This window comes from Henckelia pumila, chromosome 4 (assembly GCF_033568475.1).
Source record: "Henckelia pumila isolate YLH828 chromosome 4, ASM3356847v2, whole genome shotgun sequence".
NCBI classification, from domain to species: Eukaryota; Viridiplantae; Streptophyta; class Magnoliopsida; order Lamiales; family Gesneriaceae; genus Henckelia; species Henckelia pumila.
In genome coordinates this window covers 137,594,210-137,664,094 of record NC_133123.1, presented here as the reverse complement: position 1 = coordinate 137,664,094, position 69,885 = coordinate 137,594,210, and the positions used below count along the sequence as shown (strand labels likewise).

Here is a 69,885-nt window from a genome sequence, read left to right as displayed (position 1 = left end):
AAATAAAAAAATTCAAGGGGGGCAGCTGCCCCCTTGCCCAAGTGGAGCTGCCCCTGATAGATATCTAAGGGTAACCGCAACCCTAAACTAAAAAATCCAACTTTTTTGTGGGCTCTATTATGACACATCATTTATATCACAAAATAAAATTTTTATAACTTCTTTTCACAATCCTAAACCCAACAACTAACTTTTTTTAGGGTCCCACTAATAAATTCTATACATATTATTTAATTCTAATTTATTAACTAATTTAAATTTATTTTTATAATAAACTAAAATTAATTTTAATAAAATAATGCTAAATACGTAAAATGATGATTAATTATATTTTGATATTTTTTATTTAACATTTCAAAATCTTTAACATTTTAATTAAAAAAATTATATTAAAAAATTAATAATTAATTGCATGGGGCATGGGGTGCGTGGAAACGCATCACAACCACAACCAAAATTCAATTTTTAAATTTTTTTTTTTTTTAATAAAAAATCGGACGGCAGCTTCAGCTTGGGAATTAGAACCTGCAGGCTGCAACGCGAGCAGCCTGCAGGTTCAACTTTTATTTAAAAAATAAACCTGGCGTTGCGGGCACCCTAATATCTATCGAATGTCTCTGTGTCTTAAAAAAAAAAAAAAGAGTTGTGAAGTCTTGGTTGGAAAAAAAATCGAGTTCATCAACGACTTTTTTTTCTTTTGAAAATTAAAGAAAAAATAATGATGTGTTTCGTATAACCAAAAAAATTCCAAGATATCTCGGACATTCCAAATTTATTTATGTATGTTGATTCATGTCTCGTTCTTATTTTCGGAAGGTAAATTAATATGTATTTTTTTATGTGATCGATGTATATATTTATTGGTTTTATTATGGTAAATATATTATACATTATTATTTTTATATAATTGTATGTTCTGATAATGATTTTTAATATTGTCAGATAATCGATTTGTCGGGTTTATCTTAATTTCACACGCGATTGAAAGGTAACTATTATAATTATTTTTTTTATATAGATTTTATTATTGGTTGATAAGGTGAAAATGAAAATTAAATATGCCTAATACACATGCACAACATCAGAAAAAAAATTTCTAAAAAAATGTATTAACTCGCACGTCACATGCATAAATACATTATCATTAAAAACTAATCAATCGAAGATGTGGTATTTAACTCGCCACCTAGTGTAGATAAAGATTTGAAATTTTAGAGGCGAAAGATATGAAGATCACTTGAGAATCTCAGTAGTTATTATTCGGGTTATTAGAGGGAGATGCATGCATTATTTTAGCTCACTAGAAAAAGACACATGGGATACACGTGTGAATACACTTTTATCGTGGACAAATATTGTTAAATAAATTAGTTGAGATGAGATAAGATTAATGTATAGTTAATCAATTATTGTCATGAAATTTTACTCAATAGTAAAATTCAATGTAATATAATATGTACAACAAGTTTTATAAAATGAGTTTGAACAATATTTGTTCAAAAATTTATGTGTTACAAGTCTAATTGAATATATTTTTGTTCGAAACAATGGTTGTAATAAATATTATAATTTTATATAAATTAGAAATTTGAAAAAAAAATAGAATTTGATATCTGAAATATTTAATAAAATAAAAATTGAGAAAAAATATAATAATATATAGTGTTGAAAATTTATTTTACGTATCTATTGATTATTAGAAGAAAATATAGATAATCTATTCTAAATCTTAAATTTATAATGCATTCTAAACTTTTAAATTAAATTACTGTGTAAAATGTTTTTTCTCCTTCATATTTTGGATTTTCTTTATTTCACGGTTTTTTCGTTTCCCAACAGTTTTTTATTTTTTGTAAAAATATAATTTTCTCATATCTTCAATATTAATTCTTGTGTTGTTGATGTTACTGAACGTCTTCTTTTATTTTTAATTTAGTTTTGTTCGAAATCACGGTTGCATTAATGGATTATTTGCTAAAATTTTGTTTGAATTTTGAACTGTTTCAATTACAAATGCTAACATTCTGTCTTTTATTTTAACTTTTTTTTTGTCTGTTTTGATAAGAAATGCATACTCTTCTTTATTTGGCGTATCTAAATACTCGTGGTATATATATTCAAGTGTTGTCAACTTATATATAAAATAGATTTTATTAATAATTGCTAATCGCTATATTGTATTTGTAAAAAAAAAAAGTTATTTATATACTTTAGTGATTGATCGAATCGATATAATATTTAACACTCCAACCAATAAAAACATTTGCACATTTTCAAACAATGTATTTGTTGCATCATTTATGATCATCGTTTTTCTATATTTACATTATCATTTTAAGATAAAACATTTCAGTAGCTCATATAATCTTATAAATATAATGTTTAAATGTATTTTTACCTTGACACAATATTAATATCAAAATTTATCCAGTTATTACAGCAAGGATGATAGGATCGGGTTTGGGGAAAAATACACAAGTTTAAAAATATTTTGATCTACAATAGCTCGATTCTTGAAATATTGAACATCGATGAATTAAATTGAGTTTGATTTTCAAAACAAGCGGAAGATACTCAATAATAATCCTTCAAACCAAGCGGAAGATATTTTGCATGCAACATTTTGGACTATGAAGAACACATAAAATGCTTCAACAATGCATCTTAAAAACAATAGCAATATTAAAGTAAATGCGATAAATAAATAGATATGAATTTGTTTATGGATGTTTGTAGTTCAATCTTCTACATCACTCATTATTCTTCCTTGGAAGGATAACAATAAAAGATTTTGATTTATACAACACATTTGTACAAATCTACTTCAAGACTAGGACTTACCCACTGCCTATCTTAGAACTCCTAGTCACTCGATTGTAGGCCGCAACCTCACAATCCGCATAATGTTTAACGTTTCTTATGTCAAGACTACAAACACAATCTTTAACGTCTTTGTGTTAAAACTATCACTGAATTAATCTATGAAATACATCTCTCTTGTATATATGAGTGAGTTGGATGTGAAGGACTAGACTGTTAAAGCTTCAAGAATTCTGATGTGTTCTTCACACCAAGGGCAAACTCTCAACTCAGCTGATAAATCTGGTTTCGACGCCCTCTGCCTTTTAGTCTCCCTTAAAAAAAATTTTCTGATCTTCATGATCTTGTATTTATAGTCTCCAAGAATGATATAGCCGTTAGATACAGAAATAAAGCCGTTAAAAGATTTTTGTACCGTTTCTGGAGCTAAAATGATCTTTGGAGCTCAACTGAACTTTTGGTGCGAAACTAAATTTTCCATTGTTTTGTTTATTGATCTTGAGCAATTACCACATGTTCGTCTCACGGATTTGTTTTCATTGTTTCTATTGTCTTATAGTATGCATTTTTTTGGTCTTCATTATTGTAAATTTTCATAAACTCTCTTAAATGTAGCCAATAATAAATAGAATGTTTTTTAAGATAAACTCACATGTATTGTAAAAAGCGATCATCAGATGGATAATATCTATTATTGATAACGATATTGAGATACTCATGAAACTAAGTTGATATTTTAATATTTTTAAAATGGAAAATATTACATATGAATATTATTGCACGAGAGAAATTAATATTCATATATTAAGCATACATATATAAGATTTCAAGTTCCTCACACAAATTTTTTCCTACCCATTTTTTTAAAATCAAGGGCATTTATTTCCACCCCTAGAATTCTTCAAGTCTCTGTAACAAGGGCATTCATCCAAGTTCCCATAAGTCCCCGACGGTACACAATTACACTTCTCGCAACAAATCCCACAATATTTGAGACACCGATGATGTAGAAATGCTTTGGAGCACCTAACCGCACATTTTGAGTCGCAAAAAGGCGATCCACCTATCACAAATGTGGTTTCTAGCAAAGAAGAAACCAAAACAAACGCGAGTACGAGAGTTGTCACCTTCATGATTTTCTTCATTTTTTATGCTTTGCTCACTTGGAAAATAAACTACTAATTAAGGTGTTTTTGGTGCTATGCTTTGTCCCGTCGATCGGCTATTTATTGGCAAATGGGCATGCTCACACATGCAAAGCTAATTAATGCGTTGAATGCAAAATTAATTTGTACATATTATTTTCCTAATTTTCTTTATTTAGGGATATTTTAATCATATACTTTCTTAATTTGTTGATGCTGAAATGCAAAATAATATGCGACAAATTATCAATATATAGTTAATGAAATTAATGCACCACCGTGATAATTTTATGTTCAATACATGCACACGCACAATATTCAGATTGCTTTTGAACTCAAAAATATATCCAGCAATTTCTTTTTATTATGAAGTATACACTCGCATGTTACATAAATATATTATCATTAAAAAAAATTAATGTACTAATCAATGAAAAGATGTGGTATTTAATTACCTCGGTACGAATTATAGAGAAAGATTTGAAATTTTAGAGGCAAAAAATATGAACAGAACTTGAGAATTCAAGTAGTTATTATTCGGATGAGTAGATGGAGCTAGATGTATGTATGTTAGTTCATTGTTGGATCTTGTTTGTTTGTTTTTTTGGTGAAAAACGGAGTAATATTTTTTTATGTCTTAACTGTTAACTATGGTGCATATTTTTGAAAAAAACCAATCAAATTTGTTGTTGATCACGGTTGTCATACTAGATGATTACACAACTGATATTTTATTTGTAAAAAAGATTTACGAAAATGACTATTGTAGTGTTTGAAAGAGCTTCTAGGAAACACTACCTATGTTTCTGTTCGGAAAAAAAAATTCCATAGAATTTTTTAAAAAATATATATTATATTTTGCTTTTTTATATTATAATTTGACAAACACTAATTTCCGACTTAAAATTATCACCAACAACATTGAAGTATCATGACCACCGATCAGATTTTAGAAATCAAGAAAAGAATTGTGGTTTCTATTGGAAAAACACTTGCAGATATAGGTCAAGTAGAAAACAAGATAAACTAGTGTTTGAGAGATCTTTTATGAAATTATTTTCAACTTTTTCTTAATAAAATTTCAAAATTTTGTTAAGAAAAAACTGAAAAAGTGTTTTTCTAAAAGTTTTCCTTGATTTACTTAGAGGACTATTGAACTAGATTTTTAATTTTTTATAAATCACACTTGGCGGAGTAATATAAAATTTAATTTTTTTTTTGTGGAACGTGGATGGGTCTTTATTTTTTTCTTTTTTTTATTTTGAAAAGAAAATCAAATAGATTATTTCAACGGATCTTGGTTTACAAGACTAACTGTTGGGATCGATTGAGGGGTGTGGTCGACTACTTTAATAAAGCTCTTATTCGATATTGTTGTATTAGTTGACTCTATATGACTTAGTTTGGTTCAGTTGAGGTTGGTCAAATGAACTGTCTCTTTCTCGCGTGTCTATGTTAATCAAACAACTACGATAAGTACGGAATGAAGTCGACTAACAGATTAAAACTATAATCAAATGAGTTAGTGAGTGAGTGAGAATGATTGACTGAAAGTAATATGCACAACAGTTTGTTTCTGGATGTTCGGAGATTTCAAAACTCATATGTCACCCTCTTCTTCCATCTCGAAATGATTTACTCTAAAAGACTTTTACTATCACAACACTTTGCAACAGTCATTCCTAGACAAGAACTTACACACAATCGTATATCTCATAACTCCTAAACTCAAGAAATTGGTCTTCGACTGATTCTTGTTACAACGAGATTTGCAGTACCTCAACTGATAAACGTAAACACAACACTTGCATTACAACTCAATACTTAACACAAAATGTTTCTCATTTATCTTATACACTGATATGCATGCTTGTGTTCTTCGACTCTTTGATGTAATCTTTTTGTTCCTCGACTGACTGTATATGGGTAAACTGAAGAGTTCAGTTTATCTTCAGTTTACCTCTGATAATGATATGTGAAATTACTTTTCTAGGGACCCGGATGCTTCTTCAATAGGCCCTTAATCTGTATTTATACTTGGCGGGCAAAGACTCTTTCAAATTCAAATTAATGTCGTTAACTTGTTTTTTTCTCGTACATTCTCTGTCATGACAGTATACTGTGAGTGCTCTGCTTTTGCGGCATCAGGTCTGTACTGTTCTTATCCACAAGAATTAAATTGATTTAGTATTTGTTATTTGTGATTACGCAATCTCCTGGGCAGTTCCAGTCGAGCATTTGTTTAGCTTTGACATTTCAGTTTGGCTCGACTGTAGCAGTGTAGTTTAGCTTAGAGCAGTTTGGCTTTTGGGAAATTGTTTCAGTTTAGCTCCCTAAACTGAATACAGTTTACTCAAAGTTTTCGGTTGAGCTCTGGTCAACGATCAACTCAATTGGTGTCTTCACTCTTCAGTTTAGCTCATCCAGTTTATGTCTTTTTTCTCTTTACTTTTGATGGTGGACAAGATCAGTTAACCTATGAACTTAGCTTAATTTTGACAATATAAAAAAACGCGTATGTTCCAACACTAACAATCCACTATTGTTTCATAGCGTCAATTAATATTTATATATTAGACACACAAATATTAATTTGAACACCAGAAAGGAGAACCATGGTTAATTTGACTTTTCACAAATCACAATAATACACCCATTTGTTTTTGACAAACCTTATTTTTTATTCTCTCTAAATTGGTGTAACATAAATATTTTATTTTATCTTTTGTTGAATATGAGACGTAGACCTCTATTGACATCACTCTTCGATATGCATTGCGTAAGTTTTGAGCTAGTATATTAATTTACAAACCATGCTAACTAACTAGATAAACCACATGACTTAAAATCTTGTATGTCAAACTAGTCCGATAAAAGTTGGTAGTGCATATGCTACATGATGATCAGTCAAATGCTTATTTCCTACACCAACTCGAATACATCGAGTAATGTTTTTTTGGTTTGATGTATTATTCGCATATTATTAATGGAATTCATATCATAAATCAAACCCAATAACCTCCCCTTTATTCGGAAAGAATATCTTTTGCCATCACTTAATTATCCCGATTCACATAAACATAGTACATTTGCGCCTTTAATTCTCAATTTTGAATTCAAATCTACGGATAGAGAATATTTTACTGAAAAAAAGGTTTTTTTTTTTAAAAAAAGTTTAATAATATCATACATCTATAATAGGTAGTCACCACATTCCCGAGAATCATGTCATAAATATAGAATAATTAACCTAAATATAGTATATAATAATCAATTATGCCAATAACATAACATAAATTATTGTTATATTCGTTGTGTTTATACCCGACGAATTCAATTCATTTTATGTAAGCGAATGATGTATATGTTATGAAAGTCTTAGTCAAATTTAACCTTTTGGGCCCCATTCGATAAGCCCAATTAACCATTTCTCTGGCCCAAGCCCGTACATCACTATGTCCTAAATTTCTAAAACCCTCACAAGGAACTATCGCAACGAAGACTGCAGTCTGCGATTCGACGTTACTAGCTCCTCCAAGGAAACGGCACTGGTGGCGGCCTTCTTAGCGGCCTCGGCGGCTTGTTTCCGGCGAGTATCTTTCCTATTTGATTCGATTTTTTTTTCTTACGTTCCTGAATCGATTTATTCTACTTCAACTCGTAATCCATTGAAATTAGATACAATTAATTGGAGTAACATGATAATTTTACGTGCTTGTGACAGATAGCTGATGGCTACAAAATTGAACTAGGTAGCCATTGCGGTTCACAAAATTGCTTAAAGTTCCAAACTTGATAAGTCGAGAGAGAAAAATGGAGATTTTTTTTCTCAAAATCTTTATCGCGCGCTTCTGGTTTGAATTGATCAATTGCTTTGTAGTTTTGATTCGTTTTACAACCCAAGTTTCTGTTTGCTAGTAAGCTCAACTTGCTGAAGTTTGAGTTTTCCTTGATAAGTGTTTGTTGGGTTTCAGTTCTGTTATTGAAAATGATTCTTGTTGTCTTGTTAAGGTAAAATGTTTATTATATTAGTTTTTCTGTTCCTGGGCAAGCAACAGTTTGTGATTTTTGGTTTAACTTATTTTGTTATTATAGTAATGCAAAGTATGCGTGAGAGATTTTATACTGGTGACAAATAATAAGTTCCAAAGTGAATTTGTTCGAAGGTTTGAAATTAATTTGGATTTATTGTAATTTTCAGAACTACATTCCTATTCCACAGACGTCTAATCACGTCAAGTAAATCACCTCCATCACTGCCGTTACTGCCTATACAAGTAGCATCTCGGTTGATGGGATCTCAGGCGAGTGAATTGGAATGGCCTGCCAACAGAGTAAGGGACACCTTTGTCAAATTCTTTGAAGACAAAGCGCACGTTCATTGGAAATCAAGTCCTGTCGTTCCTCTCAATGATCCAACTCTTCTCTTTGCAAATGCCGGTGTTGTATTTTCCTCCCTTCCTTTCCTTCCTCACTTTTAGATGATGGTAGTGGCCTTGTGACCTTTCTTGTGTTGTATTGAATACTGATGCTTGTTATATTGGGGGCTCAGGGATGAATCAGTTCAAACCCATATTTCTAGGCACTGCCGACCCCAACACTGAGTTAAGCAAACTGACCCGTGCTTGCAACACCCAAAAGTGTATCCGTGCTGGTGGTAAACACAATGATCTTGATGACGTGGGCAAGGACACTTACCACCACACTTTCTTTGAGATGCTGGGAAATTGGTCCTTTGGGGACTACTTCAAGAAGGAAGCCATTGAATGGGCTTGGGAGCTTCTCACCAAGGTAAGCGAACTCATATATCATCCATCATTATGATTAATATGGGAAGACCGATGATATACTTAATTAGTGTTTGCCTTTTTCCTGTTTCATTATTTTATTTATTTCAGGTGTATAAATTACCTACCGATCGAATATATGCCACCTATTTTGGAGGTGACGAAAAACTTGGCCTTCGACCTGATACTGAAGCCAAGGAAAATTGGCTCAAATTTCTCCCTCCTGCTCGCGTATTGCCTTTTGGATGTAAAGTATGTCCATTATTCATGTTCAGCTTCTGTACATATGCATGAACAGAAACTACGACATACTAGTCCTATAACAAGAGATAATTCAGCTTAGACTGTTGCTGTTTTCTATTACCATAAAGCCTCGGAGGCTGTGGCCGGTATTTTGTGACCTCTCATTCACGCAGTCTTACAAGGAAATGCTTGAGTAGAAGAAATAAGTCTGATAAAAAACATGGTGAATGACCAATGTGCCCATAACTGGAGTATTGCATAAGCATGGGCATAGTACGATGAGAAGCAATATACATATTTGATAGAATTTTAGCATAGTAAAATCTTTTGAGTTGTCATTTACGTATAGGTTCAATTTATTTATGGATATATTTGATAGTCACGTTGTTTACCTCATTCTCAGCATGCAAACTCTCGGTAGCTGGCTGTTTAAATCATACTGCCTGTCACATAAATACTTGTTTCATTCCATTTTTTTAAAGTTTAATTATATGCTGGTTTGAATAGGACAATTTCTGGGAGATGGGAGATACTGGACCTTGTGGCCCATGCACTGAAATTCATTTCGATAGGATCGGCAATCGTGATGCTTCATCGCTTGTGAACAATGATGATCCCACTGCAATTGAGATATGGAATCTTGTGTTTATTCAGGTCAATTCATCATTGTTTATGGGCTCTTAAACTGCTTATTTCAAGTCTGAATGTGACTGGTTATCATATTCTCTCAGATCATTGATATACTTTTCCTTGTTGATATCTATTTACAGTTTAACAGGGAATCTGATGGCTCCTTGAAATCTCTACCTGCGAAACATGTTGACACTGGAATGGGTTTCGAGAGACTGACTTCTATTTTGCAAAAAAAGATGAGCAATTATGATACCGATGTGTTCTTGCCGATCTTTGATGCAATACAGAAGGTAAACTGCGATTTATTAAGTCCGCTCCTTCAAGAATTATTACAATTATACTCTTGTCGCTAATTTACTGGTCTAATAATCAAGAATAAATAAAAATGTGATTTTGAATATGTATTTTTTTATTGACAGAAATGAATCATGACCATGTACTTTGGAGTTAAATTGTTTTCTGTTATGGTGTTTGTGTTGGCAAAATAGTTTTTCATCACTACCTTATTTTAGAGTTTTATTATTTGTGTTGGCAAAATAGTTTTGCATCACTGCTATATTATTTTAGATTTTGATTATGTGATGTTACGGTGTTTGTTAGCAAAATAGTTTTACTTTCCAGCTTCTCTACTGCGGTCTCATGTAATGTTGCATCGTGGTATCAAGTTCTTGTAGTTTCTGAAATCTGACCTTTCAACAGGCTACTGGATGCCGGCCATATACTGGCAAAGTTGGAGCTGATGATGTGGATAAAGTTGACATGGCATACAGGGTAGTGGCTGATCATATTAGAACAATTTCATTTGCCATTGCTGATGGCTCGTGCCCTGGTAAAGTGCTGTATTTTCATATTTTGTCTTGGTGATCAATTTAATTCCTAGTTTGTGGTTATCTTCAGCTAGCAAAATGCATTAGTAGGTGTGAATGGACATCTCTCTCTCTCTCTCTCTCCAACATCAGTTCGGTAAACATTTTTTGAGAAAAGTTGATACATTTCTCTAACAGTGTTGTTTTTAGTTGATGTGATGTTAAGCAATTAAGCTGTTTGCATTTTGTTTACCTATAGTTCAATTATTATAATGTTGAGATTCCATGTTTTCTGATGGTACCTTAAGTAATATGCTCAATTTGGGTTGTTAAAAGTTAAATGATGTACTTGGAGCCCATGTTGATTTGGTAATTTGCAGGCAATGAGGGGCGTGAGTATGTACTAAGGCGCATTCTTCGTCGAGCTGTGCGATATGGTACTGAAGTCTTAAAAGCGCAGCAAGGCTTCTTCAATGGGTACAAAACGACATGCTTGTTTTTTAAATAGTAATATCAGTTTATTTACTTGATGTACACATCGGAAAAACGAGTAGTGCTTTGAACTAGATATCCACCTGAATGACATGTAGCTGGCGCAGGCTGGTCTATTGTATGTTTTTGTGTGCATGTGTGTATGCGTGCATGCATGCGTTTATGTGTCCATAACTGTACATAATTTAATAACACATTCAGCTTATTTTGGCGCTATCTAAATAATGTGGGTTATTTGGCTTGTTGCGATTTGAATAATTTTATCCATCAATTTAATTTCAAGGAGGTATTCTCTTGGATTAATGTCTAAATTGAGTTGGGCTTTTTTAAGAAATTTAATTTAATGTATTTTTACATGATTGTGTATGCTGGAAGTTGGTTGTCAGCTGATCAAAATTTGCATTTTGACATGGATGCATACTTGTAGTTTGTGTTATAATAAATGAGATTTGGTAATGGCCATCTATAGACATTTTCATAAAATTTGGTACCATGACCACATGGGCTGGAATTTCCCAGCAGTTTCCTACCTAGTTTTTTTTTATGGTTTTTGTTTGGTTCAATTCGGTGATTAACAAAATTTTTAAAGCTAAAATCGTGATTAATTTAGTTTGCTGACATAATGTCAATGGATCAATTTGGTGTAATCGTATTGTCTTTCCCATGATTATATCATTAAAAAAACAGGCTGGTAGATGTGGTGATGGATGTCATGGGAGATGTTTTCCCCGAGCTGAAGCAACACAAGATAAAAATTCGGGAGATCATTGCAGATGAAGAAGCCAGCTTTGGCAGGACTTTGGTTAAAGTATGTATACGATTTTGTCTTCCTTATCATTTGATTGGCTTTACTTTGGGTCCAACAGGGATTGGCTTTACTTTGGGTCCAACAGGGATGGTTCAAAAGTATAACTTGCATGTTTTGACCAGTACAGATTTCTCTAGAGCGTTTATTAACCTGAGACATTCAATTGCAAGATAGTGTACACTAAGAACTTCTTAAACTATTGGCAACACTGATTTTTAACCTGGTCCACATTATCAGAATTTAAAAGTTCTTGGAAGATGGAAGGTTTATAATTTATTTCTATCATTTTTAGGGTATTCAGTAATAGTTGGATTATTGATGAATATTCTATTTGTCAAACCACTTTGTAGCTAAGTGGATGCAGAAATTGCTCCTTGACTACATGTAATTTTGTTATTATCTTATCGACATTGCTGGCTTATCCTATCCGTGCTCAATGGCTATAATCCACTTATCACATTGTTTGTCCTTTCCTTCAGGGAATCGAGAAATTTAAAAAGGCTTCTCAAGAAGTTCAAGGGACAATCCTCAGCGGGCAGGCAAGGGGTTCTTGTTAGCTTTTGTTATTTCAACTTTATCTTGTTCTTGTATGTGTTATGCTCTGATATGTTTACTATGGTCAATATCAGTTCTAAACTAATGTGTTACAAGTTCACAATAATTTATTGTTCTCACCAGTACTCATTTGTAATTTATATGGATTAATAATTGTCAATTATATGATTGAATCAGTAATTTGAAGTTTATTGCTGCTTCAAATTAGATAAGAGTCAGGATCGAACCAACCATTTCTAATTCCACATCTGATGAATACCGGAAGTAATATTGCATTGTCTTCTCAATATGCTTTTTTCATTCAGTTTCCGATTAAAAATAAAAAATGCTTTTCTCATTCATTTTAAGTAAAATTAGTGGAGCAACATTTACTAGATAGATTTAGCTTTACAACCTCCAAGGCAACAATAGATAACAACACGTCACTTGTAATAAGCCATCTACTGACTTTATTTATAATTAATAATTATAGAACTTTCTGAGGCGAATTGGTTTTTACCAGAAATGGAACGGAATTTACTCATAAATACGAAGGTTATAGTCTCATTGATTTTAGCTTTAGCAAAACTTATCATACATGCTTCCTGCTTGTCAAGATCAAGTATTTCACAATTAGTTGTTAAAATAAGTTCTGCCACTCCAGCTGGCCATTGGTGCTCGTTTATTTGCTGGTGCTTTGTCTCACTGCCCATATTCAAATGAATGCAGGATGCTTTCGACTTATGGGACACATATGGATTTCCACTGGATCTAACACAGGTGACTATCCAACCAACTTTTGGGCATGAAAAAATAAATTTCATGTGAATAATACTAACATCTCATGTCTCACAGTTGATGGCAGAAGAAAGAGGCCTGTCTGTTGACGTTGCAGGTTTCGACGTGGCTATGGATAAGGCAAGAGAAAGGTCAAGGAATGCCCAGAATAAGGTGTACGATTTGTGGTTCTACTTGTTCATAGATACATGACATCAAACGTTGTTAATTTACTGCTTGTTAAAAGTGAAATTTTGATATTGACGGATGAAAAATTGTCGATAATAAGTTCCGTTCGAAATTGGCGGGGTATTATTTGCGAATACGATCTATAATAACTCTTGGAGGGTTCTTTTGTATAAATTAACAGCAAGCTGGTGGTATTATAGCCATGGATGCTGATGCAACATCTGCGTTGCACAAAAGAGGAGTTGCTGCTACAGATGACTCGTTTAAGTTCACGAGGTTTCAGGTTCGTGCCTTGATGGATTTGTATTTAACAGGTTTTTTCCCATGATTTTGTAATTATTCGAATCCATTCCACGGACTATTATTTTATTGACACTAGCATTTATTTTATGATTTGATGTAAATCACCTTCCTGATTTAGTTGCTTGTTATGGGTATGCCTATTTATGACATTTTATTTTCTTTTAAAGTTAATCTCTGTTTGTATGAACCTATCATAAACTATTGTATTTTGACGCAGTTGGTGGATTCCATGCTTTTGTTTTTTCAGTTTTTTTTACATACGTGCACTGAATTTTGCGACATTTCAGTTGGATCTGAAAATTTAAAAATCATTTTGACTCTACTGTGCTTTTATGTGGTAATTCTGGGTTGGCTCTTGGTCTATTCTTCATCATCGAGATCATATTTGAATTTGCCAAATTACCCATTCATCTTGTCAGTTTTTCTTTCGAACAAAAGAGAGTTTTAAAATATGTTGTTTACACGACAGGGGCTTCAATACTTGATGAGTCGATTTGCTGTTCTTGGCATTTGTTAGGTTGTAGTTCGGTATGATTTGGTTTGTCATTTGTATACCTGTCATGTGGTATATGATCACATTTTATTTTCTGAAAAATCATTCTATATAGTAGACAGCTCAATCGATTAGTTTTGTTGTTACACAGAGATTGATGACTGTTAATATCAATGTGAAAAAGTTCTATTCTTGGAATTTCTACGAAGTGCCAGTTGTGCCCATCCACAACTTAATTAATGATTGAATTTTACTTTGCCACTTACCTATTTGTGGAACCCTCTGAGGCTGGAATTAATGTCTGTCTTTATTGCCTTTTTTCTCAAGACCTGAGCATTCTAGTTACTCATTTTGAATGATGCCTGCGATGTATTGCTGTTTGAACCTCTTTGTTATATCATTAACACCATTGTTTCTGAACAGAGTTTTTTTGTTGAAAACCCAATAGTTATGAATCAGTGTTCCTTTTGTTGGAAATGGATTTCCAATTTGATTTTGTTTATTATAAATATGGTTGATTATTCTGGCGATTGTTATTTGCCTCTTCCGTTGAGTGTAATGACAATATGACATACATCATCATCATCATCATCATCATTGCTATAATTTTGAAATGAGAGTTATGCTGATCTAAATTGATGATGATGTAAGCTGAAAAAATTTGATAAATGTTCTTACAGTTTCTTAGGTACTTGAATTTGAATTATGTAGTTATTTTCTTCTAAGAAATTGGATCGATCTGAACTTAGTCATGCAAATCTATCATAACTTTATTTTTGATGTAGCAAATATAACTTGAAGTTCGATCTATTTACATGGCTCATGATTTTAGGATCATGAAAGTGTGATAAAGGCTATTTACACTGGAAGTGAGTTTTTGGAAAGTGTTGCTCCTGATGAAGAGGTTGGCATTATCCTGGAAAGTACCAGCTTCTACGCTGAGCAAGGTGGTCAGGTGAATGTTTTGTTTTGATAAGGATCCGTAATGGATTTGAGCACAAGTATCGCATATAAATATAATCTTACAGTTTAAAAGGTATTTTGATTGTGGAATGAAGTAAATGAATAAAATTCTTGGATTAGGAGCTAGATTTGTCAGGCATAGAAGAATAACTCACCTCTTACACGCTGAATTATACTTGATCTGTTTATGCATCTTAGTAAGCCTTTTCATTTTCTGCACTCCATAATATTGTTCCTACATTATTTCTGTTTGCTTTGATATCTAACAGTAAAGCATGTGCGTGTGATGACATACTTTCATTTGTGCTAAGTTGACTAAGTCCATTTCCTTGTAGATATATGATACCGGATCGCTAGTAGGTCATGATGGAGTTATTGAAGTGACCAATGTTCAAATCTACGGTGGATTTGTTGTTCATATTGGCTCATTTCGTGGGAAAATTGGCAGATTGTATATTGGAGATAAAGCTATTTGTAAGGTGTAAAACACTCCTTTGTGCTCTCATAGACGAGTTCTGCCATTCCACATGCCATATTAATTTCAGTTCTCTTTATTTTGGGTTGAGCAGGTTAACTATGATAGACGGACAATGATTGCTCCGAATCATACATGCACACACATGTTGAATTTTGCTCTAAGGGTATGGCTCGGGAATAAAGTTCATGAAAGCTTCTAAGACTAGTGGCTTTTTAATTATATCTCAACTGTGCTCTTTGACTAAATTGTATTAAGTGCAGGAAGTACTTGGGAATCATGTTGACCAGAAAGGTTCCATTGTTCTTCCTGAAAAATTGAGATTTGATTTTTCTCATGGTAAGATTATTGTTGTTTTTTGGCCATATTCATTACGAGATTTCCAATTGTCTTCACACTTGAAATAGGGACACCTGTAAAGCCTGAGGAGCTGCGAAAAATTGAGTCAATTGTAAATGAACAAATACAAGAAGGGCTGGATGTATTCGCAAAGGAGACCAGGCTGACTGATGCAAAGAGTATAAAAGGTCTACGTGCTGTTTTTGGGGAGGTAAACTTCTCCAAACAATCTCTCTTTAATTTATCTAGACAAAGGCTTAAATGTTTTATATTGCCTTTGAATGTTGATGCAAGTGCTCGCTTCTGTTGATGCAGGTGTATCCTGACCCTGTCAGGGTAGTTTCAATTGGTAAGAAAGTGGAGGATCTACTTGCCAATCCTGATAATGAAGACTGGTTGTCAATCTCCGTTGAGCTTTGTGGGGGTAAATATAATGAAAATTTAATTGCTATCTAAAGGTGGAAACTTTTAGGATTCGAAAGTCATTTCTTCATGTCTACAGGTACACATATGTCAAATACGAGGGAAGCCAAGGCATTCGCTCTTTTGTCCGAGGAAGGGATTGCTAAGGGAGTCCGTAGAGTTACGGCAGTGACGTTAGATTATGCTTTCAGAGCCATGGAACTGGCATCCTCCCTTGAAGAGGAGATAAATGAAGCATCCGGGACTGAAGGAACCATTCTGGAACAGGTTTTTACACTTCATTCTGGATTGCATGAGTCACGGATTGTTTATTTATAGTGTAAAGATTGAAACCTGCCCTATCTTGCTACCTACCGGGAGAAACATCATACATCCTTGACCACTGATTCATGTTCTAGTCCTCATTCAAGAAGGGATTTTTTGGACTCTTTCTGTTCCCATCAGTGACATATTTTCTGATGATTTAATGAATTAATTTTTCTTGCCCCTGATAACAGAAAGTAACCTCTTTAAAGGGCCGTGTGGAAGGAGCGTCTATCCCTTCTGCAAAGAAAGCCGATCTCAAGGCCAAAATCTCCGAGCTTCAGGTACTTTCAGTAAATTCTTTGTGGTGGTAGTTGTCAACAGAGGCTCATTTAGCTGTTCTTGGCTCCAAAAGTCATAATATGAAGATGCCAGACCAATTTCCTCTTTTTCTATTTATTTATTTATTTTTTTAATTGTTTAAGTGATGATGAGAAATGGGCATTTGACTTGGATTACAGTTGCTTGTTTAAATTTCTTCCTGAGTTCATAAGTAACCAGAATTTCCAAAAATGTTCCGCGTAAGTAGAATCGAGGTTACTCATAATATTTCTTCAATAAAAATTATGGCTAAAATGTTCTAAACGTTCTCCACAGAGTTGAATTGAACATCAAGGAAACATTGTATTCGTCAGTTATTAGTTATCGGGTCAAAGTAGATGGTAAATACCATACTTGGTTTCTCCATTAACTAAAGATGCAGGATGCCTTAATATAACCGCTGTTCTTGGTAGACAAACTGGATCGGACTAGTGTTAATTTGGATTGAGCCCAGGTTGTAGGAATATTTTGTTGTCATATCAAGTCATACATTTATTTTTAAAAGTTCACGCGTTCCCCATTGTTCCTCTTCTTTTTGACACATCCGAGACAATTCAAGACGAATATTACCTATTCAGAAATAACCTCAAGATTTTTGTCAGACTCAAGTGATTAAAGCGAAAAAGAAAATTGCTGAAGAGAATATGCATAAAGCCATTGATATTACTGTGAAAATGGCTGAAGCTGCTTCTTCAAAGGGAAAAGCTTACTGCATCTCGCATGTAAATGTTGGTTCAGATGCTACCGCCATTAGAGAAGCAGTTATCAAAGTCATGGAGAAGGTTTTAAGCTGTTTCCTACTCGTTATCTTGCTACCCACTGTTCTGATTCATAAGTTACTTGAAATTAGACCAGCCTTTTTAATTTTGTTGGTTGGTGAATAGGGTATGGCAATTATGGTCTTCAGTCAGGATGAAACGGTAAACAAGGCCTTTGTGTGTGCTGGTGTGCCGGAGAAAGATGGCAAGTTCAAGCAATTAAATGTCAAAGAATGGTTGGAAAAAGTTTTGGATCCCATTGGGGGAAAGGGTGGTGGCGGAAAAGGGGGAAGGGGTCTTGCACAAGGCCAGGTTTGGAATGCTACTTTTATTGCTGATCACAATCGTAGCTGCACTAAATTGTTCATCAACATTAACTTTGAAAGTTTGCGCGCATTTTTTCAGAAACGATCTCATTCTTCTGGTTTCTTCTCCCTTGTGTTTCAGTACTACCCCCAATCAGCCATATGTATATAAAAAGTGTTAATGTTTTTTTGTGGAATGGGTTTTTATTTTTATTCATAAAAAGACGGTCTTTGTTAATGTGACCCTTCCCTGAAAGCTAGTGGATGCATATCAATAGAGGAACTTAGAGTTCACTACCATTCTTTGGTTGTGGGAATCTTTTATGTGTGTGCTTTTCGAAGAAGTGTTTCCTGGCTTAAAGTGATTTACGAACTACTGAACCCAGCTCTAGTGTGCTTCAAATTCAAATGGTAAAAAGTATAGAAACGTCACTTTTCACTTGTTTGAGCAAATGAGTATGGGTGTGCGTGCATATTATATTTTTTATTCATTGTATGCTTACATCATGCTAGCTAGTCATCGTAGTTTTATTTAGATTCGTCCCCTCTTTCATTCAGGCAAGCGATGTATCCCATATGGCAGCTGCAATGGATGTGGCAGAATCCTTTGCCGCCTTGAAGTTGAATTGATGCAAAGGGCATTTGATCGTAAGAGACAGTGTTTCAATTGTTTACTCAACAATCTATTGTTTATCGGTATTCATAATACTTGAAGTTTACCTGGATTAGAAGTTTTAAGTGAATTCCAGTCAGAATCACCTTTGCTGGGAAATTAAAATATATACTGGATTTTTCTTCTCTTTTTCATTTCCTTGTTCAGTTTCATAGATGGAGTTCTTTCGTTTTTAAATGATCACGGTGTGGATTCACATGCGCATCCCCGTTCTTATTTGCCACACGAGTTAATTTTTTTCGTTAAACGAGGATAAATACAAAATATTTACTTGGATCGTCTGGAGTTTTACTTGGGGATTTTAGAGGACCATTATTTGTTTCATTTCAGGGTGAATAGTGATAGTTACTCTTTTGATACTCTTTTGAGACATGACATGTTATGTCTCTTGAGCGTAAGCGAATAAATTTAACATGCACTGATACGTATAATTCCTAATGTTGTATCGAGAGAAATGTTGTAATGAAAATTGTTGTAGCCAAGCGCATTTTTATGGATGAATATTATCTTTTCCGTGCACTTTCCTTGCACATGTAATATTCAAGGTAATCTCGCTTCAAAAAAAAAAACAAATTCAAAGTAATCTGCAAAGTTTCAAAATGTATGCAAATATATCAAGCATATCATATAACAATGTTAATGTAGTTGGTTTGGTTATCTGTTATATTATTATTTTATTATTTATTATAATTTTGTTTTATGTGGTTTATTTTACGAGTGCGCAGTACTGAAATCATTTCGACAAAAAGATACTTACCCAAAAGATGTTCCAGGATAAATTACATGGAAACGAGAAATTTTTTTCTAATTCTAATTGCGTATCATTATTATCAACTACTAGGGCCCAGTTTGATAAGTTTGATTAAGCCTGGATTGTTAAAAAAACTCATGTTTGAATTGATTTTTGTAGTTGAACTATGATATGGATTAATAAAAGTTGGACTAGCTTATTGACAATCCATCAACACAATCTAGGTTGGATTATATTTGTCCACATTGATTACAAAAGTAGTTTATCAAAATATATCCCTTCACTATAAATAATAAAAAACACAACTCTTTTGAATAACTTTGTTTTTAATAATAATAATTGAGAGTAGGACATTTTGGTCAACCTAAATTATTTATACTAACTTATCTCACTTTTAAAAATCATATCAAACATAAAAAAAACTATCAAATACATATTTATTTTTCCTTATCAATCAATTATCAATCAACATTCTAATCTATGAGTTATTCCATCTTTGTACCAAACGGGGCCTTATGAGTGATAAGATTGATAATATATAGATAATTAATGTAATGTAATTAAAAATAAATAAGAAATGATAGTTAATATAGTATTTGATTTGATTGATATATTATAGTTTATTGATTTTGATTGATTAAATTTTATATAAAAATGATAAATTATCATTTTGTCTTTTTAACAATAAATAATATTATTTATAAGGATTAATATAATAATTTGAATTCAATGATTTGATTGATGTAATATAAATAATTAATGATTTGATTAATAATTAATGATTTGATTGGTGTAAAATTATAATTAATAGATGCATAAATAATATGCATAAATGAGCCTAAATAAAAAAGTTATAATGCAAACCAGCATTGACAAATTATTGGAAATTTGGAACTGATCTTGAGAGATATTTTGTCATTGGTTTATCTTTTCGTTACATAGTAAAGGAGTGAAACTCACTTTAAATATTTAGATTCTACCACATCGTCGTTCATAGTGATGGAAAATCGAATTTATGCGTCTACCCCATTTTCGTAGTATATATATTAGTCGATTTGACTTAAATACTGTATTTTTCCAATTCTCTTTTGATTATTGATTATTGATTATATCATCTTAAACCTCACATCAAGTACTATTAAAGAGAACTCGATTAGTCGCGAATACATTTAATTTTGTTTTACATTAATCAATACACTCTTATGCATATAATTGAATATGCTTATTAACGTAGCATGAAATTACATTTTTTTGCGACATGATTTTCTTGATGCTTTTAAAAATCGTTGTCCATTTAGCACCTCACAGGCGCACACATTAAATTTTGTTTTATTTTTTTTTTGACAAAAAAATTGAATGTCGCTGATAAATTTTTTTTTTTGATCGATAATTATTGCTGACTTGGGCCTGGGACAAGTGAACAAATTTGTTCCTTATGATATGTATCAAGATTCTAAAAAGCGTTAAGCACGTCGAAACGTGGGTTAAGATTCAAGTTTTTCAAGTTTAAGCGATCTTAGAACGATCTTAAGCGTGAAAAACGTTTTCAATTTTCATTATAATTTTAATTATTTTAAGACAAACATTAAATAAAATGTTAGATTAACCATAAATTTAAGATTTAATAGATAATTCAAGTTCTAAACTAGAAATATACATATTTATATAAAAAAATTTTAAAAAAACAAATGAAATCTTCCATTCTAAAAAGCGGTCACTTAATCGAATTTAAACGTATTAAAGCTTAAATAAAATTAAGCATCGCTTAAGTGAACTTTTTAAAACACTTGTATATATACATCTTTTTTTTCAAAATTGTTTGACCTAATCGTTCAAGGCTTCTAGCCTCTAGGCTCTAACATCTTTAATTTGGCCCTATGGGAAATAATATTTTAATGCAGAATAAGCAAAACTTTTAAAAAGGAAAAACAAAAATTGGTTATTGCTTTAATCCAAATCCTAATCGTAATTAAATCCTTAGAGACTATAGAAAAATATATCAACTTAATTAATGGCCGATGTGATTAAATCAAGGCTGACATATCATATCGTATCGTACCGAAAATTACTGAATAAGAAAATGCTATATTGGTACCGTACTGAAAGAAAATACATATAAATAATAAATCGATCATACCGAAATTTGACGGTATACCGAAATATCGCTACGATATCGGTTTATATCGTTTTAAACCAGAAAAAATCTTATATGTTTAAAAATTTATTGTTTATAAATATTATATATAGTTAGTTTTTTAAATAATGTTTTGATATTTCGATACCGATATTTTCAAAATTTTATACCATTGACATACCATACATAAATTTTTGGTATGCGATAAATTTGATATTTTTGCGATACGATAACTTCGATATACCCAAAATTTGATAATTTTCCTGAAACTTGGATTTTGGAATACTATTTTTCCGGTTGAATATAACATGTTCACGTGAAATCCAAATAAAAATATCACCAAATGATTAAACTGAATATGCATAATGTATGCAGTAAAAATATAAAGAGAGTGTTATTTCATGTATAACATAAACTCAAGCGAAGTTAGGCAGTGTAATACTACAACAAATTAATATATGAAGTTATGAACGCTGAGATTTGAATAATTACGAATTGAAATTTAGTCAAATGTGAATGAAACTTCTAATCGAACACTTATTTTAAATACAACAGTTTGTGTTTTAAAAAAAAAAAAACATTAGTCGAAGAAATATATATTATATTATATAAATAAATATATTAGCAGAATACTAAATATTTTTATAAGATCAATACGTTAGAAAAAGAATTCAACACGTTTTTCAGTCAAGATTCTTTTGTACGTATATGATATATCAGTTTCCTAGATCTTTCCGCGAGGTTTGAACCACGAAGAAGTCATACACAGTAAATTAGTTTTATTTAATTAACAGAAAATACAAAATGGTCACGTAAAAATATTTTAGAATTTGCGATTGGTGGCCATGTGACTACTGACTAGGTTGTCAGATTTGACTGTTTTCACGGTGCGCTTTCGTTACTTGTTAAGGCTAAATTAATTAGTCCGAATTTCACTATTATATAATTTTCAACGTGTCTGCTGGAGCTGTCTGAATGACCGAAATACCCTTGTTGACTATCTCAATTCTTGCTGCTATAAATCTCACCTTCTTTCACAGCAAAGTCTCAAACTAGACCATCTTTCTTGAGCATTTTTCTAAGGCTTTCTATAACTTCGAATCCAAAAGAAAAAAAAAAAAAAACACCATCTGTTTTTTTTTTTTTTTTTTATCATTTTGCTAAGATCAAACATGTCGATTATTACAAGCTGTAACATCGTTGGGAACGAGTCGACTCGGTTCCATTTGAAGCCATATCAGAGACCTCAAGTTATGTTATTGAACCCCATCTCCAACTTGGGTATCTCAAATTTCAACATAAGATTTGTGGGAAACAAATCAAGTGTGCAATTTGGTGGGAAACTCAAAAGGTATGTATATGTATGCGTATAAGTTTAATTAGTTCTTGATCATATATACTGTCATAAAATTTGTACTAAAAAGTTCTTTATAAATCACATCTTGCAGGAATTCTTTTACTGTTTATGCTAATAGTGTACCGGGAGCTCCATTGCCTTCTACACCCCCTCCTTCCGGATCAATGTAAATTAATTTGCTGATTATCTATCTATATATATATTCTTGAAATAATAATATATATAATGATCGATGTTGATTTCATATTATTAAATGCAGCAAGAGTTGGATTCTTGGAATGGTGGTATCCCTTATACTCCCCTTCTTCTCTCACAAATGGGGGCCATTATGGGTTCTTGAAAGTAAGGAAAACTAATTAATTCATATATATATATATATATATATTATATTTTCAAGAATTTGTATAAGTGATTGGGATGAATATTGATTTGGAGTGCAGAGAGGATTGTAAATGCAGTGCAACAAGTGGAAGATATAGTGGAAGTGGTGGAAAAAGTGGCGGAGGAAGTAGAGAAGATTGCGGAAGACATATCGGATGATCTTCCCCAAGGAAGACTCAAAGAAATGGTGGACTACGTTGAAAATATGGCTGATAAAACTGCTAAAACTGCTGATTCTCTCGATAATCTTATTGACAAGGTAAACCAAAAAAAATTTAATCAAGAATTGAAATTTAATATATGTATATTTTTTTCTTATTAAATTAAGGCGGTGATCGAATGTGATTTGAATAATGAAATGTATATTCTAAGTTTATTTTAGACTAATTAGTTTGAATAAAATGTGAAAACGCAGGTTCAGGCAGTGGAAGAAAAGGTGGGAAAATGCATCGTCGAATCCAATAAAGACAAGGAAGCCCAAAGTTCTCCTAAAGAAGCAACACAAGACAATTGACTTTTTTTCACGAATTGTTAGGCGCAAATTAAAATTCTTTGATTTTAATTTATTACATGTTGAGTGTTGACTGCGTATGGATCATGCACACTTGCAACTTTGTATATAATTACATACCATACTTTTAATAATAAAAAATACATCTTCTTCTTCTTCTACTCTTTTTATGATTTTCGTAGAAGCGTTCTTCCGAGTTCATTTATTGTATTGTCTGAAAATTATAATTAGAACAATTTTTTAGCTCAGATATTATTGAACTAATCTATCATGTGTTGTATATGTATATATATTGAAAATACAAATTACCCTTAAAAATATTTAATTAATTTAGGTACAAATATAGAGATAGAGATAGAGATAGAGATAGAGATAGAAATCATCCACCTACCCAACGATATGCTGTTAGGTGTGAACAGTAAGCTAAAAAAAATATTATAGATAACAGCGATAACCCTACAATTAAAATTGTTTATTAATTAAAATTAATCCATAAAGTTTGTAAATAAAAATAAAAGAGATCTTAATGGATCCGTACTGGTCAATTGGTATTAATTAATATTATTTAGAGGTTGCCTTGAAATAATAATCAAGAAATATGGTTATATACGTACGCTACATTAATAATAAGTGGAGCATTACCCTATGCATATATGTATTTTAGTGGATGTTATTTTTTAGGACTTAAATTTATTTAAATAATAACAGAAATATTTAGTTTCAATTTTTAAAATAAAAAAACGAAGCCGCCCTTCGTTGCCTCTACCCTCTGGTTTCAAGATAGTGCGGTAAATTATAGTCACATATTTTATATGTCTATAATATAATTAATATATGTGGTGTATGTAAAACGTTTTTAGTTAATATTATGTTGTACCTAAATTCATTAATTTCAGAGCAATTTAAACAATTTTTATGATTTTGCACCTTTCATTAATTGGTGGATAGGTCTGTTTTGCTCAACATGTGCTGGGAATAATAAATTATAATAATCAGTTGGCAATAAAAAAAAATTTGCATGCTAACTATATGTGACCAGTTTTGTCGTTTGTGATTGGCCAGGTTGTCATGTTTCTTTATCCCAGGTTGTCATTATGCATGGCTAGTTCTTAATTAATATTTATACATATATTCCCATTTTTTTATTAAAAAAAATCATATTCCTTTTTTATATATATATTTAAAAAAATCATATTCCATCTTATTTATATATATATATAATAATATTTCTTGGAGTAAATTTGTTTTAAATCCCTAACTCCAAACTTAACTTTACAATTAGTTTTTGTCAGAGAAAAAATGTTTGTTTAAACTCCCTAATTTACATAAATATGTTTCTACACTCCCTGAGCTCACTTGTTTTTTCTTGGATTAATTTGGGTACAAAACATTGAAAATATGGTACTAATATATGATATTTGAGTACTAATTATTTAAGATCTGATACTAATATATGTTTTTGAGTACTAAAACATATACGCAAGTTGATGGAGTAGGTGAACTTTTGGTTAGAGGTCAGGTGTTCGATTTCTCCTGCCAACACTTTCTTGGACTAGCCTGTCACACAGTGTTTGCCCAGTGTGGTTTACCTGACTAGCGTAGTTTGCAGGCTATTGCGTTAGTCCGGGGGTTTATCCAGAGCGGAACGAAAGGTAGCGGCTGCGGGTTTCCACGTCACAAAAAAAAGTATTGATGTTAACGACATATTTGTATTTTTTGGATAAAAGTCAGCTCAAAACATTAGAAATATAGTACTAATATATGATATTTGAGTACTAATTATTTTAAATTTGATACAAATATATATTTTCGAGTATCCAAACATTTTTACAAGTGTTGATATGTTAAAATTTTATACTTCAAATTTAATATTTTATACCCGATCTAAATCAATAATGCCAAAAAAATAAATGGGAGTGGAGAAATATTTTTTTATCTAGATTAGGGAGTGCAAACATATATTATTATTGATAAAGTCAGAATGTAAATTTAAGTTTATGTTTGAGGATTTAAAGTAAACTTACCCTATTTCTTTTCGTTAACATTCATTTCTAATATAGAAACGAAGGACATAAAATAGAAAAAAAAAAAAAGAATGCACGCATTGTAGAGTCTATATTACTCAAGAAACTACATAAGAACATATAATTTACTATCACATTCCGACTATATATCATATGATCATTAATTATGTTAATTTTTAGTAACATTATTTTTATGGTCCTTGAAAATCATTGTGTTTTAAAATTTTCATTTGGAGGTGTGGTGGTGACATGAATTCCCCGTCCCCACTCTTTGATTATTGTTTTATCCACACGATGGATACAATTTGCAGTAAATAAGACAAAATGAAGATGGATAGAGTATCCGATGATTCTGGTCCATAGATCCGGCCAACATTCCTCTAATATTAACACATTGGGATCGGCGATCAAATTGAGGTTCCAAATCCAGTTGAATATATATTTTCTATGGCGGAAGCAGCTGGGAGATTGACGGGGACAGTGAAATGGTTCAGTGGGCAAAAGGGATTCGGCTTCATCACCACCGAAGACGGCGGCGAAGATATATTCGTGCACTTCTCGGAGATCCAATCGGATGGTTTCCGGACTCTTCGGGAGGGCCAGCGGGTACGGTTCAAGCTGGGAACTGACGAAGACGGGTCCAGCAGAGCTGTGGAGGTCAGAAATCACACCACCGGAGGAAGACGCGGCCGAGGCGGCTACAGAGGGGGGAGGTCCGGCGGTGGGTACCGAGCCACTTATAGTGTGGGTGATGGGATTGGGATGGAGTGTTATAACTGTGGGAGAACGGGTCATCTCGCAAGAGATTGTTATCGTGAGGGCGGCGGCGCTGCTGATGGGTACAGGGGATATATCCGCGGCCGCCGCGGTAGAGGTCGCCGAGGCGGCGGCGTGGGCCGCGGCAGGGAGTGTTATAATTGTGGAGAAGAGGGGCATTTAGCCAGGGATTGTCCAGTTCAGCAAAGTTGATTTATCTAAATATTTATTATTATTAATATTCTATTGCTTCCCAAAAAAAATAATATTACTATTGTTATTATTTAAAATTTACAAATTATATGTTTTTCGGTTTTTTTTTTTTTACCGATGTGTAATCGTTTTTGGATTTTTTTTTTTTTTTTTATTGTAAGTTTTTCTATGCAACACATTGTAGCTATTCTTTTTAAATATAAGGCTATTTTTTGTTATTGGACTCTAATTATATTATTTTTGTGTGTCAATTTATCGTTTCATTCAACTTAGATAACGTTTGAAAATACTTTCGAAAATATTTCTAAGTTTTTTTTTTTTGTAAAATTTTTTATAAAAAAACTCGTAATAATTTTTTTTTAACATTTTCAAATACCAGATCAGTCAACCTACTGAGGTTTTATTTTTCCACGATTTGATTAGTCAATGGGATAATTGTGAGATTTTTGTTACTGGTCTATGTAGTAGAATGTCATGTTACTATAATCGATTGTTGTTGGGCTTCATATTGGGCCAATGTTTGTTACTGCTCTAATGATCTATGTAGTTACTATAATCGATTGTTTTTGGGCTTCCCATTGGGTCAATTCTTGTTACTGTTCTAGACTTCTAGTGGTCTATGTAGTAGAATAACGTCATATTACTATAATCGATTGTTTTTGGGCTTCATATTGGGCCATTTCTTGCTACTGGTCTAGTGGTCATGTAGTAGAAAGTCATATTACTACAATCGATTGCTGTTGGGCTTAATATTGGGCCAATTCTTGTTACTGTTCTAGTAGTCTATGTAGTAGAACGTCATATTACCATAATCGATTGTGTTGGGGGCTTCAGATTGGGCCAATTCTTGTTACTGGTCTATGGTCTAATGTAGTAGAACGTCATATTACCATAGTCGATTGTTGTTAGGCTTCGAATCGGGCCAAGGGTATGGACATGTCTAACGGATGTATTTGTTTGAAGAAATGTTGAATTTCATGAACAAAGGCCCAAATTCAACAAGAAAAAGTTATTGTCCAGATGGAGAAGAACATATTTAAGAATTGATAAATTGTCGTGTGTAAATAATTAATTATTTATATTCAACTTGAATATGACATGACAAAAAATGTTTAGTCTCGAATCACATGACATTTTTTCAGACTTAAGTTTCCAAATCTCATGTGCCCTCCCTCCTTATACTGCATGTGTTAGAGATTGTATAGATCAAGATTTTTATTCTCTGTTTCATACACATACAATGTGTATACATCCAAGAAGAAATCCATTTTATGTTTTATTTATTTATTTATTAAATTCGAGTCTGAGGATTTTTTTTCTTTTAACATGGCATCTATTTTATTTGGACAAAATTTATGTTACTGCATTACCATTATTGCCTCCATTTTTTAAAACATCAAAAAATAACTCTCAATTATTTTTAAAAAACTTTGCTTAGCTTGAAAGCACTTTTTAAAAGTATTTTGGAAAAAAGCGTTTAACAAAAATGTTATCCAAACATGTATTTAAGTTTTTTAACTTATAAAATACTAAAAACATTTTAAAATACTTGTCCAAACAAAACCCGATCCATAATCTTAAACTACAATAATCTTTTCACTATATTATATATATATATATATATGTATATATTATACGTATGCAGAAATTCAAATTGCTGGAGTAGCCTATAGTTAATTAAATTGAGGTGGCCTTGGCTCCTGCATTATTAATGTGTGTCTCGAAGAGGGGTTTGTAGGAGTTGGGGCTAAATGTAATGGTGCCCAAACCAACGCTGTTTAATTTGTCTTACTCGTTTGAGTTTCAAATTTAATGCTAAAAAAGGATGGGTAAATTATATTATCTTTTTTGGAGTTCTTCCAAAAAATTTTAAATATGTAATACAAAAAACAACCCATTCCATTGTGCTTGACTTTAGGTAGTACAAATTAATGGAGCCAGGATTATATTTAGACTAGTAAAATTGCACAAAAGGGATTGTAACTCCACACAGGTAAAAAAAAATCATGCGCGACCATTGATTCAGGCTAAAAAACAAACCCAAAGGCCAAAAGGCACTCAAAAAGACTCCCAAAATCATTAACTTTCATCACATAATTCATTTCAAGTTTTAATATCAGAGAATGTCCATGTACTACATATATTACACACACACACACACACACACACACATATATATATATATATAGTTATTTGCACCAACCACCCATGTGAATTATTGAAAATGCACACTTCTCTCTTGTGAAATTTTAATAGGCATCTTCAACTCTGACCTTTTAAAAAATTAGCACACTCGCCCCTTCAGATGAGTGATTGTTGTTCACGCGCCCCTCATGCGACTGAGCAAAGATTTTGATTTTTTTTTTGCACCAAATATCCTTGTGAAATATTAAAAATGCATATGTGACCTCTGTGAAAATAATTTTTAAATATATTCAACCCATAATACACAATTTTTATTAAAATCTAATTTTAAAATATTTAGCAAATATTTTTCGTTTTATTAATTTTATTTTTAATTTTTAATTTATTATGATTATATAATTGTTTTCTAAAAATACAATTATTTTATTAAATTTTTTTCTTGTTTCTAACTTCTCCATTAAAAATGCATTCATAAACGAGATTTAAATACCTAAAAGTATTAAAATATTAAATCAAATAAAAAATTATTACTTTATCTCGTTATCATTATTTTATCAAATCAATTTGTGTTTTCAACTTCTTCATTAAACATGATTCATAAATAAATATTTAAATATCTAAAAATACCAAAATATTTAACCAAATGATAAGTTCATGAATGTTACTTTTGTGATTTAGAATTATATAAGCATGTTATTTTTTTTATTATTTATTACAAATTGTGCAATTCATATTCTCGAAAAATTTAAATTTTAGTTCAATAATATATAGTCCTAAATCGAAAAAACAATATGTTTGAACTTATCAGTTTAGTTCAATATTTTGGTACTTGAAATTATTTAAATACATGTTTATGAATGCATGTTTAATGGAAAAGTTGGAAATACGAAGTGAATTTAATAAAATAATGATAACATGATAAAGTAATAATATTTTTTAGAAAATAATTAATTAATGATAATACATTTAAAATAAAAATTAATAAAACAAAAAATATTTTCTAAATATTATAATTGAATTTTTATAAAAATTGTGTATTATGTGTTGAATAGATTTAAAAATTAATTTAAAAAAGGTCAAATATGCATTTTTAATATTTCACAGGGGTATTTGGTGCAAAAATAAATATCAAAATCTTTGTCCAGTCGCATGAGAGGCGCGTGCGCAATCAATCACTCATCTGAAGTGGCGAGTGTGCTAATTTTTTAAAAGGTCATGGTTGAAGATGCCTATTAAAATTTTACATGGGAGAAGTGTGTATTTTCAATATTTCACAGGGGTGGTTGGTGCAAATAACTCTCTATATATATATATATATATATATATAGCACGCGCATCTTTTACTCATCGATATATATATGTCTAATAATTATCAACATGAATACATGAGTAGCATCTGTATGAATCATGCATAAATCATCTGTAATATTTTAAATTTGTAATGTGTTATTTTATTAATTATGCGATTTTTAATTTGAACCTTTTGGGAATATATATATATAGATTAAAAGGTTGCATGTCAATTAGTCAGATACACATGCAGTTTACACAGTCGACAGTAATAATCACCTCCCATGCTTAAATCTTACCGTTCAATGAATGGCTTTATTCTTTTAATTTACATAAAATATTTGCTTTATTCATTTATGCTTGTTGGATCGGACTTCTTTTGTAGTAAAAAAAAACATCTTTAATCAGCTAATCACGTGCCTCGTGTGTCAGTGCACGTGCTTTTTTTTAAAAAAAAAAATTTATGAACGAAGTAAATTAGATATATGTAATAAGAAACATGAAGTACATTGAACTTATAATCAGAAATATTTATTCTTGTCCATTAATTAATACGGATGCAATCAAAATATTGCAAAGAACCACCGAAATTTCACATTAGAAACCCCCGTAGATCACAACAAAACAAGGCAATATAGCCCTGGGATTGAAAACATGCAACTCATCCAAACTCGAATAGACTCCGCCGTCCCCGGCCACCGAGTCGTACTCGTCGACGCTCCCGGCCAACTCGGCCTTCCTCTTCACCCGCCCCGCTATCACCCGACACACGAGCATTGCTCGCTTCCCTCTATCGACCAACATATCCGCACTGTCGTGTGCCTTACCACTGGTAGCTGTTGTTAATATACCTATACCGAACAAATTATGAAATAAATCAAGTGATGAATATATAATAATATATCATGCCACATACAACCACCAAAATCATTATAAGTTATACATGATCTACATGAAAACAGTATGAATATTTGGTGATACTATATTAATCTATCTATATATACCTTTTGTACTAGAAACGCCGGCGGTCGCGACTTTGAAGCCGTTTCGGATGATGCTGCACACGCTGCAGGTGGGGATGGAGTTGCATAAGTTGGAGGAGCCATTTAGGCCAAGTGAGCACATTAGAGTGGTGCAATGGAACCGAAGAAGCTCGTTGCCGTCGGCGAGGCAGCGCGGGTGTTTCTTGGACAACCTAGTGGCTTTGGTCTTGATGGTGTCCCTGTAATCCTCAAATTTGGATATGGTTCTAGTTGTGTTTTGGACTTTCAGTATGCGGTCTATTTTGCACACCGGGGCCTCTTTCTTGAGCCAGCTTGATTGGAATATTATCTCCACTATGTTCTTGCTTGTGTCGTCCGGACCCAATTCACATACTGTTGAATGAATATTGATCACATATATGTTATTGTTTTTAGTATGATAATTAACGTTTGATTCATATATCAGTAATTAACTCAATACCTTTACATCTAATTGCGCATTAACATGTATTCTTAAAGTTAAATCATTATGTAGATGATCATGATTTGGGCCATTTGAGATGCAAGACAGGCATTTATTAAATGATAATTTTGGAAATTGATGAACTTCTAGGCATTGGGGTACTCACTTCCAAAAAATTCAAGCAAAAAGTTTGACTAAATAAAAAATAAAATAATGTAACAAACATTTGCTTAATTAATTATATATCCATAGCGATGATCTAGCTAGGATTTGACTAAGCTCTAGTGTTTCAAAAAATAATAAATAATTTTTTTTTACTAAAGCAAATCAAGTTTTCAGTGTTCTTGATGAGATTTTACACAATTTTTTTCAATAATTTGAAATACTTTCATTTGGAGTAATTAAATGATTAATTAAGGGAGGTGAAAGAAAATAGATGATATACCAGCATGCCTGACAGACTGATGAAGCTCCAAATTCTCAGGTTTGACGAAAATTTCAGCGCATTCAGGGCATGAAAATATAGTAGCTCTCAAAGAAGGATCCCTAGTCATTCCAAGAACAGGATCCACAACCATTCTACACTCATAGCATCCAGATAATCTCCTGAAACCCATGTTTCTCAAGGAACCAGGAATGGAGTAATTAGGAGAAGCCGCAGTACGAACATGAGCTGTGAGTGAAGAAGAAGCTGAAGAAGAAGTGGAAGCAGAATTGATCGAACCGTACAAAGAACCAGTACTGATTTTCATGGATCTGTTCGAAGAAAATATTACAGAGTCGTTCTCAGTACAGAATGAAGCCATTGACAGAGCAGTCCTCTTCTTCTGCTCCTCTGAGTTCTCAGGCCTTTGCGTCACTTTGGTGTTGCTGCAGAGTGAACCGGAGCATCTCGTTTTCTTGTGAGTTTCTTCGAGGGTTCTCTCTTTCTTCGCCTGCTTTGGTAATGGTATGGGATTTTGCTTGCTTCCAATCACTCTCTCTTGATCTCCATGGGTGGCATGTTTGAGCTTCTTCTGGTTTGTTTGTTGCTGTTGTTGTTGTGCTTGAAGGTACTTGCAGGTGAAGAGGCTCCTCACAGCTGCCCAGGAATGTGGTTTCCGATCTTGATCATGATCATGGTGTTTGATCTGAGAATGGCGGCGGTGGTGTTTGTTTGGCTGTATCTCTTTGGGTTTATTTCTGGGATTTCTTCTTTTAGCCGCCATTAGAGAGAGAGAGAGAGAGAGAGGTTGAAGATAAACTGGTGTAGTATTTTCCTCTTTTGTGTATATAGGAAGCAGATAAATTAATATTGGCAGTGAAGAAAGTGAGACAAAGATGGACTTTTACAGAGAGAGGATAATGGCCATGAGAATGAGACATATATATGACTAGCATCGAGGACACGTAATGGAAAAACATAAATTAAATGTATTATATTGTAACGTGTGATCATCGTATAATAAATATAATAGTAAGTAAACTAAAAAATGCATGAACCAGTTATTTTTAATATTGATGTAAATTATCAACTGTAATATGAAAAAAAGTAGTTTTATGTAAGAGAGTATTACGTTGTTGTTGTTGTTATGCTAATGTAAGTGTGTAGTTTTAATGTTAGTGTTTTTTTTCTATGTTTTAAGTTTGAATTTTTTAATTATTATTTTTTATTATTAACCATACCAAGAAACCATGATATGGTCTTCTTTCATAGTTAACTAGCTACTTATTGCATGTAAATAATTTATTTTTATAATAAAATTATATTTCAATTAAAATTTTAATTAAAACGATTGTATTATATATTAAATAAAAAATTGAGATTAAAGAAAATAAATAGTTAAATTTAAAAAAATAAATCATAATGGTGAAAAAAAATTGAAATAGTAGAGGGAACAGTTTTTTTTTTAATTGTTAATTTATTGGCTCATATAAAGAGACCATAAGGTCTTCTTACTTAATATATAGGTATAGATAACTAGCCGCAGCGCACACGCATTGTGTGTGTAACGTTATATATAAATTTATTTTTTTCAATTATTTGATTTTAATATATAAATTTTTTTCAATTTGATAATTTTGTGGGATTTTTTTTTAAAAAAAAGATAATTAAAATGAACATATCAAAAGACCACTAAAGTGCTCTTGCTTTATATATAGTATAGATATAGATATAAAGCTACATTGTACTGATAAACAATATGTATATCAATGTTAAACAAAAAACGTACGGATCAAAAATTGAAAACGAATCATATGATATAATTTTTTTAATGAAACAGATGATATAATTATATTAAAATTTAAGAAATCACAACTGTTTGAAATTATTTTCTTATTAGAAAAGTTTTATGAAAATAAATACTTAATAATTAACATGTCCAAATAAAAGTATTTTTAAGAATACTTAATTACATAGTCACATACACATTCACAATCATCCTAGAAAATATAATACTTGTATAAAAATAAAGTGTGCATTGTTAATAATAAACTTAAAAAAAATTTAATTGAAGCATGTTAGAATCCAATTATTAGCGTTTTTTAGGAAGAAAATAGCTTTTGCCAAAACTGTTTTTAGGATGAAAATTTAATGAAATACGGTTTTTTAGATTTAAAACAAATATATCAAATAGTTATTTGATTATGAATTTTTTTTAAAAAAAAATACTTACGTTATTTGTTGTAAATATGTTTATCGTATATTGGCATAATTTCCATTATGTATTTTATATTCTAACGGGGGGACAAGATAATAACGTCGATAGAAAAGGGTGGGATCGTCATATTTATTATTATTTTTAAGGCAAGAACTTGTAATTTATTTATTATTATTAGTATAGGCAATTAATGCATACAAAAACTCCTCCAAAGAGAAACAAGGAAGGATGGAGAAGGGAGACATCATTTACTCACTGACAATCCACGTGTAATTTATTAAATACTCTATATATATAATGGTGCAAAAGGATTCTGATCTTTAATATGTAGTCCTAAAATAAATATTAGCTTCAAGGCCAAAAGCAAAATTATTAAATAATGAACCCATTAATTGCAGTGTTTTCAATGTTTAAGATAGGACATCCGGATAATTAGGAAATGCTACCCGTAATTTCTAGTACTAATTTAGATTCATGTATTTCCCCCATGCTCCCGGTAGATACAAATTTCATCATCTTTGTAATAATAATAAAAATAAATTAATTAAAACAGCAAACAATTGATTAAAAAATAAAAAAAGAAAGACAGCAAGAAGGAAACTTGCATGGTTTTGCTCAAAAGTAATTTAGTGGGCACGCAGATTATGGTACATAGAAATAAGAGCATTGGTAAGAACAAGGATAACAGTAATTACATCATAATGCTGCATCAAGCAGCTGGTTTGATTCCATTTGCCTCAAAATCATATCAGACACATGATGGGTCATAAAGTTTGGTACTTTCATTAACTTGAAAATTCTTATTCATTCCACTCAATTTCTAACAAATTTCTTTTAGTACCATTTGTTCAATCCTAAGTCGGAACTTTGACAATTAAAATTTCATATTTTTGGGAAAATGTCGAATCACGACATGCAGCCGTTGCAAGAAGACCTGTATTAGAACCACCATAATAAATTATGACCATATGAGAGCCTTCATCCTAAAAAGTCCAAGACCTGGGGTGTGTCATGTGTGTGTGTGTTTCCCCAGTCGGCAGCAAAGGTCATCAAAGAAACACACACACACACACACACACTGTTTCAGTTCCATTAAATCTTTTCCATAAAATGAGAACATATGTATCGGTATAATGTGTATACCATATAAAAGTGTGTCATGGATATGATTCCAAGAGACAAAAATCAGAATTCGAATGGAGTTCCAAACCTATCAGAGTCTTCACATTGCAACACAACTGCGGGTGCTTTAGCAAAACACATATTCAAGCGTTCATGCCAATTCAAGAAGCATGTTATAAAGCGAACCTTTCTTTCCACTAGCTAGAAGTAAAGCGCTGAATGCAAATATATTTTCCACAGCTGAAATTCATTCTCCTGATAGTTTTGCAGCAGAAATGGTTTGGAAGCCTACAATGAAAGCAGAAAGTATTAAAGAATTCAACTTGCTATATTTGTAGCTAATTTGGCTTTTCCCAAGACTTGTTTATGATAGAAATGAGTAAAGTTAGGCCAAACTCAGGCACCTAAGATGAGATTAAGGCTTGCTTATCTATTGAGGGGTAACAATCGTATGCTATTGGTCGGTATGAATTTTAAGCATTGACTAAAAATGAAGAAAATATACATAGTAGTAACACACAAGCAGAATATTTTAACATCAGATTGACACTATTGCATTTGTTTAACACGGCTTGAAAGTTCTTTCAGAATTTTTTTAGGAAAAGGGGTACAATGAAATGGGAATACCTCTAATCAAATGCATAGGGATCATCAGCATAAGGATTGAGAGATCCTTCTGAGAACAAATCGCCTAATTTGGAAGGATTTTGATGGCCTCCACCTTTAGTTCCCTGCAATAAATTAATGAATATCAATATGAACTACAGACATCGCAGTTCTTGCCGTTTCTGAATCTGTTACGTGTCTGTTGTGGGAATAATCGGCAGACAGAGCCACTAGTTTACAATCCATTTGACAGGTATATGAAACAAGAGAAATCAGCACATAACTTCTTACCCTGTTTTCTAAAACTACTAGTGTATAATAGATAAACTTGGATCTACTTTAACCAAGCACGGATGAAGTAGTTATTGTCAGATTACTGCTTGCAAGAACTTGGTTAACATACAGAATATTAGTCTGTTGGTCTACTACTTAAACTCAGACAATATGACGGGATCATAAATGGCAGGTGCAATTACCGCAAAGGATTTGTTAGTGCCTACTTACCTTGGTTGCTTGATTAGGAGTCTTAGCTTTTCGCGTATCTCTATTCCCATGCTTTCTTGGGTCCTGAAAGTTAAAGAATGTGAATCAAGAGTTCAATCATAAACTACTAAAACAATAAGAAGAAGCTATAATGATAACTGTTATGTGAATACAAACCCCAAACATCACTGTGCTCTTAGTTTTTCTTCGCTTTGTGATTGTTCTTCCATTTGATGTTTCAATTTCATATTCATGGTGAGTCACCTGCCATTGAAAATATTAATCATTGAAAGACAGGTGATAATAATATCAGGATCAAACGTGTAAGACAAACACTAGAACACACCACAGGAAACACACAGAGGTCTGTATACACGAGAATTCATGCACAACAGCAAGTGAAGTAATCTTACCTTCCTACTATGCTTAGGAAGACTCATTACACTTCCAGGGTTCACCTTTTCCACCCTTTTCAACAAATTTGACACTGGTGTTTGAGCATCTTTCTGGTAGGGGGAATCCTGCAAAAAAACAATTGAAAATTCAGGCCAATCATAATATCAGTTTGTGAATCTTAATAATTTTCTTTCAAGTTTCACCTTTTCATCGCCTTTTGTTTTGTCCAGATCATGCTTAATTCTCTTGCCACTGCCAGGTCTTCTCGTCTTGGTTGACAAAATTTGGATATTTAGCTAAATAACCTCAACTATGAAAAGTTGTGAAGAATAGAAAAGGTGAAGAACTCTGTTCAACTCATACAAACTAATCAATAATATGCTTCCAACTGACAAGATCTGGTACTTTATTTTTTTATGACAATCAAAGTCAAACTATTTATTCCCCGACCAGCTTGTTGATTGAGAAGAAGCTTTGTGCAATAGTAATGCATGGAGATAAAGAAAAATAATAATTGAGTCATGAGCAATATTAGATCAGTTTTCAGAAACCACATGAATGTCTGTCATTATCATGTATGGTGATATCATCAATTCTTGCCACTTGGTAGAGTTCATCAATTGAACTCCTCAGCAAATAAAGATCACATAATTTTTCTCTCTTCAATTGGACAAATGGACCAGGGTATGATACTTGCACCCATGATACATAAAAAGAGGTAAGGTATGGATCATAAATTTAGCATCAATTCACGACGGCAATTATAACACAGATATTTCTTGATTTTCGTCAGTGTGGGGATAAAGGAGGGGAGTATCAAGGTGTTACGGGCAGACCTTTTTAGAGTTCACTTCTTGGTCGTCTTGTGGGTTGTCACCCATTACTTTCCATTGCAGTTGCATTAATGCTCTCTGCCGCTCTTCCTAAGATACAACAACCCATGACCACAATAAGGTAGTGGTAACACAAATATGATGCAATTACATGAGTTTACCTTCGTTTTTAAAATATCCAACTCCTCCTCCAGTCTTCTGCACTCATCTTGGTGCTCACATCTCAAAGCTCGTAGCTGAGCCTCATGCTCAGACCTAAGTGATACTGTTTTCTACAGAAAATAAAATGTATGATCATTTGTTACAATTGTTTCAAATTAAGAGTTACAGTGACAAACCTCTCTGAGCTCAGTTTCAGCTTGAATTTGGGAGCGTCTTAGTTCTTCACCGTGCTTAGATATGAGGGCCATTTCTTTGCTACTGTATTCCTGCTGAATGCGGCCAATCTACATTGACAACACATTAATCTCACCATGTTATCGTTGTTCAGAAATATTTTTCCTAGACTTTCGCAAAAATATAGCCAGCAAAATTATTGAAAAGTTCCCTGGTAATACCCTTATGTTCATTTACATACAATCCACGACCAACAGCACATTCATATTATCCCATAAATTCCCAGATTTCCAAACGAGTCAAATCATATGACCACATATGGCAGCTTATCAGAGGCAACTGCCAACTGGAAAGTTCTCACATCGATTCCCGAGTTATCTTCGGTAGATTAATAGAGAGTATTAACATGGGAGAAATCTTTGTGACCTCTAATAAAAGGACAAAATTCAACCTCACTTGGAATGGGGACAAGAGCAAAAAATTAGGTGAAATTCTCGGTTCTTGTTTGTTATATGCTAAAGAACAATAATAAATTTCACTTGTACAGAGCAAGTGGAATTAGAAGGCAACTCCAATATTCTTCCTATGGCAGTATCACAATTGTTCTTTTATACTCGAATCAAATACAACCAGAAGAGTAAACCTCCATGAAATTAATTTGAACTGTAAAATAAGACGAAAATATTATTAGGTTAAGGTGGCCTCTATACAGCATCATACCAATGCAGCATGTTCTTCTTGAACACGAACTAAGTATTCTTCAGATTCTTTTTTATTTTCCGTCACCTTTTCTTCCAGTTGCTTTTCCACATCCCTGATAGCTTTCTCGGCCTAAAAATTGACACAGGTAATAAAACCTAATCAAATTGAAACAGAAACCGAAAATGAAAAGTGAGTATCAAAAGATTCAAAACCTTCTCTTTTTCATGATTAACACTCTCCTGCTTCTCCACCTCGTACTTCCTCCGTATATCATTAATTGCCTGATCAAACTCCAACCAGTCAATTGTGCACATCACAAAAAGGAAGAGACGTGCTGTTAGGAGCTGCTGTAATGTTGATAGTGAAAGAGAGGACCTGGTCATTTCTCTGAGATATTTCTTTCAAATGCTTTGACAACTCTATTTGTTTACTTTCTAACAACTGTTCGTATTGATTCTTCGCTTCTTCTAGCTTATTTACAGCATCGGTCAGTGATGCCTTGATCTAAAACAGACAGCCAAATCATATCTGACCCATTCAAGAGGCTATACTACAACTTTTAAACTAAAAGACTTGTGGAATAACCTCTTCTTTCTGATCTTCCAACTGTTTTTCTCTTGTCTTGAGTTCCAATATTAGCTGGTCCTTCTCCTCCGATGCAATGTCAAGCTCACCGACTCTTTTTTCAAGTGATTCTAAATTTTCTTTATTTTTCTCAATAACCTTCTTCGAACGATCGATTTCTTCTTGCTTTTCCAGGATATCTGCTTCTAACCCTTTTATAAGATTATTACTATCATTCTCTACCTTGGAAAATTTCAGTGATAAATCTTTCTGCGTGAAACAAGAGAAAACAAATAGGTAACCAAATTAAAAGCTTGAACATCATCACATATCGAGTTGCAAAGGCACATGGTTAATTAAAATTAGCTTTAACCATTTCTTTCTCAGATAATCTTGAGTTTTCTAATGAAATCTTCACAGTGTCCTCTAATTTGGCTATGAAGGCTTGCATTTCAGTCTGCTTAGATAAAAGCATTTCTTCTTCAGATTTCAATTTCCGGATTTTCTCTTCTGCCAACCGGCAATCTTCTGCATGCTGCACCATTGCGATTTCCTGATCTTTCTGAAGCTCAAGGATTTTACCATTCAGTTCCTGATTAACCAATTGTAAAGTATTTTTCTCTGATGTGACGCATATAGACTGGTAGAGGATCTGATCAAACTTTTGTTGAGCACTCTGAGCAGCAAGTTCTTTCTCTTTCTTAGCTAGCTCAAGACACGAATCATATAAAGCATTAAGCTGAATTACTTTCTCGGAAAAGGTTAGACTTTGATTCTCCAATTCTGTAACCTTCTCAACAAGCAAGTTGACAAAATCTTCAAGATTCTTGAGCTCCATGAGTGTCGTTTCTAACCTGTTAGCAAAGTCGTTTTTGCTAGATAATAGACCCATGTTATCTTTCACCAATTTTTCTTGGATGTTCCTCAATTGTAGCAGGTCTTCTTCTTTTACTCTCACATCAATTTGCAACTCTTCCAACTTAGAAGTTAAACTTTTCAAAGCCAACTGATTACAGCCATCAGCTTCTTCCAATTGTTTAATCTTGTTATCTGGTTCAAAACAGAAAATGATGGAACATTATTTGGAGATAAAGTATATTATAGAAGTGTAAATATCAAAATCCTGGGATTGCACCTTAGTTCTCAATTTCACAAGGTAGTGGCACAAGCGAAGGTGTTAAGTGCACGTCAAAAACCGTTGATATCTATTAACCACCAGTTAACTATGTATTTCAGCTGTTTGATTTATCTTCAAGTAAAATGGGAAAAAAATAAAACGATACAATCTGTATGTTCTTCAGATCTGAATGTATCCATCCAACTCCTAGCATTATAACTAAATGCAAATTGAGGTGGGTAAAAGTATCACATCATGCAAACAAAACTCAGGGTGCAAATTATTTGGTTCCTTTTCAATCAGCATAAATTGATATCTTGAGAGTTATTTAACTCCACTTATCTAACCAGTCCTAAAACTGAATGAGATTACAACTACCGGAAAATAGACTGATGAGTATCGTCCTAATAATGATAACTGTATTCATGTTTTTTGGACCAAGTAACTGTAGTAATTTTCAATGGCTTAAGGGGTGTGAATGAATTTGTGGAGTTATATTACAATACCGAATTAGTAGACTAATGGTGATAACAGCACACTTGATGGATAAAAGGTAAACAAATATTTTTGGATGTTCGTAGAATCATCAATATTTCGTTCATTAAACATCTTAGAGTCGGGCTAATAAATATGCAGTGCCCCAGAAGCTTAAGTTGTGAATTAATTTAATTATTCAAATTTTACAATCAGCATTACCTTTCTCCTCAAGCTGGACGGTTGTTTTATTCTTGTCATCCAGGAAAGATTTCTCCATTTGTTCCTTAGCAAGATCAAGTTGCATAAGTTCTTCCCCCCCTAGATTTATCGTAAAATCGCATGTGATTGTCATAAAAGTACCACAAAAAGAAAACACAAAGAATCAAGTCCAATAACTTGATATCACTTCTACGACGATACATTCAATAAATAAATCTGGCTGATGAACCACTGGAGTTAGTCACTCACGAATTTTGACCATTTCTTCCGAAGAGTCCAACCTCGAGGACATAGACATCATCTGTTCATGTAATTTATCAAGGGCAACTGATGTTTCAGACAGTTTATCTTCAAAATATGCCTTATCTTTCTCAGCTGCAAGAGTATTATAGATTCAATGCAACAGAATATATGTCAAACTGAAATGAGCAATCCCCTGCTGTACAGCACACATACCATCCTGAACCTGAATAGTTAATTGCTGCAAAGTTTCATCGAGTTGATCGCACAACGTCTTCGTCAAATAGAACTTAGAGTCAAGACCTTTCCAAAGCTTCTCATCTTCTTTCTGCTTCACTTTTAGCTTTGCATTTTCATTGAGTGCAGTTTGCAATTTCTCTTCCAGTATTTGAATTTGCTCCATCAGTTTCTTGAGCTTAGAATTCTGCATGTCATCAAAGGTCACAACACAGTTTAGTCGAAAACACAAAAATATGCCTTGACCTGACTGCAGTTTCGGGTTTTGCATCTAAAAAATAAATGGAAAACTATGATAGATGTCCCTGCTTATGAACAAATTTAGATCTACAGGTAGTTAGCCTCTTTCACAAAAAGCTTAGGTTTATGCAAGGGAAACCAAAAATAGTTTTATGATTCAACATTTGTACGCCTGTTAATATAAGCATAATGGAAGCATATCCACAACACATATTTACTTGCTTTCAGTCGAATAAACCAGAGTCTCAAACAGCTATACAATCTTGAGGACGAAATTAACATGCAAACTGCAATAAGCATATGCACAGCTGGCATATAGACATGTTCTTCTGCTCGTCAAAAACTTTATAACATGTAGAAAATTATGCGTAAAGAATGCGAGAGTTATATTTAGTCTCTTACTGCAAGTTCGAGGTCATTTTTCGCGGAAGCTTGTTCTTTGACCAATTTTTCTACACAAAAGAAAAATCAATGTGACTAGTCAGATACGCACAAGTGCTTTGGCAAAACATAACTCAAAAACGTACAACCTGCAGTACTCTTCAGATTCGAGAAGCTTCCAGAGGAAACCGAGTCGAAGGAGATCGGAAGTGTCTTCGCTTTCGCAGCTCCAGACTTAGAACCTGGCTGATACTTCAACTGTTCGAGGCTTTTCAAGCATGACAGTCCTAAAATCCGACTCATTCTGTAAATCGCGATGAAATCTGCAATCGAATCCCTAGATTTCAACCTGAAAACTAGCGATTTCAAATTTTTTTATCGGAGCTTCAATTTATCGAGACAAGCGAAATGCACTTCATTATTTTAATCGAGAACCTCCGGATTGAAGTTTGTGAAAATTATAACCGGTTAAATGCGAAGAAATTGGTTGATCATCTCTCCAGAAATCAGAATTTTTTGAATGAGCAGAAAACTGAAAATAAAAACCTGCATTAATCAAAATTTCTCCTGTAGAGCGCTGTCGATGTGGGTTGTCAGAAGCGAGGATCAGTAGTTACGGTGACCGCCAAATGATGGCTATTTATAGATTTGGGTCGGTGCATTGGTTCCTGGAGGCAATTATACCCTGCGGGAATGTACAGGGAATGTGGAAGACTTTCAAAGAAATTGGACCTAGACGTCACCTAGTACATTATTTGCTCTGCCTCTGAACCAAATTTCTAAATATCAAAAAGGAGTTTTCTTCAAAGCAGAAAATAAAAAATAAAGGAGTCATGAAAACCAATGTTCGACCCTCCAAAAAAAAAACCAATGTTCTAGGGCAGATACGGATCCAAAATTTTTTTCGAGTAAGGGCTGAGAGCCAAAGATAAAAATAAAATAAAATAAAATAATAGTTCATGTGTTTCAATTATATAGATTTGTTTTTTTAAACTCATAAATTAAGAAAAATCATTAAAAAAATTTACACAAAAAAATCGTATTTTATCCCTACTTGATTCATTCAAAAATGGTTACATTTTTTTCAAAATTTATTTAATAGGAGTATATTAGTAAAGGAGTAGAAACAAAATTACTAAATATATTATATAAGTCTATATATTTGAAAAAAATAAAAAAATGTGAATATAATCGAGACACATGCATACAAACTAAAAAATATATCATTTTTAGTACACATAATCGAATTATCATTTAGATATTTATCTCTCATTGAATTACGAAGCCGATTCTTAAATGACAAACGGAGTGATAAACTTTGACTTCTAGATCATTAATTTAATTTTGTGTGCATAATTTTAATTTTAAAATCTAAAAACATATTAGTACCTTATATCAAAACTCAAGCAGAGCATCTGCCCCAACTTGTTCCTTAATAGATCCGCCCATGTTCTAGGGTCGAAAATATACGTAGAAAAGCATTATTTTTCAGTCACATTTTGAACCCAAACTCAAGTTGTTGATAAGAGTACATTAGATCATTATAAACTATTTTAAACGTTCATTTTAATCATTTGAGAGAGGAAAGTAATTTACATCCGATAACCAAAGATTAAACTGGCCTTTTGGGTCTTTGAATGTTGTAATTTTTTTGCTATTCAATAATCTACGCTCTGTTATACATCTGATATGATGTTTTGCTTAATTAAAAAAAAATTAGCATTCTAGTTTCTGAACTTGGAACTTAAACATTTCGTGATTAAATATTTTAACATAATAATTTTATAATAAATCACAAAAAACCTAATTGCCATCAATTTTAGAGTTTTTTTAGAGACAATTTTAGAGTTAAAAGTTGATGATAAGGGGCATGTGTCAAGCACTCAAGCAAACGATACCATACATGGTGATACTGTTTGGTTCGTGTGATAGGATAAATAATATCTAGATAAATAATAAAATGTAATAAAAAAATGATAGTTAATAAAGTAATTGATTTGATTGATAGATTATAGTTGATTTGATTTGATTTTGATTGATTAAATTTTATATAAGAATGATAAATTACTATTTTGTTCTTTTAAAAATAAATAAAATATGAATAATATTATTTATAGGTTAATATAGTAATTTAAATTTAATGATTTGATTGATATAAGATAAATGATTTGATTGAGTAAAATAAATAATTAATATATAGATAAATAATATGATGAGAAAAACGAGTGATTGAATATGATAAGTTATACGCGGACTATTTATACTCGAACCAAACGGTGCCAATATTCCTGGTATTGTTCTCTGGGCAAGATTTAAAGAATGTACAGTATGAAAAATTATATATTATTATTATTGTTATTATTATTAAACATTGGTACTATTATATTTATAATAACTTGTAAGTATATTCAAACCACATCCCAGTCTCGGTGCTGCCCCATGAATCCAAAAAGTTCAAAATAAGAGGGGCAACGCAGGGCGATTTGCAATTTTATAAGTACAAATACACAAGATTTGATCTGAAAAAACACCCCCCAGTGACAAGAAATGAAGCATGTAGCCATAAATACGCAAGAAAGACGAAACAAGAAATTATTTTCCCATCACCAACAACAATAAAATCCTACAAACCATCAACATAGTTCTTGACACGCACAAAGATCCCACATTCAAGAGACTTTCAAACCTCGTCTTCATGGAGTAGCATATTGGGAATCCCCTTACTGACAGGAAACTTGCGACCCGTCTCAGGGCAAATCAATGCACCATCTTCAAGGTGAAGCTCGAGGAGGGCATGATGGAACTTTTGAAGGAACTCATCAGATTCAAGCATGGAGGATTCAACATTGTCCGGTAGCTCAAAGTAACCCATGGCTTTCGAGGCCTCCACCAGAGCATTCCATTCAACCTTGGCAAACATGTTCTTTAAGAAGTCGGCATTGAAATCCACAGTCTTTTCTACTACTCTCACTACTTCGATCCGTAGTGGGAAGCCATTAGTCACACCTTTGATATTCGACGATAGCATATTATGAGTTAAAAGCCTCATGATTTGATTTCCTGCTACTTCCAAAATTCAGCCACGCAGGTAAATATTGCAATGGAAAATTCTGTGAAAAAAGAAATCACCAAGCAACATTAACGACCGGAATAACTTGCCAACTTGGTACAAATTTTCCTCTATACTAACTCAATTAAAACAAGACATCATAAAGATCTTATTGTACAAGTTAATAAGGCGAGCACTCGAGTTTGATGCGGCTCAGCTCTCCCCTGAAGGCTGAAGCAAATGCCTTCAAGAGGGAATCCCCAACTTAGGTTCATTTAAAGGCCTTTTAAAAACACCTTTTAAATGTAAGAATGATAAATGTAATGTGAAACTAAAAGATGACAATCATTCATTCTGCCCGATGACAACCGAACATCTGTTCTATTGTTGTTCAAAAGTTCCTAAAATACATATCTAATTGATATCACGAAATATCATAAGATAATTAAGTTCTACTTATTCCTTGGGTCTGCTACTTTACATTTGTTAGCTTTGAGATTTTAAAAAAGGATTGGCATCGCTTAAAAACATAACGTTGGGCCTAATACCTCTACTAATACACGCTTCTTCTTCTGCATACACACACCACACGCAGCTCTGTATCGTCGAAAAAATTAGGGATTTAGTGTAAGGTAGTGTTTGCAACCTTAAAATGATTATGGAGATTCTCTTCCCAACCACTAAAAATAAGTAATTATGAAGATTCTCTTCACAAATTCACTTATTTTTAGAGCTGCAAAAACTACCTATAGGTCTTTCCTTTCCGATTACAGCTAAAAAAAAAAGGGTCGTTCCACCATTACGGCCGTTATTTATGGACAGATAAACTAACCTTAGTTTGTGGTAATATGAAAAAAGCTGAACGGAGATGTAGGGCGGTGGTCGGCGGACCGGCGGGTGGAGTTCTCTTCTCCTCCTCGTTTTCTTAATTCGCTTGATCGGCGCAGAGCTTCGGTTCCGAGGGTTTAATTTGTGGGCCAGGAATAATTGGATTTGGAAAAGGTTGATCTGATCGGAATTATGGATCTTTCTTGTAAAGCCCAAGACCAAAGCTCTGGGCCGATCTGTACCATAGAAATCGGAAACCATATTAACGCGACTTAAAAATCGCACTTTACCTTTAGCAGTTTTGTTGAAGTGAGAGGAAGTCCAGTGACTAACTAGGGTGGGCAATGAGTCGGGTTTAAATCTGGTTTCGCATCGAATTTGGCCCAACGGAACGGGTTTAGATCCGGCCAACGGGTCCATGTGTGGGTTCGGGCGGATCTCGGGTTTGGCCGGACCCGCCCGCCAAAATATATATTAATATATAAATATAAAATATATATGTATATATATATTAATAATATATAATTATATTTTTATATTAAATAATCAATATTTTATTCATAATTTGAGTTTATAATATTTTTAAGTTGAAATAATTTTAATATATCATGATATTTTTAATATAAAAATATATTATTATAAAAAAAATTTAGTTTTTAATTATTAATTAAATAAAAAATAATATATTTTAACTTGTGAAAATATTTTTTGTCCTAAATATTGTTAATATAAATTTGAAAAATAAATTTAATGATTTTTTTTAACTTATTTAAATTTTTTATTTAATGAAATTTAAATTATCTAAAATTTGGCGGGTTCAATAAACCCGTTGAACCCATCGGGTTCACAAGACAGGTCCAAGAGAAGGCGGGGTGGGTTTCGCGTTTGCCCAAACCCGCCCGAAGCCCGACCCACTGTAATAAACGCCCAAACCCGTCCCCAAGCCCGACCCACTGTAATTCCTAAGAGACTCTAGTCGCTTTTTCAGAAGTCGAAACCCTCGACTGGGATTACTGCAAGTCAAGTTCCCGGGGTTTCCTAAGCTATGCAGCTCACGCTCGAATTCGGGTAATTTTCTCTTCTTCTTCTTCTTCTTCTTCTTTTTTTAATTTCTTCTTTCAAAAAAAATCTATTTCTATGAATTCCTTTTTTCATGTTGTTGTATCATGTCAAGTTACTGGAAAATTAAGTGAGAATTGCGAATCTAGTTGCAGAAATTTGCAAGCGCGTGTATTTTAATAGCAGTGCACGGATTTGGTTCCTTTCATAGTCGCTTTTGATCTAGCATATGTCCTTTTGACTGGTGTTTTACTCAAGCTTAACCATTTTGTTCTAAAAATGGGATTTTGATAGCAAACCATGATTTGAGGTGCTGCATAAGAATTGGATCCTTATCGTTTTGAGCACAAAAGAGGGTGCTATAAACGGGAGTATTTTAATCTGGTAGTTCGTGTTACCTGTTCATTAATTATATCCTTATTTTAAGTTTGTTTCCCTCTTGCGACCCTTGGGGCATTCTTGATAAGGGAAGTTGGAAACTTGGAACATATAGATATACGTCTGGGAATGTCCTAAAGCACACTTTTTTCTATGTATGTCTGTTCATAGAAATTTTGTTAACCACACCATTGTTCCTTAATTTATGGTAATGCTCTTAGCTCTATATGACCACATGATTGCACCAATCACTTCGTATCTTTATTAGAAGTTATTGCGTAATTTATCTGATCCAGCTTCCTAATACATAAACGATCAAAAGAGCAGCTTCATCTTGGTCTTAAATGGAAAAATAGATGGTTCCATGGTTTTGAGTTTCTGTATACAGCTGTCAGCTATATACATGCAGTTGCAGGCCCTTAGTATATGAGTACCTTTTGGTTATTGTCAGAATTTGGTCATGGCATTGTGGCAAAAGCATGTATTATCCGATGCTATTGAGCAGCTTGAAGACTTGTGAAGTTCGGCTAACTATTCTTTTTCACTTCAAAACTATTCAGCTTATAATGATTCACTCTATATGAAATATATAATGGGCTTGTTCGTTAGGCTGCTTGTCAGTGTTTATAAACTTTATACCCTGTTGCAGTAGTTTTCTCTTGCTTTTCCTTGTTTGCTTCAATTTTGAAGTCCATGGTTCTGAAAAACAGTGGTGGCCTGGAACTTCTATGCAATTCTGTGAAGATCCATGAAGTAAATGTCGACCTACAGGCTGAAGAAAAGCAGGTGAATCTCTTCTGAATTACAGTTATTTTTTCTCACAGTAATCTATAAATTTTTCTTTTGCTTATTTACTGTATGAAGTTATGGTATGTTGTGTTTCATTTTCAGCAATTAACTATGAAACACTTGCTCTCTTGGGTCCGCACCAATTTGATCAAGGAAAGGCCCGAAATGTTTATGAAAGGGGATACAGTGTAAGTGACTCATTCATTATAACCACGTTTACACGTTTCCTTGATGATTAATTTTCAAGAAAGGTTTGGTTAGAAATTAATTTTTTCCAAAAGTTGGAGCTTATTTATGTGGGCCAACAACAATTTTATGTTTTAACACGCCCATCACTTGTGAGTTAGGGATGTAGGAAATATGTCAACAATTAATATGTAGGTGCTGCGTATATAGGTATTGCAGTAGAGGCTCAGATATAACTATTCGAGAGCAACTTTTGTCAAATTAAGATCTCAAACTTTTGACCTTTTGGTCCAATCCGTGTAAGAAATTACTTTTTCTCAAAAGTTTGAGTTCATGGGGGTGGGTCGAGAATAATTTTATGTTGTTCTTTTAACATTTTCATCCAAAGAAAAAAAAGATGATCATTGTAAGTTGTAACCTTATCCTGGAATGGAATGACTTTAAGCATAACGATTACATCTGGTGCACATGCAGAAGACCTGGAGTTTTGGTCCTCGTGAATGACTGTGATTGGGAACTCAGCGGGCAGCTTGACACGACGCTAGAGGAGAAGGACGTCGTCGTTTTCATCTCAACATTGCACGGAGGATAATTTTATATGTGCAACTAAAAGTATAGTGATTTATTACAGGAGAGCCGATGCTTCATTAGGGATTGTCTCATCACTGATCTTCACTATTGACTTTTGGCACAAGCACTGATGTATATGGTGTATCCTACATTAATATTTTCCCACCAAATGTATTAGTTTGATGTTAATTTTTTGTCTTCTTTGCTTTAGTTCTACAGTAATCGACCTTGCTAATATAATAATAGCAGTAAAAATAGTTTTAATGTTCTTTTATTTAGCTCTTGAAGAAATGGTTTTTGAGCATTTCTTTAGAGGAGTTTCTGCCCCCAAATAATAGGATTTTTTTAAAATTCAAAATATAAAGAAAGTGCTTTGAAATAAGGACTCATGGTGAAACTCATTCAGTGTTCAGAATTCTCAGATGAACAATGGTTATGAATCAAAGTGGCGAGGCGATTTTAAGGATATATAAAATATAATATTTTTCATATATTAGGTCGGTGGTGTCATTTAACTTTTTTAAATTCAAAACCTGTATTTTCAAATCCAAGTCAGTCGTGTAATCAAGATATTTACTCAGCGCAAATCGAAACATGAGCAAAAACGAAAGGGGACAAGATTAGCATAGAAGTTGAAATGACAATGTAATACATCCAAAAGGGCCACCAATATATTACATTAGGACGAGTTCAACCAAACACGAGACAAGTTACTATGTGTGTAGAGTCCAGATCCCAAACGTTTTTTGTTCCAATGAAATATAATTAAGTTGATATTTCTTGTGATGTCCCTCCAACGACCACCCCTATCGCCTGAGCTCACATGCATGGTGGGTCATTTTTTATTTTTCATCAATTACTGCATTTATTTTACCATTCACATTAACCGTGACTTCGTGTGTTCCATGAATAATAAGTCATGATATATCAAAATATGTGAAAAACATAATTAATTTTACAGATCAATTATTATTTTTTATTTTAAATAAATATATATGCACACACATTCGTTCAGAGAGTGATCAGTGATGGGTAGTTGGAAATATATAATTAATTACTACTCGTGGCTTGCGTTGCAGTCATTAAAAATGCTGGCCCGATTAATAAATCGGAAGGGGTCATTTACAATTAATGAAATGTAAGGGGGGAATTTAATATTATTAATTTCTATTTATTATCCACCACCAGTATATCCGCCAGAAAAATAGACAACTCTATACAAGACTGATGGTTCATGTCTGGAATTGGGTCACAATAATAATACTCGTTCAATTTATTTATACATATATATAATTTAAATTTAAATTAAAACCTCAAAATATATATAATAAATTTTCTAAGAGGAAAAATGAGACAAACGTTTGAGTACATGTACACAAGATTATTACATCATATAATTGAATTGTAACGTATCTTCTCCCAGAATCAAAATAATGACGACGATTATTTTAATAAAATGAAAATGCAATGTGTTGTTTTGTATGTATGTAAGATAAAAACATTGTGGTACAAGAAAAATAAAGTGATTATAAAATGTTAGATATAATAGTTTGATTATCATTTCGTAACTATAAAATAATCAAGAAGAAGACATTTGATCAACTACTATGATTTGCTAACTAGCCGACATTTTAATAAAACGTTCAAAATCGCATTCACAAAGTCTGATACGAAAACAAAAATTGATACCACAACAAATTGAACTCAAATTTCTGTAAATTAATATCATGTTATTATTCGTCACAAAAAAAGTTATCGACAAAATACGAGTTATTTGCACCAAACACCCCTGTGAAATATTGAAAATACACACTTCTTTCTTGTAAAATTTTAATAGGCATCTTCAACCCTAACCTTTTAAAAAATTAGCACACTCGCCACATCATATGAGTAATTGTTCCGCACGCTCCCCTCATGCTACTGGACAAATATTTTGATTTTTTTTTTGCACCAAATCCTGTGAAATATTTAAAATATATTTTTGACCCCTATGAAAATAATTTTTAAATCTATTCAACTCATAATACACAATCTTTAATAAAATCCAATTATAAATATTTAGCAAACATTTTTTGTTTTATTAATTTTTATTTTTTATTTTAAATGTATTATCATTAATTAATTATTTTCTAAAAAATATTATTACTTTATAATGTTATCATTATTTTATTAAACTCAATTCGTATTTCCAACTTTTTCATTAAACATGCATTTATAAACAAGTGTTTAAATAATTTCAAGTACCAAAATATTGAACTAAACCGATAAGTTCAAACATATTGCCTGTTAATTTAGGACTATATATTATTGAACCAAAATTAAAATTTTTCGAGAATATGCATTGCACAATTTGTAATAATAAAAAAAAAAATAACATGCTTATATAATTCTAATTTGAAAAAGTAACATTCATGAACTTATCATTTGGTTCAATATTTTGGTATTTTTAGATATTTAAATCATAATTATGAATCATGTTTAATGGAGAAGTTGAAAACACGAAGTGATTTAATAAAAATAACGATAAGGAGATAAATTAATAATTTTTTAAAAAAATAAATCAATAAAAAATTATAAATTTAAAATAAAAATAAATAAAATAAAAAATGTTTGAAAAATATTTTATAATTAGATCTTAATAAATATTGTGTATTATTATTTAATGCAAATTCTGCAATGCATTTTAAAAAATTTAGATTTTGGTTAAAAAATCTATAATCCTAAATTGAAAAGTAATATGCATGAAATTATCATTTTGATTTAATATTTTGGTACTTTTTAAATCGCTCAAAAAAATAATATTTTTTGAAAAATAATTATATAATCATAATAAATTAAAAATTAAAAATAATATTAATAAACGAAAAGTGTTTGTTAAATATTTTATAATTAGATTTTAATAAAAATTGTGTATTATGGATTGAATAGATTTAAAAATTATTTTCACGGGGGTCAAATATGCATTTTTAATATTTCACAGGGGTATTTGGTGCAAAAAAAATATCAAAATCTTTGCTCAGTCGCATGAGGGGCGCATGCGCAATAATTACTCATCTGATGGGGCGAGTGTGCTAATTTTTTAAAAGTTATGGTTGATGATGCCTATTAAAATTTCACAGGGAAGAAATGTTCATTTTCAATATTTCAAAGGGATGTTTGGTGCAAATAACTCACAAAATACTAGTGTCGTGTTGATTGCTGATTAGGTTCCGAAATTGAGGAATGTACTGAAACTATATATTTTTAAAATATTAAATTATTGTTTGATTCAGCAATAAGGAAAATTATTGATTCATTTTTACAGTATTTAATTAACGTGATTAGAGATGGAAAATGACGAATACTAATATTACAGTACGTTGTCCCATTTCTAATTATGAGTTTTAATGTAATGGGCCTTTTGCAACGCAACCCATTACGTCGAATGTGCCCACCAGGCCCACACTCGCTCACCAACAGGCGTAAATCGTGATGCAGGTTAACGGTCGAGTCGCACCATTGCCAGAGCTATGACTTACTGAGGGTTACAGGAAACAAAAAATATATATTTTGACAGATTAAATGTGTTTGCGAGACAATTTCGGATCGACTCGACACATTTTTTTTATGAAGTATAAGTTTTTACATAAAAAAATATTGATATCCTAGTCCCGGCGGGGTGGTTCACCCGAGAGGAGGATAGGTAGCGAGGACGCCTCTCTTCTCGGGACAGCGGAGCAGGTCCTAGTCCGACTATCTTTAGAAAGTGTGGTGGTGTCCCGGTGGGATACCCCGGGTGTCTAGAACCCGGGGTAGGTCTCGGTGGGATACCCCGGGTGGTTGGGTGGTTCACCCGGGAGGAGGATAAGTAGCGGGGACGTCTCTCTTCTCGAGACAGCGGAGCAGGTCCTAGCCCGACTATCTTTAGGAAGTGTGGTGGTGTTCCGGTGGGATACCCCGGGTGGCTAGAACCCGGGGTAGGGTACCCGAGCCGGAGGCCTGGGAAGCCCTGGAGATCCCGGGTGGTTGAAAGAAGCCCGGATAAAAACAGGGGAGCCAGGAATCTAGGAATAACCCTTCGGAGGGTAGAAAAGGAAGGAAAGTGGGTGGGGCCCGAGCTTTTCTATTCTTAGGGACAGGGAATAGCCACGTTTACTTAGAGTATGTCAGGTTCAAAACACAGACCAAATCATTATTAACCACGTGCCAGCAGGATGGGCTCTTTCCGAAAGTGACGGGATGTCTAAATCACACGTGAAAAACATCACATCATCCTGCAGGCTGTCAGTAAACCCATACCCAATAATCATTAAGGACCCGGGCGGGCGACTATAAAAAAAAACCTAAGGAGAATCTCTCGAGGCATGATGATAATTTCGCACACACTCACTCTCTTAGATATCCGTATAAAATTCCATTTCCGAAGGGATAAGACATTCATCTATCTTCAGCACCCGGGTCCCCTGTTCATCATCCGGGTACTCATTTTATGATTATCGCATCATTGGCGTTGTTTGTGAGAAAGTGAGTTCAAGGCGTAGATATGACCATCATTGATGATCCAGAAAGCTCTCATCGAGCAGTGGCCGCAATTCAAGAACAAATGAATGCTATGGTGGACGCTGTTGTACAAAGAATCATGACAGTACAGCAAGAAGGAGGAAAGGATGGCCAAGGAAAGGAGAAGGAAAAAGGAGTAGAAGGAGAAAGAGAACAGGAGGCGAGGCCCGAAAAAGAGAAGAGCAAAGGCATACACTTGAAAGATGAGGGAAACTCACACGCTGGGTCCGCAAATATCACTATGACAGGAGAGTTGGAGATGCTGAAACAAAAAATACAAAAGCTGGAGAACACAGACCCGCGGGAATCTTCGCGGGTCAAAAGCTTGGGCTGCCCTTTTTCCCCGGAGATCATTGGGGAGCCACTGCCGGTCTATTTCAAGTCTGCCAAAATCAAGAAATACGATGGTAGCACCGATCCCGAGGAGCATGTAACCCGGTTTGAAAATGTGGCCATGTTACATTGTTATGGCGATCAAATTAAGTGCAAGGTATTTCTGACTACCTTGGTGGACTCTGCTCAAAGGTGGTTCGAAAACTTGGAAGAAGGTAGTATTAAGGCTTTCAAAGAATTTCGGGAGGTCTTTTTACAACACTTCGGCAGTAGCAAGCGATATAAAAATACCACTCTTAGCCTTTTTGAGATAAAGCAGTCGAACGAGGAATCTCTAAGAGCTTATATTAAAAAGTTCAATAGAGTGGCCCTGGAAGTGCCTGCGTGTGCATCGGAAACCAAAATCACCGCTTTCACTCAGGGACTAAAAGAAGGAGAATTCTTTTGGTCTTTGGTCAAGAGGGCTCCCCGATACTTTGAGGACCTCTTGGCTCGAGCGGAGAAGTACATCAACATGGAAGAAGCCCAGCGGCAGAAGAGGGAGAAAGACAAGAAGGAAGCACACAGGGAGAAAGGAAACCATAGTAATCCGGGAAGAAGAAGGTCGGATCAACCAGGGAGGCTTGCCACCTATGCTCCCCACAGGATGACCCGGGACCGAGAGATTCATTCCTGTGAGGAGAGTGCCCAGCCGTTGCCTCCAAAAAGGCCGGGAAAATATTGCTCGATACATCGGGTAAACACTCACGACACCAGTGAATGCCGGAGGCTCATATCAGAGCCAGGACAGGCTATACCAGAGGAGGCAAGGCATGTGGAAAAGAATCAATGGGGGCGTCCCTGGGTGCCACGGCTCGACATCACACGGGCCAGTAAGCCCGACCCTCCGAGGACCCGGGAGATAACGCCTCGAAGGCCAGATAAAGAACCCCGGGATGGATCTTCTAAAGGGGTTATCAACATGATTTCGGGAGGATCCACTGATGGGGACTCTAATAGGGCTCGAAAATCCTGGAGTAAGAGAGAAGTCCTGGGAATTGGGACCCGGAGGCTGGACCCTAGCCCAATCATTACATTTGGGCCAGGGGATTTGGAAGGGGTGTGCCTACCTCACAACGACGTTTTACTAATCCGGGCTCGAGTTGCTAACTATGACGTAAGAAGGGTGTTTGTGGATTCGGGGAGCTCTGTAAATGTCATCTTCCAAGAAGCATTCGAGCAAATGGATTTGCAAGGTTGTGAGATCCATCCCGTGAAAACATCTCTGTATGGGTTTGCAGGACATACCGTTCGACCCAAGGGAGAAGTGTGGCTACCAATTACCCTGGGATCGGGTGATATAAAGAAGACTGTTATGGCCCTCTTTACCGTGGTGGAAGCCCTGTCTTCCTACAATATCATCCTAGGAAGACCGGCCCTAAACACTTTTATGGCTGTCGCTTCTGCATACCACCAGAAGATCAAATTCCCGGTGGGAAATCAAGTGGCCGAGGTAAAGGGAGATCAGCATTCCTCTCGGCGATGTTATGCGGACACCATCCGAGTGGACAATAAGAGGGCCCGGGGGGCGGAGAGAAAGGATGATCCCCAGCAGGAGGAGGTATGCGCAGTGGAAGAGGTGAAAGAGGAATATGAGGAGGTGGAGGTAATGCCCGGACAGCTGGGGAAGATTGCCCGGATGGCTCGGGGTCTGGAGCCTGCTTTGGCTAAGCAATTGAAAACTTGCCTGGCCCAGAATGCGGATGTGTTTGCCTGGTCTCCCAAAGATCTAACGAGAGTCCCGGCTCATCTGGCTGAGCTTAAGTTAAATATCCTCCAGGGATCCCGGACTGTCAAGCAAAAAAAGAGACACTTCGGGGCAGAGAAGGACAAGGTCATTGCCGAACAAGTTCGGAAGCTGCTGGAAGCAGGGCACGTCAAGGAGGTACAATTTCCTACTTGGTTGTCTAACGTGGTGCTGGTACCTAAGAGTACAGGGAAATGGATAATGTGTATGGATTTTCGAGACTAAAACAAAGCCTGCCCCAAGGACTGCTATCCCCTGCCCCGGATTGATCAATTGGTGGATTCCACCCCCGGTTGTGAGCTGCTTTGCTTTATGGATGCTTACCAGGGCTACCATCAGATTCCCCTGGCTAAAGAGGACCAGGATAAGGTCAGTTTTGTCACGTTAGGAGGAACATTTTGTTATGTGGTTATGCCTTTTGGTTTAAAAAATGCAGGAGCCACCTATCAAAGGATGATGGATAAAGTCTTCCAAAATCAATTGGGCCGGAATGTGGAGGTATATGTGGACGATATTCTGGTAAAGTCCAGGACCCGAGACCATTTTATTCCCGACTTGGAAAAAACCTTGGGTACCTTGCGAAGGTATGGGGTGAAGCTCAACCCGGCTAAGTGCATGTTAGAAGTAAAAAGCGGGAAATTCTAGGGATTTGTAGTGACCGAGAGAGGAATAGAGGTAAACCCGGAGAAGGTAAAAATCCCGAAGGAGATGCCATCACCCTCCTCCACTACGGAGGTGCAGCGGTTGATCGGAAGAATCACTGCCCTGTCTCGTTTCATTGCTCGGTCCGCCCATCGAAGTCATCCTTTCTTCCAGATGTTGAGGAAGGCTCAAAGGTTTGGATGGAGTGAGGAATGTGAACGGGCTTTCCAGGAATTGAAGGAGCATCTGGCAAATCTGCCTATCTTGGTTAAGCCTAAACCAGGGGAGAGGTTATGGGTTTATATTTCCATGACAGAGTTCGCTGTAAGCACGGTGCTGATAAAGGAAGAGGAAGGAGATCAAAAACCAGTTTATTATGTAAGCCACGCTCTGAAGGGGCCTGAGATCCGATACAGTGAGATGGAAAAGATGGCCCTGGCCCTTGTCTTGACTGCCCGAAAGCTTCGGCCTTACTTCCTATCTCATCCGGTCACTGTCTTAACTAATAGCCCCTTGGGCCGGGTGATGACTCATCCGGATGCTTCAGGACGATTGGTCAAGTGGGCAGTAGAGCTAGGAGAATACGATGTGGAATACAGGCCTCGGGCAGCTATCAAGGCGCAAGCTGTAACACCCGGAAATTTTAATACGTAACTTCGCATGCATAATTAGGAGAAATTAATTTTAAAATAAGGGTTAAATGAATTTATGTGTTATTATGTGATTTATATGCATAATTTAAGTTATTTTAGCATTTAACCCAAAATTAGTGATTTTTGTGATTTATGGAAATTAATTGGTTTTGATCGCGTAGACGGGACCGTGGACGGACGAGATACCAAAATATTTAGCCAAAAATATTTTATGAGTTTTATGAGCCTTAAAATAATATTTTAAGGTATTTTGTCAAGAAAATTTTAGTATTTAGTTATATATTTATTTAAGGGGCTATTTTTAGCCAAAATTAGTCTCTTTATTGACTTTTATTAATTTTTAAAATTTGCCTATTTAATAATTTCGAGATTAGGAGATATTTTATCAGATTTTTATTATTATTAGAGAGTTTTAAATTATATTTTTCTATGGTATATTATCTATATTATTTAGTTAATATTTATTATACAAAAAAATTATCCTAAACCAAACCCTACACTCTAAACTCACGTCTAAGCCGCCTCCATCCTCTCCCTCACCTTCTCCTTCATCGGCTTCAACAGAAACAACAGCCCCATAGCCGAAATCTTTGAGTTCTTTGAGTTATTTTGGAGGTTCGTCGTCCCGGAGTCCCGTAAACGCATCGTTCGTTGTCAAATAATTACGAAAGGCATGTTTAATTCTTTTCTCAACACCATATAAGCTATTATTTTGGTTTTTACAGCAGAAATTTTGTGGTATATATGTTTGTTGTTCAGAAGTATATGCAGATGGTATTTTCCTTTCCTTTTTCTCACGTTTTGCTTGATCTTTCATGAGTATGATCACGTTTTTTATGCATGGTAAAGGTCCAGGCGGCTAATCCACATCTGAGGGCATGTCTTAGGGTCCTTGTGGTCGTGTGGTCCTGTTGGTTTTGTCCATGGTTGGTCTGAAACGAAGCACTTCTCCTCTAGTGCACCAGATCGCGCAGATTTGTGTTCTGAGGGAGAAGGCTTCGTTCTCCCTCCTCAGGCCACTATTTTGGGTGAGGTTTGTTGGGTTGGAACCTACTAGATGTTGGCTGAGTTTTGCAATTGGTTTCGCGATTTTAGGTGGTCGGAATCTCGAGAACGAAGCAAAACGCCACAGCTGCTCCTGTCTGCGCGCGAGCTGCGGGTAGGCAGTTTTGCAGAGCTTCGTTCTCCCTCTATACTTGATGGTTTGGGCTGGTTCTTACATGGTTGGAAACGTCTTGAAGAGGGCTAGAGGTAGGTGGTGGTGCTCAGGCCAGTGGACGGCCGGAGCACGGCGGCAACTGCCCCGGAAGGCTGCTGCTCGCGCAGCCGAGGGCAAGGAGAGGGGGGGTGTCGGGTAGGGGGGTTCTGGGTGGTTCCGGGTCGGGTCAGGGTAGTGGGTCGGGTCAGTAGGGTCTAGGGTCGGGTCAGGCATATCCGGGTCCGGGCTAGGTGGGCCGGGCTCGAGTATTTTAATTTTAAAATGTTTAATGTTTTAATTGGATTTTTGGGCCATTTAATTAGAAATAAAATTATTTGGGCTTCCAATTAATTTTATTTGGGCTTTTTAAATTATTTTTAAGTTAACCCAATAATTTTATGGGCCCGTGGGCCCATTGGAATTTTTGGGCTAGTCAGTGATTTTATTGGGTCAGTCTAGGAATTTTTATGAATTAATTAGTTATTGGGCCTAAATATTTTTATTTAAGCCCAATAACATTTAAGTATTTTATTTTAGTAAAAATTATAATTTTTAAAATTAATTATTTAATTATGGGCTTTAAGTTAGTTAACAGGCTTTAAGTCAGTTAAGGGGTTAGTAGAGAGACCAGCAGTCTGGACCAATCCATGAAAATAAACTAAGTCCGGAATATATATTTAATTATTTTTATGCATGAAGTCTATTTTAAGTAAAAGTATATTTATTATTAAAATTAATTAAATATATATTACGGACATATTTTAAGTGCATGCATACATGAAATATTTTATGATGTGTTTATGATTAAGATTTGAGCATAAAAAATATTTTTATGGAAATTGAAGTGATGTGACAGCATAGAAGTGGGTTTTACCACTGACACAGAGGTAGTTCTACTACCGGCATAGAAGTGGGTTTTACCACTGGCACAGAGGTAGTTTACTACCAGCATAGAGGTGGATTTATCCACCGCCACGTACGATGGTTCTTTAGACTGATCAGTCGGCACAGTTATTAGTCACATTCATGGATATGACCATACACAGTTTTTATGTTTATGACATGCTCAATTATGTTATGTATGATGAAGAAAGTTATGTTATGTATAAGATTTATGATTAAGCATTTATGTTATGAAAAATGTTTCCACGCATGCTCATGTACATGTATATGTATTAGTATTTACGTGATGCATTATTTTTAACCTTGTTATAAAGGATTAGACATGTTGAGCCTCTAGGCTCACTACGCTTATATGGTGCAGGTGAGTATGATGTAGCTCCTACCGGTGGCGAGGACGTATGAGCGAGCATGGCAGTGGCCCCGTGACCGTCTCGCTAGAGTTTTATTTATGCATGAGTTATTTATTTAGGATATTTTTATGTTTTCAGTGGTTATGATTACTTATTGATTTTTCATGATTTTAGTAGACATAAGTTATAAATTTTTATTATAGACATTATTTTATCTATTGCATGACTCAAGATTTTATCAAATAAATGTTTATTATTTTATTAAGCGAGTTATTATTTGTAATATTATTTTTAAAGTTTATACATATATGTATGGCCGTATATGTATATAGTATAGTATAAAAAAAAAAAAAAAAAGTTTTTCCGCATTTAGTAGTTCTAGGGCGTTTCAATTGGTATCAGAGCCACGGTCCTCGGAGGGTGTCCATCTGCCACGTGAAGCTCAGAAATCCTGCTACTGGTCTGTAAGTTTTAAATGTTTTAATAAGATTTAGAAGGAGCATATGTATTAATTTTAAGTATTTCATGTTCAGTAAGATTTTTGAAACCCTTAGTTATGCATTGCGATTTACGTAAAGAAATATGTGGTGGTACAGAATGCCTCCCAGACAGATGAATAGACGCGGAAGACCTCCACCGCCACCGCCACCTCCGCAGAACCCTATGACAGCACTGGAGCAGGCCAGTGCTACGATGATGGCAGGGATTACTGCTCTGTTGGAGCAGCAGGCTGCACGTCCCAGACTATCCCACGAGGAGGACGTGGCTGAGAGGTTCCAGAAGAAGGGACCTAAGGAGTTTGCTGGGACCACCGATCCTTTGGTGGCTGAGGGATGGATTCGCTCTCTTGAGTCCATCTTTGATTACATGGGGATCACAGACACCGACAGGGTGAACTGTGCGACGTACATGATGAGAGGGGATGCAGCCCTTTGGTGGGAGGGTGCAGTTAGGGGAGTTCACTTGCCCACACTGACGTGGACGGAGTTTAGGCGTATCTTCTACGCCAAGTACTTTACTGAGGATGTGCGTAGCCGCATGATCCGTGAGTTCATGAGTCTCCGTCAGGGGGACAGGTCTGTTGTGGAGTATGTGAGCCAGTTTGAGAGGGGCTGTCACTTTGTGCCCATGATTGCTGACAGTCCGCAGGAGAAGCTGCGACAGTTTGTGGAGGGCCTGAAGGCTGAGATCTGGCATGATGTGCGTATGGCAGACGTCTTTACATACGAGTCTGCAGTGAGTAGAGCCTTGCGTTCCGAGGAGGGTCGGAGAGAGATCCAGAAGGAACAGCAGCGTAGGAGACAGCTCCAGCTGGAATCTTATCCACCATCTTCGCAGCCACCCACGAAGAAACAGTACACAGGGCCATCTAAAGACCTTAACCAGCAGAGTCAGCAGGGTCAGCAGCAGCAGCAACAGAGGGGCGGGGCCCCTAAGGCAGGAGGAGTACCACTTTGCCCGAAGTGTCAGAAACCACATTCGGGTCTGTGCCTGAGTGGGTCGAATGTGTGTTTTCATTGCAAGGAGCCAGGGCACATGTCCATAAATTGTCCAAGGAAGAAGAACACCACCGGGAGGGTGTTTGTCATGCAAGCAGCTGGGGCAGACCCAAACACCTCTTTAATATCCGGTATGCCCTAACCTATTCTTTTAAGGGAACTTTGGTGAAGTTAAAAATATTTTGTTATCAGAGTGCGCAGCAGAAGCATTACTTTTGGGATAACGAAACTTGGGAACTAGATATGTGATAATGAGTTTAGCGAATTGGATTTTGAAGAACTCCGTTATTAGAATTTGATCCGATGGATTTCGAGGACGAAATTCAATTTAAGGGGGGGAGAATTGTAACACCCGGAAATTTTAATACGTAAATTCGCATGCATAATTAGGAGAAATTAATTTTAAAATAAGGGTTAAATGAATTTATGTGTTATTATGTGATTTATATGCATAATTTAAGTTATTTTAGCATTTAACCCAAAATTAGTGATTTTTGTGATTTATGGAAATTAATTGGTTTTGATCGCGTAGACGGGACCGTGGACGGACGAGATACCAAAATATTTAGCCAAAAATATTTTATGAGTTTTATGAGCCTTAAAATAATATTTTAAGGTATTTTGTCAAGAAAATTTTAGTATTTAGTTATATATTTATTTAAGGGGCTATTTTTAGCCAAAATTAGTCTCTTTATTGACTTTTATTAATTTTTAAAATTTGCCCATTTAATAATTTCGAGATTAGGAGATATTTTATCAGATTTTTATTATTATTAGAGAGTTTTAAATTATATTTTTCTATGGTATATTATCTATATTATTTAGTTAATATTTATTATACAAAAAAATTATCCTAAACCAAACCCTACACTCTAAACTCACGTCTAAGCCGCCTCCATCCTCTCCCTCACCTTCTCCTTCATCGGCTTCAACAGAAACAACAGCCCCATAGCCGAAAGCTTTGAGTTCTTTGAGTTATTTTGGAGGTTCGTCGTCCCGGAGTCCCGTAAACGCATCGTTCGTTGTCAAATAATTACGAAAGGCATGTTTAATTCTTTTCTCAACACCATATAAGCTATTATTTTGGTTTTTACAGCAGAAAGTTTGTGGTATATATGTTTGTTGTTCAGAAGTATATGCAGATGGTATTTTCCTTTCCTTTTTCTCACGTTTTGCTTGATCTTTCATGAGTATGATCACGTTTTTTATGCATGGTAAAGGTCCAGGCGGCTAATCCACATCTGAGGGCATGTCTTAGGGTCCTTGTGGTCGTGTGGTCCTGTTGGTTTTGTCCATGGTTGGTCTGAAACGAAGCACTTCTCCTCTAGTGCACCAGATCGCGCAGATTTGTGTTCTGAGGGAGAAGGCTTCGTTCTCCCTCCTCAGGCCACTATTTTGGGTGAGGTTTGTTGGGTTGGAACCTACTAGATGTTGGCTGAGTTTTTCAATTGGTTTCGCGATTTTAGGTGGTCGGAATCTCGAGAACGAAGCAAAACGCCACAGCTGCTCCTGTCTGCGCGCGAGCTGCGGGTAGGCAGTTTTGCAGAGCTTCGTTCTCCCTCTATACTTGATGGTTTGGGCTGGTTCTTACATGGTTGGAAACGTCTTGAAGAGGGCTAGAGGTAGGTGGTGGTGCTCCGGCCAGTGGACGGCCGGAGCACGGCGGCAACTGCCCCGGAAGGCTGCTGCTCGCGCAGCCGAGGGCAAGGAGAGGGGGGGTGTCGGGTAGGGGGGTTCTGGGTGGTTCCGGGTCGGGTCAGGGTAGTGGGTCGGGTCAGTAGGGTCTAGGGTCGGGTCAGGCATATCCGGGTCCGGGCTAGGTGGGCCGGGCTCGAGTATTTTAATTTTAAAATGTTTAATGTTTTAATTGGATTTTTGGGCCATTTAATTAGAAATAAAATTATTTGGGCTTCCAATTAATTTTATTTGGGCTTTTTAAATTATTTTTAAGTTAACCCAATAATTTTATGGGCCCGTGGGCCCATTGGAATTTTTGGGCTAGTCAGTGATTTTATTGGGTCAGTCTAGGAATTTTTATGAATTAATTAGTTATTGGGCCTAAATATTTTTATTTAAGCCCAATAACATTTAAGTATTTTATTTTAGTAAAAATTATAATTTTTAAAATTAATTATTTAATTATGGGCTTTAAGTTAGTTAACAGGCTTTAAGTCAGTTAAGGGGTTAGTAGAGAGACCAGCAGTCTGGACCAATCCATGAAAATAAACTAAGTCCGGAATATATATTTAATTATTTTTATGCATGAAGTCTATTTTAAGTAAAAGTATATTTATTATTAAAATTAATTAAATATATATTACGGACATATTTTAAGTGCATGCATACATGAAATATTTTATGATGTGTTTATGATTAAGATTTGAGCATAAAAAATATTTTTATGGAAATTGAAGTGATGTGACAGCATAGAAGTGGGTTTTACCACTGACACAGAGGTAGTTCTACTACCGGCATAGAAGTGGGTTTTACCACTGGCACAGAGGTAGTTTACTACCAGCATAGAGGTGGATTTATCCACCGCCACGTACGATGGTTCTTTAGACTGATCAGTCGGCACAGTTATTAGTCACATTCATGGATATGACCATACACAGTTTTTATGTTTATGACATGCTCAATTATGTTATGTATGATGAAGAAAGTTATGTTATGTATAAGATTTATGATTAAGCATTTATGTTATGAAAAATGTTTCCACGCATGCTCATGTACATGTATATGTATTAGTATTTACGTGATGCATTATTTTTAACCTTGTTATAAAGGATTAGACATGTTGAGCCTCTAGGCTCACTACGCTTATATGGTGCAGGTGAGTATGATGTAGCTCCTACCGGTGGCGAGGACGTATGAGCGAGCATGGCAGTGGCCCCGTGACCGTCTCGCTAGAGTTTTATTTATGCATGAGTTATTTATTTAGGATATTTTTATGTTTTCAGTGGTTATGATTACTTATTGATTTTTCATGATTTTAGTAGACATAAGTTATAAATTTTTATTATAGACATTATTTTATCTATTGCATGACTCAAGATTTTATCAAATAAATGTTTATTATTTTATTAAGCGAGTTATTATTTGTAATATTATTTTTAAAGTTTATACATATATGTATGGGCGTATATGTATATAGTATAGTATAAAAAAAAAAAAAAAGTTTTTCCGCATTTAGTAGTTCTAGGGCGTTTCACAAGCTTTGTCTGACTTCCTGACCGAGGTCATCGCCTTTGGTCAGGAATAGGTATGGAGGGTCTTTGTGGATGGGGCTAGAGGTCTGGAAGGAAGCGGGGTGGGAGTGGTCCTCATTTCTCCCACTCAGGAGAAAACCAAAGTTGCGATAAGGTTATCATCTTTTAGATCAAACAATGAAGCTGAGTATGAGGCAGTAATCTCGGGTTTGAAATTGGCCCGGGAGGCGGGGGCGGGGCACGTAATTGTGTATTCTGATTCTCAACTGGTAGTGCAGCAAGTAAGGGGAACCTTTAGCATCAGGGAGAAGAGATTGCAAGAATATGTGGGGCTTATCAAGCAGCAGGGAGAGGAATTTTCTAGCTGGAGCATTGAGCAAATTCCCAGAGAGCATAATGCTGAGGCAGACGCCCTAGCCAGGATGGCATCATCTCTGACTAGTATTGATAGCCGGGAAGTGATACAACAGTCCGGATCGGTGATGACCATAATAGAGAGAGCAGAAAAGGCCTTGGAGAGATCCTGGATGGCTCCCCTCGTTGAATACCTACAGGAGAGGATCCTTCCTGAGGATGAGGCACATGCCCGAAAGCTCAAAAGGCATGTAGCTCGATTTACCCTGGTTAATAAAAAATTGTACCGGCGATCTTTTCAGGGTCCCTTGTTAAGGTGCCTAGCCAAGAAAGAAGTGGGTTATGCACTTCAGGAGATACATGAAGGCTGCTGCGGAGATCACGGAGGGGCTCTGAGCTTGGCCCGACGTACCTTGTTAGCAGGATACTGGTGGCCCACCCTGCAACAGGATGCCCGGCAGGTAGTCAAAACGTGTGAAGGGTGCCAAAAGTTTGGGAAATTCTCTCATAAACCAGCAGCAGAATTACAGGCGGTGTTGGCATCTTGCCCTTTTGATCAGTGGGGCATGGATATCGTGGGACCGTTCCCTACGGGCCCCGGACAAAAGAAGTTCTTGCTAGTGGCGGTGGATTATTTCTCTAAGTGGGTAGAGGCTGAACCTTTGGCAAGAATCACTGAAGAAGCGGTGTTGGAATTTATTTGGAAAAATATTGTCTGCCGATTCGGCTTACCCCGAAAGCTCGTCTCGGACAATGGGAGGCAATTCCAGGGAAAGAAAATAAAAGATTGGTGCACAGAGATGAATATGAAACAGGCATTCACCTCCATAGCATACCCCCAGAGCAATGGGTAAGTGGAAGTAACTAATAGGACCATTATCCAATCTTTACAAACCCGGCTCTTTGGTGCTGGTAAGAGTTGGGTGGAGGAGGTCCCCGGTGTGCTATGGTCTTATCGCACTACTCCCTGGACGGACACCGGAGAAACACCCTTCAGCCTGGTGTATGAGTCTGAGGCCGTGATCCCAGTAGAAATCGGACAGATCTCCCCCCGGGTGAAAGCCTACCAGGAGGGAGGAACCATGGACCGGACGCAGGAGTTAGACCTGATTGAGGAAAAAAGAGAGCGGGCCGCTATTCGCATGGAAGCTTATCGGAGGAGGATAATCAAGGCGTTCAATCAAAAGATCAAACCCCGGGACTTCCAGATAGGGGACTTGGTATTGAAGAAGGTTAATCCGGCAGGAGAGGTAAAAAAGCTAGAAGCAAAATGGGAAGGACCTTACAAAATAATTCGGAGGGTTGGGAGGAACGCCTGGTACTTGGAAGACAACAGGGGTAAGGTTCTACAGAGGCCCTGGAACACTATGCATCTTAAGTCATATTATTCTTGAAAGTGCAAGCTCATCTGTAAATTATTTTTTTGCCAGTTGTATAAATAAAAAGTATGTTTGTATCTATTGTTAACACAGAATATAAGTCCAGGTGATCCACCACCCTGGTACTCAAAAGCCCGTGGTAATTCACGAGCAATATAAGTCTAGGTGGTGAAAAAGCCCGTGGTAATTCACGAGCAATATAAGTCCAGGTGATCCACCACCCTGGCTCCAAAAAACCCAGGGGATCCACCACCCTGGTACTCAAAAGCCCGTGGTAATTCACGAGCAATATAAGTCCAGGTGATCCACCACCCTGGCTCCAAAAAACCCAGGGGATCCACCACCCTGATACTCAAAAGCCCGTGGTAATTCACGAGCAATATAAGTCCAGGTGATCCACCACCCTGGCTCCAAAAAACCCAGGGGATCCACCACTCTGATACTCAAAAGCCCGTGGTAATTCATGAGCAATATAAGTCAAGGTGATCCACCACCCTGGCTCCAAAAAACCCAGGGGATCCACCACCCTGGTACTCAATAGCCCATGGTAATTCACGAGCAATATAAGTCCAGGTGATCCACCAACCTGGCACCAAAAAACACAAGGAAACCAGCACTCGGGCACCTCGAATACCCGGATGGTTGGCCACCCTCATATTCGAAGCTCACGGTAAATAAAATTAGGACGGGTATCTCTCCTGGAGGGCAATAATAATAAATTGCCCCAGGAGAAGATTGTTAAGATAAAACTAAGGCAAATAAAAATAGAGTAAGGAACGAAGTTTTACATTACTTAAGGAATCACAATATGCACTTATACAAAAGTAAAGAGGATCTAAAGGAATAAAGGGGGGGGGGGGGGGGATGGAAATCTAAGCCTGAGGCTCTGACAGGTTGGCCTCTTCCCGAGATTTCTCTCCTCCATTCGCACTTGCTCCTACCTGAGGTTTTTCTCCTTCATTAGCGGGACCGAAAGGTAGAGAAGCGATGGCCAAATTAAGGTCTGGAATCCCTTCCTGTATCAGGCCAGCTGCCTCGTACTGAGCAGAACAGAGATCAAAGCCCTGGGCAAAGAAATCAAAGGACCTGTCTATCACCATCTTCTCAAAATCTTCAGAGGAAAGGAAGGACTTCCGCCATTCAGCTTCGGTACCCGAGCGCTCCTCCAAAGCCTGGGTGGCATCCAAGGCTGAGGAAAGGTGCATATCCGACTCTGTACGGGCAATCACCAGCTGGTTCTGCATCGTCTCCGCGGATGCCCGAAGTCTCTCCGCCTCATGCCGAGCCAGGTCCCTTCTCCTCCCGAGCCTGACCAAGCTCCCGGGTAGTTTGTTCTATTTGAGCCTCGAGGGATTGAATCTCGGAGGAGCGGCGATCTTGGACTTCGGCCAGTTTGTGCTTCCAATGCTCTTGTATCCGAGCAGTGTCCGCTTGGGAGCTCTCCAGAGACTCTCGGAGGGATTGGACCTCGGCCTGATGCGCTTCTCCCATTCTGGCCGCCTGCGTACGAAGCAGAGCAATACACTCCTCGAAAGAGCCGCACTTTTCACTCTCCCAGACAAGGTTAGCATTCGCCTCATCTAAAGAGTTTGCCAGCATGCATAAACCCTACATCCAAGAAAAGCCCGTCAAATACAGCAGGAACTATGTTACCCATTTTGTCCGGAGAAAGGAGTTTACCGTATAAGCATGCGAGATGCCCTCTGAGAGTTTTAAAGTCACGCCCCTAGCCGCCAGTAAGGAATGGTCATCGGGGGATAGCAGGCTCTGGATTTGGGCCACTTTCGAAGAGGCTGACCCCGAGAGGAAGAGGGGGAAGGGAGAACCCCAGTCACTACCATCCGCTGGGCCACCCCTGGCGCGGTTGGCTAGCTCGACATTGGAAGCAGGCACCTCCCAGCCGGGTGTAGGAAGGACCCCGGACGGGGTCGGGGCTGCGAGAGCAAGGTCTTTTCTAAGAGAGGCATCCTCCGAGTCACTCAAATTGATCATTTCCGATGCCTGGACAGCCTTCCTCTTTTGCTGGGAGAGCAGTACTTCGTCCTCTAAGTCCTCCGCGGACAAGGAAAGTTGGGAATGGGGTCTTAGTTGAGGCGGAGCCAATGCCATAACAGGGGCCTCCATAGCTCCAACTCCCACTAATAAAGGAGGAATGGCAGAAGGAACAAGCGGAGGGGAAGGAGAGATGGCAGCTGACGGACCTTGGGGAGGAAGGCATTTTTTCTCCTCTCTGCCAGGGCTTGAGCTTTCTCTTTCGCAGCCTGCCTTTCTACTGCCCGCCGAGCAAATTCCTCTCTCATCATATCGGAGGGACCTGCATTAAAAGGAAGCACATAAGCACCGATGCTTGCTCAAAGAAACACATAACAAGATAATAAGGAGAGAAGGAAACCATTACCAGGTTGAGTGCCCGGGGCATCATATGCATCGATCACCTGATCAAGGGGATCTTCTACCCGGGTACCCAACCCGTAGGCTATCAGATTGTCGGTGGTCAGGAGGGCTGGGGAGGAAAAGGTCCTGTTCTGGACTAGGGCCAAACTGCGAATGTAAGGCTCCTCAACCTTATAGTGTTCGGGAAGCTCGGGTTGTGGAGGGAGGCTAGATAGGAACCCCGTCCCAAAGGTGAAGGGAGTCGGGGTTGAATAAATAAATACCTTTCTTTACATCCCTTCAGAGACGAAGGGATATCGAAAAGAAAGCGAGCATTTAACCAGGCGGCTAAGGAGAAGACACCTTCATTAAATCGACAAGAAAAAAAGTAATGAAGAATGAGAGGGGTAATAGCTAGGTTGTGCATCTTAAAAAGGATATAAGTAGAGGCCATGATTCGGAAGGAGTTCGGGTGGAATTGATTGACAGGGACTCGAAAAAAATCAGCAACTGCCAAATAGAAGGGGGGAATAGGAAATCGAAGCCCACTACGAATCTGATCTCGGAAAAAAGTATAACAACCCACCGGAGGAGTATCAGGAGTACTCTCCGGTAGTGGACGGAATAAAAAATAAGAAAAAAGGGATCTCCCTCGAGCAGCGGAGTTCTTCCGCGGTCCCTTGGTACAGAGTGCTAGGGAGATAAGTGTACCAACCCAGGGAAGGAGGAGCAGAGGCGAGGGGTTTCAGGTTCTTCACCTTCTGTTTTCCTTTTCACTTCGGGCGGGAAGAAGAGGCGGCAGAAGGTTTTGTTCGATCGCGAGATATTTTCTGCAATGAAGGGCGACGGGAAGGAAGATTAGAAGCGGAGCGAGCATCGCTCGAGCTACCGCTTGGCTCTTCATCTCTAGGCAAGCCTTTGGCATTCGCCCCAGAGGTGGAGGAAGTACCCGAAGACATGAGGAAGAAAAACTTACAGATAAAGTGAATAGTAAAGGGCAGAGTACGGATAACAAAAAACGAGAGGAAGCCGTAGGAACAGGGAACGATCGCGCAAAGAGAAAGACGGTGAGAAGAGGAATGAAGGGTCAGAAAGGTTTAAATACATGAAAAAAGGCCAAACCAATCTGAGCCGTGTATTTTGAATTGAACGGCAAAGATACGCGAAGCGTGCTCAGGAAGCTGAAGCAACTTCTGACAGAATCTCTGACACACGCATTACGAAGAGGTTAGGGCTGACGTCATGCTTCACCCACCCGGCGATATCCTACTGAGATAACCCGGGGTGTGGGACCCTGAAGGGTTAAGCACCCGGGTTATCCCAGGAATCCGGGGGCCGGGAGTATCTAAATACTAACTCCTCGGGACAGCGGAGCGGATCCTAGCCCGACTATATTTGGGGAATGTAGTGATATCCTAGTCCCGGCGGGGTGGTTCACCCGGGAGGAGGATAAGTAGCGGGGACGCCTCTCTTCTCGGGACAGCGGAGCAGGTCCTAGCCCGACTATCTTTAGGAAGTGTGGTGGTGTCCTGGTGGGATACCCCGGGTGGCTAGAACCCCTGGGTGGTTCACCCGGGAGGAGGATAAGTAGCGGGGAAGCCTCTCTTCTCGGGAC

At 35.6% G+C, this 69,885-nt stretch overlaps 9 protein-coding genes across 13 annotated transcripts; 5 read left to right on the top strand and 4 right to left on the bottom strand.

Moving 5' to 3' along the window:
- Positions 1–3,559: 3,559 nt before the first annotated feature.
- Positions 3,560–3,998, bottom strand: LOC140867339 (peamaclein). The gene has a single exon (XM_073272415.1). The coding sequence runs from the start codon at positions 3,963–3,965 to the stop codon at positions 3,690–3,692; it is 276 nt and encodes a 91-aa protein (XP_073128516.1). The 5' UTR covers positions 3,966–3,998; the 3' UTR covers positions 3,560–3,689.
- A 3,414-nt stretch (positions 3,999–7,412) lies between these two features.
- Positions 7,413–18,724, top strand: LOC140860017 (alanine--tRNA ligase). Its single transcript, XM_073262747.1, has 24 exons — positions 7,413–7,554; positions 8,167–8,405; positions 8,518–8,756; positions 8,864–9,004; positions 9,503–9,649; positions 9,766–9,918; positions 10,328–10,457; positions 10,815–10,911; positions 11,614–11,734; positions 12,214–12,273; positions 12,998–13,048; positions 13,124–13,219; positions 13,416–13,517; positions 14,863–14,985; positions 15,329–15,472; positions 15,563–15,634; positions 15,732–15,807; positions 15,876–16,018; positions 16,123–16,231; positions 16,310–16,497; positions 16,728–16,817; positions 17,457–17,636; positions 17,739–17,924; positions 18,476–18,724. The coding sequence occupies exons 2-24, from the start codon at positions 8,258–8,260 to the stop codon at positions 18,545–18,547; spliced, it is 2,868 nt and encodes a 955-aa protein (XP_073118848.1). The 5' UTR covers positions 7,413–7,554; positions 8,167–8,257; the 3' UTR covers positions 18,548–18,724.
- A 3,816-nt stretch (positions 18,725–22,540) lies between these two features.
- Positions 22,541–23,885, top strand: LOC140866398 (uncharacterized). The gene is made up of 5 exons (XM_073271379.1): positions 22,541–22,826; positions 22,924–22,998; positions 23,092–23,174; positions 23,273–23,472; positions 23,629–23,885. The coding sequence occupies exons 1-5, from the start codon at positions 22,648–22,650 to the stop codon at positions 23,725–23,727; spliced, it is 636 nt and encodes a 211-aa protein (XP_073127480.1). The 5' UTR covers positions 22,541–22,647; the 3' UTR covers positions 23,728–23,885.
- Positions 23,886–25,836: 1,951 nt separating this feature from the next.
- LOC140867200 (cold shock domain-containing protein 3-like) lies at positions 25,837–26,887 on the top strand. Its single transcript, XM_073272274.1, has one exon. The coding sequence runs from the start codon at positions 26,196–26,198 to the stop codon at positions 26,715–26,717; it is 522 nt and encodes a 173-aa protein (XP_073128375.1). The 5' UTR covers positions 25,837–26,195; the 3' UTR covers positions 26,718–26,887.
- A 3,823-nt stretch (positions 26,888–30,710) lies between these two features.
- On the bottom strand, positions 30,711–32,897 carry LOC140863192 (uncharacterized). The gene is made up of 3 exons (XM_073266437.1): positions 32,044–32,897; positions 31,157–31,528; positions 30,711–31,003 (listed from the first exon to the last, which is right to left on the bottom strand). Exons 1-3 carry the CDS (start codon positions 32,804–32,806, stop codon positions 30,750–30,752), a joined length of 1,389 nt encoding a protein of 462 aa, XP_073122538.1. The 5' UTR covers positions 32,807–32,897; the 3' UTR covers positions 30,711–30,749.
- Positions 32,898–34,975: 2,078 nt separating this feature from the next.
- Positions 34,976–42,886, bottom strand: LOC140863191 (synaptonemal complex protein 1-like). Of its 5 annotated transcripts, none has more exons than XM_073266432.1 (20): positions 42,740–42,886; positions 42,343–42,542; positions 42,215–42,264; positions 41,552–41,759; positions 41,345–41,470; positions 41,096–41,194; positions 39,656–40,332; positions 39,304–39,552; positions 39,094–39,222; positions 38,931–38,999; positions 38,737–38,847; positions 38,019–38,126; positions 37,842–37,952; positions 37,684–37,770; positions 37,051–37,116; positions 36,865–36,972; positions 36,629–36,715; positions 36,473–36,535; positions 35,990–36,093; positions 34,976–35,650 (listed from the first exon to the last, which is right to left on the bottom strand). In XM_073266432.1, exons 2-19 carry the CDS (start codon positions 42,494–42,496, stop codon positions 35,992–35,994), a joined length of 2,604 nt encoding a protein of 867 aa, XP_073122533.1. In that variant the 5' UTR covers positions 42,497–42,542; positions 42,740–42,886; the 3' UTR covers positions 34,976–35,650; positions 35,990–35,991. The 5 variants fall into 5 exon arrangements, with proteins under 5 accessions (XP_073122533.1, XP_073122534.1, XP_073122535.1 ...); XM_073266433.1 differs by having other exon boundaries at positions 42,343–42,549; positions 42,740–42,882; XM_073266434.1 differs by having other exon boundaries at positions 42,343–42,516; positions 42,740–42,882.
- Positions 42,887–44,673: 1,787 nt separating this feature from the next.
- Positions 44,674–46,233, bottom strand: LOC140866631 (multifunctional methyltransferase subunit TRM112 homolog A). Its single transcript, XM_073271660.1, has 2 exons — positions 46,075–46,233; positions 44,674–45,303 (listed from the first exon to the last, which is right to left on the bottom strand). Exon 2 carries the CDS (start codon positions 45,240–45,242, stop codon positions 44,874–44,876), a length of 369 nt encoding a protein of 122 aa, XP_073127761.1. The 5' UTR covers positions 45,243–45,303; positions 46,075–46,233; the 3' UTR covers positions 44,674–44,873.
- Positions 46,234–47,039: 806 nt separating this feature from the next.
- On the top strand, positions 47,040–49,246 carry LOC140866454 (ubiquitin-related modifier 1 homolog 1). The gene is made up of 4 exons (XM_073271445.1): positions 47,040–47,138; positions 48,218–48,293; positions 48,399–48,484; positions 48,957–49,246. Exons 1-4 carry the CDS (start codon positions 47,116–47,118, stop codon positions 49,072–49,074), a joined length of 303 nt encoding a protein of 100 aa, XP_073127546.1. The 5' UTR covers positions 47,040–47,115; the 3' UTR covers positions 49,075–49,246.
- Positions 49,247–53,574: 4,328 nt separating this feature from the next.
- Positions 53,575–65,912, top strand: LOC140861849 (uncharacterized). Its single transcript, XM_073264848.1, has 9 exons — positions 53,575–55,884; positions 56,038–56,229; positions 56,356–56,979; positions 57,949–58,038; positions 58,101–58,164; positions 60,670–61,086; positions 62,214–62,359; positions 64,218–65,333; positions 65,436–65,912. Exons 1-9 carry the CDS (start codon positions 53,575–53,577, stop codon positions 65,910–65,912), a joined length of 5,436 nt encoding a protein of 1,811 aa, XP_073120949.1.
- The last annotated feature ends 3,973 nt before the right edge of the window (positions 65,913–69,885 follow it).

Excerpts from the sequence above, each read along its gene's own strand:
- LOC140863191 (XM_073266432.1), bottom strand. The coding sequence starts at position 42,496 with ATGAGTCGGATTTTAGGACTGTCATGCTTGAAAAGCCTCGAACAGTTG. Across the intron at positions 36,973-37,050 it reads AAACAAAAGGCGATGAAAAG|GATTCCCCCTACCAGAAAGA; the intron begins GTGAAACTTGAA and ends GTTTTTTTGCAG. Across the intron at positions 36,094-36,472 it reads CTCCTAATCAAGCAACCAAG|GGAACTAAAGGTGGAGGCCA; the intron begins GTAAGTAGGCAC and ends AATTTATTGCAG.
- LOC140866631 (XM_073271660.1), bottom strand. The coding sequence starts at position 45,242 with ATGAGGCTTTTAACTCATAATATGCTATCGTCGAATATCAAAGGTGTG.
- LOC140867339 (XM_073272415.1), bottom strand. The coding sequence starts at position 3,965 with ATGAAGAAAATCATGAAGGTGACAACTCTCGTACTCGCGTTTGTTTTG.
- LOC140866454 (XM_073271445.1), top strand. The coding sequence starts at position 47,116 with ATGCAGCTCACGCTCGAATTCGG. Across the intron at positions 47,139-48,217 it reads CAGCTCACGCTCGAATTCGG|TGGTGGCCTGGAACTTCTAT; the intron begins GTAATTTTCTCT and ends TCTGAAAAACAG. Across the intron at positions 48,485-48,956 it reads TTTATGAAAGGGGATACAGT|AAGACCTGGAGTTTTGGTCC; the intron begins GTAAGTGACTCA and ends GTGCACATGCAG.
- LOC140867200 (XM_073272274.1), top strand. The coding sequence starts at position 26,196 with ATGGCGGAAGCAGCTGGGAGATTGACGGGGACAGTGAAATGGTTCAGT.
- LOC140866398 (XM_073271379.1), top strand. The coding sequence starts at position 22,648 with ATGTCGATTATTACAAGCTGTAACATCGTTGGGAACGAGTCGACTCGG. Across the intron at positions 23,175-23,272 it reads GCCATTATGGGTTCTTGAAA|AGAGGATTGTAAATGCAGTG; the intron begins GTAAGGAAAACT and ends TTTGGAGTGCAG. Across the intron at positions 23,473-23,628 it reads TCGATAATCTTATTGACAAG|GTTCAGGCAGTGGAAGAAAA; the intron begins GTAAACCAAAAA and ends GTGAAAACGCAG.
- LOC140861849 (XM_073264848.1), top strand. The coding sequence starts at position 53,575 with ATGACCATCATTGATGATCCAGAAAGCTCTCATCGAGCAGTGGCCGCA. Across the intron at positions 58,039-58,100 it reads AGGCCACTATTTTGGGTGAG|GTGGTCGGAATCTCGAGAAC; the intron begins GTTTGTTGGGTT and ends TCGCGATTTTAG. Across the intron at positions 62,360-64,217 it reads AGGCCACTATTTTGGGTGAG|GTATGGAGGGTCTTTGTGGA; the intron begins GTTTGTTGGGTT and ends GGTCAGGAATAG.
- LOC140860017 (XM_073262747.1), top strand. The coding sequence starts at position 8,258 with ATGGGATCTCAGGCGAGTGAATTGGAATGGCCTGCCAACAGAGTAAGG. Across the intron at positions 13,518-14,862 it reads TTAAGTTCACGAGGTTTCAG|GATCATGAAAGTGTGATAAA; the intron begins GTTCGTGCCTTG and ends TCATGATTTTAG. Across the intron at positions 15,635-15,731 it reads TGTTGAATTTTGCTCTAAGG|GAAGTACTTGGGAATCATGT; the intron begins GTATGGCTCGGG and ends TATTAAGTGCAG.
- LOC140863192 (XM_073266437.1), bottom strand. The coding sequence starts at position 32,806 with ATGGCGGCTAAAAGAAGAAATCCCAGAAATAAACCCAAAGAGATACAG. Across the intron at positions 31,529-32,043 it reads TCAGTCTGTCAGGCATGCTG|TATGTGAATTGGGTCCGGAC; the intron begins GTATATCATCTA and ends TTCATTCAACAG. Across the intron at positions 31,004-31,156 it reads CGGCGTTTCTAGTACAAAAG|GTATATTAACAACAGCTACC; the intron begins GTATATATAGAT and ends TGTTCGGTATAG.